General features: G+C 32.4%; 5 protein-coding genes across 5 annotated transcripts in view; 4 read left to right on the forward strand and 1 right to left on the reverse strand.

Moving 5' to 3' along the window:
- LOTGIDRAFT_51697 (hypothetical protein) overlaps positions 1–3,941 on the forward strand; it is a gene marked incomplete at both ends in the record, with an annotated part of 9,144 nt that extends 5,203 nt beyond the window's left edge. The window contains 7 exons of the mRNA XM_009069028.1: positions 455–688; positions 956–1,216; positions 1,521–1,578; positions 1,936–2,150; positions 2,563–2,689; positions 3,100–3,276; positions 3,724–3,941. Of these exons, the coding sequence (XP_009067276.1) occupies positions 455–688; positions 956–1,216; positions 1,521–1,578; positions 1,936–2,150; positions 2,563–2,689; positions 3,100–3,276; positions 3,724–3,941 (1,290 nt within the window). The remainder of the gene's footprint in view (positions 1–454; positions 689–955; positions 1,217–1,520; positions 1,579–1,935; positions 2,151–2,562; positions 2,690–3,099; positions 3,277–3,723) is intronic.
- Positions 3,942–8,867: 4,926 nt separating this feature from the next.
- Positions 8,868–36,711, forward strand: LOTGIDRAFT_135541 (hypothetical protein; the record flags this gene model as incomplete). Its single annotated transcript, XM_009069044.1, has 4 exons — positions 8,868–8,924; positions 9,009–9,069; positions 32,090–32,315; positions 36,462–36,711. 4 exons carry the CDS (start codon positions 8,868–8,870, stop codon positions 36,709–36,711), a joined length of 594 nt encoding a protein of 197 aa, XP_009067292.1.
- Positions 36,712–39,447: 2,736 nt separating this feature from the next.
- LOTGIDRAFT_170399 (hypothetical protein) lies at positions 39,448–45,012 on the forward strand (the record flags this gene model as incomplete). Its single annotated transcript, XM_009069045.1, has 2 exons — positions 39,448–42,079; positions 43,751–45,012. The coding sequence occupies 2 exons, from the start codon at positions 39,448–39,450 to the stop codon at positions 45,010–45,012; spliced, it is 3,894 nt and encodes a 1,297-aa protein (XP_009067293.1).
- A 5,765-nt stretch (positions 45,013–50,777) lies between these two features.
- On the reverse strand, positions 50,778–57,567 carry LOTGIDRAFT_237189 (hypothetical protein). The gene is made up of 6 exons (XM_009069046.1): positions 57,532–57,567; positions 56,734–56,784; positions 56,292–56,399; positions 54,950–55,244; positions 51,924–54,596; positions 50,778–51,364 (listed from the first exon to the last, which is right to left on the reverse strand). The coding sequence occupies exons 1-6, from the start codon at positions 57,547–57,549 to the stop codon at positions 51,255–51,257; spliced, it is 3,255 nt and encodes a 1,084-aa protein (XP_009067294.1). The 5' UTR covers positions 57,550–57,567; the 3' UTR covers positions 50,778–51,254.
- An 807-nt stretch (positions 57,568–58,374) lies between these two features.
- On the forward strand, positions 58,375–69,275 carry LOTGIDRAFT_170401 (hypothetical protein; the record flags this gene model as incomplete). The annotated part of the gene is made up of 14 exons (XM_009069047.1): positions 58,375–58,435; positions 58,704–58,789; positions 59,106–59,222; positions 59,887–60,030; positions 60,527–60,595; positions 60,869–60,961; positions 61,415–61,513; positions 61,768–61,935; positions 62,386–62,469; positions 64,495–64,602; positions 65,351–65,673; positions 66,939–67,053; positions 67,618–67,721; positions 69,098–69,275. The coding sequence occupies 14 exons, from the start codon at positions 58,375–58,377 to the stop codon at positions 69,273–69,275; spliced, it is 1,749 nt and encodes a 582-aa protein (XP_009067295.1).
- Positions 69,276–72,089: the final 2,814 nt, after the last annotated feature.

Below are 72,089 nucleotides of genomic sequence, written 5' to 3' on the forward strand. Positions count from 1 at the left end.
AATATCCATAGATTCAAATTCTTTGCAAATGCTACAACCAGTACTTCCAAAAGTCACCCAATGTGGAATTTCAACACCCATCACCTATCTATGATAGTTATTCTTGTACCAGTCTGATTTTTAACTTGCCTGTCTGTTTTCATTCATCTTCATCTATATTTACAGGAGAAAGAGAAAGAAAAACCCACCGATCCTGAAGTATTAGAAGCTTTAGCTAAGGAGGAAGCACAGAAAAAAGAGGTATTTGAATAACCTAACTTGTTCAACAACTAGCTGGTCATTGCGTAATAGGCTGACTGTTCACATAAGACCCTAAGACATTTGAAAATAAAAACACTCCTTCATTGTATGGCTTTGCCTATCTTTATTATCTCTATTTGTGAGACAAAATATGAAGTAAAAATTCAATTAATTAAAATTCCTTAAGCAAGTGTTAATTTTTGTGCTGGACTAGAAAACACATTTATTCTTTAAAAAATTTGAAATTTTACAGCAAGAAGAAGAACAGAAGAGAAAAGAAAAGAAAGATAAAGCGTTATTAGAAAAGAGATATGTTATGCCTGATGTACCATCAATATTGGTACACCCACATCCTACTGCTAAAGGTGGAAAGTTTGATTGCTGTGTCATGTCTTTAAGTGTACTCTTAGATTATAGGCCTGAAGATAACAAGGAACACTCATTTGAGGTATGGTTTGATTATATGTCTAATGATGAGATTTAGGAGTTTCACGAGTTTTCTACAAGGGGATATTTTGAACAAGATAGTATTTAAAGTTTCATGGAGTTTGCTTGCTGCAAATATATAAGAGGATATATTGTTGGTTTTACTATATTAAAGTACATTATTTCCAAATGCGTTCAGTTATTTTAGTTGTTTGTCAAAGGAGAGTTGGGTTATTGCCCTTGATGGAATTATGATAAAATAATTATAAAATATAATCATATTTTTCAGGTGTCTCTGTTTGCTGAAATGTTCAATGAAATGTTGATGAGAGATTTTGGATTCAACATTTATTTGAGTCTGTGTAAAACACCAGCTGCTAAGAAAGATGAAGATAAGAAAGAAGATAAGAAGGATAAGGAAGATAAGAAAGAAGATAAAGATAATGACAAAGATGATGAGAAAGAAAAAGAAAGACACAATTCTGAAAAGGTAATTATTTGTAGATTATTGGAGAATGATTTAAGAGCACCATTATTATTTGATAATGATGTAGGCTTATGTTTAATTACTATATTATAGGATTTATATGATGGTATGATCATTGTTAATATGATATAGAATAATGATAATGTATCTTTAGGTAATTATTATATTATAGGATAATGATAATGTATGTTAATGTAGTTATTATATTATAGGATAATGATAATGTATGTTAATGTAGTTATTATATTATAGGATAATGACAATGTATGTTTATGTAGTTATTATATTATAGGATAATGATAATGTATCTTTAGGTAGTTATTATATTATAGGATAATGATAATGTAGTTATTATATTATATTATAGGATAATGATAAACATGATGATAAAGAAGAAGACATGGAAGAAGATGATGATAAAAAAGGTAAAATAATTATTCTTTTATTACAAATACCATATTGTCTTATAATCCACTTTACCAGTTTAAAGCAGATGAATTTCATACACATTCAATAATTTAAGAATAAAAATCTGATATCTTGTGTTAATTGTGATCTCAATTTTCCAGAGTCCTATTGTCACCCTTCTCAGTATATATATTATCTTAAAGACTACCAATGGAATTAACCTAATGAAACCGTCTTTTCATAAGAAAGTGAACCTGACATTTGATATTCATTCTGTGTAAAAAGTGATATGGCTTTTTCTCTGGCTGTCTTTTAATGATTAGATGACTGATTTTTTTTTTTGCAAAAAAAACATTAGTACTACGGTTAAACAGTCCTTTTCAATGCATGTAAACATTTGCCATATAGCAATACAAGCACCTTTGTAATTGTAGATAAGAAAGAGAAGAAAGAAAAGAAGAAGATAACAGTTGATCCAGGATTATTATTATCCTATGTTTATTATGATCAGAATCATACTGGTTATATCTTAGATAAAGATATAGAAGATATACTTATGACAATAGGATTACAGTTATCTCGAGCTCAGGTGAGTGACCTGTCTTATTGAGGAGATGAGAATCGTGGGTTTTTTTACAAGTAAAGAAATAGCTTAAAGGGATTGTACAGAAGTTTAATTTCAAGAGCCACTTACATCTGAAAATCTGAAAGGTGCAAATTGATCAGTGTCCTCTATGTGATACACATAAAAAGTTTGGAAAAATTTCTATTCAACACCTTGATCAGAAGAATAGATAGAAAGTACTGCTGTACACGAACAAATAATTTAAAATCTTCTTCATTGCACACTGCATTGTCTCTCCTTATTAAGTAAGGTGTATAAGAGAAAAACATTGCAATGTTTTAATATTTATGATGGAATTTTTAACATTTTGTGAAATATCTTAGACACAATATTTGAATTCATATATGACATGATTAATATTTTTCTATTATTGCAGATAAAGAAAGTTGTACAGCGTGTTATCGTAAGAGATAGTTTTAATTATCGTAAAATAACAGATGCTGTAGAAGGAGAAAATATAGAATCAGTTTTAACACCCGTTGAAGAGTCCAAGTTATGCCAAGGTAGGCTGGAGATTTGTTGTTGGTTAAACTTGCAGATAACCTTTCTATAAATTACTAGAGATGCAGTTTAGGGGCCACAGAAATTTCAAGGAAGACATACAGACAAGTCTTTCTATATTGAAATATGACAGTGCGGGGGAGGGTGCACCGCATGTGTCCATCCTAAGGTAAAATTGAAATTTAATGCTCCTTTTCATTAAGAAAATATGTCTTTTCGTTTAAGTAGTCAGAGGATTGGACATGGAAAAATGTTCAGGCAGTTGGATGGGATAATTGAAGCCCCACAGCTTCCCTAGTATAATTTCCATCATTGCACACTGCATTGGATTGTACCACATGGGAATCTATTTCATTTCATATCTTTTCAGGCAATCATGAAATGTTGAAAGCCAGCCATTCAGTAAAAACAGATGAAGAGAAGACATCATCCACAACAGACAGTCAGTCCCCAGCAGACGTCACCTCCAATATTATCATTTATAAAGGCTCCATGATTAATATAGATAGCTTGTTAGAAAAATTAGAGAAAAGCGAAGAGAATAGAATGACTATGCAGAAAAAATTATCCACCTTAGAAACTGATATCAGTAAGTGAACAAACATCATGTTGCAATTTCATTTCTGTTTTTTACACTGGTCATTTTCAAGTGTTGTTTTCTTTTTTTGGGAAGGTTGTTACCTCTTTAACACTTAAAAACAATCAGTGAAATAAATATATTTTTCTATAAATTTATTAACTTCCAGGAATGATCAGTCCTTTTTTAGTAGTATATGAACTTATGGATTGGAAGCACTTTTCACCATTTCATTTCATTCCATGGGAAAAGTGCTTCCAATCCATAAGTTCCCAACTTTTCATTACTTTTTCCCATGGAATGGGGGGAAAGTGCGAACATATAGAAAGCTCATATATTACTTTTTTGTAACCTCTAATTTCTCCCAGTGACTGTGTTTACTGCCACATTTCGGAATTTCAGAGGTTTTGGGATTTTTTTGGACATTCTGTCTTTGATAGATAATTTCTTTGATTTTAGGCTACACTAAAGAGAAATTGAATGACGCAGAACACAACAAACAGAAAATATTCGAAGATCTTCAGAAAACAAGAGAAGACTTGTCAAGAGTCAAAACATCCCGAAATACAGCCGAAAATCAAAGTCGTAAATACCATAACACTTTACACGGTACCAAAGATGTCCTCACAAAAGCTATTGCCTCCATCACCAGTGTCCTTTTTCAAGAAGAACCAAAAGTCAAGCATGAGACTCCCAAAAATGAAGTAGAAGTGAAAAAAGATTCAGAAGCTTCTACGAGTGAACCAACTGAAACTGAAGCTCCTGTCCCAGAAGTGAAAAAAGATGAAGTGAAAGTTAAAAATGAAGTCATGTCCGAATAATGACAAATCCAGTTAGATAAATTGGAATATAACTTTAATCATTGTTTGATGCTTGGCGGCTTTTTTACTGCCAAATATTCAACTTTAAGAACTTTTAAGGTACAAAGGCAGCATTGATTTTGGCATGTAAGGTACCAATTTGTGTTTCATTAAAACATGTATTTGTTAATTTGCTCTATATAATGGTAATCAAAAAATGTTTTGGGGGAAAAATATCCCTTGAATATGAAAAGGATGATCATATGTATTGGTGGTTGTTATATCATTTATAATTAGTTTGTACACATTTTATGAAATTGGCATGAGATTGACTCAACCATGGGTGCTGCTCGATTGGTTAGTTCTGCACGAACAAGGCAGAACAGAGTTCAGAACGTGTTCACTGTGTGTTGAAAAAATAGGAGGTGCAGACAGATTTCAAAATGGCGGAGAAAGAAAACGATGAAAACCATTTGAATTATGACGATTCCGCTTTCATATTGTTCGATTGGAGCAGACGGAATCTGTTCAGAACTCTTCAATCGAGCACCACCCTGGAATCCTACTGGAATCAATTCCATACCATTATTATCCCCCTTTCATCAGATATCATTCTCTTATGAAAATATCATGGATGACATCATATATTGGATGATATCTCCTTGTTATAATGGCTTTGAAGCTTATTTTTATGTCACCTTCTTTTATGTTTCTATGAAATTGTGGATGAATGGTTTTCAAATTTCCATTCTGAAAAGTGACATGGATAGTGTGTTGAGAGTTAATTAGACAATTATGTTTGGGATTTATTACATTCAAATATGTCTCATAACATTGTTATTGACATTAACATCATTTCATATATACTTAAAATGCATATTTGAATCTTAATTAAGCATATATTTCATCCTATAATGGACAGAAAAGAAAATCTGTCAATTTCATTTCATTTCATTTTCAATATTAGGTGCAGAAAAGTAACTGTTAGCTCCATTTCATTTCATTTTATTTCTTGTTCATCTACAATCTTGATATTTTCCAAATGTTAACACCTTGCATTTGATTAGAAACTATCAGGTTTGTATTTTTTTATCATAGGTAAATCTCAGGCCTGAATGCTAAAGTGTACAAACAAGGTGTTCAGGTCTTGAGGCTGGGTATCGATTACCAAATAGTGATCGATTGTCAACAGCTATGGAACCATAATTGATTAATAATCGAAATATTTTAGTAGAGAAACAGTTTAAATACTTTAAGAAAAACATGCCATATTTCGATTTTCATGGGTTATTTTTGTGTCATACAAGTATATTCTTTCTTTGATCAGTTATTATAGTTTATTGTGGGTAAGTTTTCCACATATGTGGAAGATATTGCTACTTGTTAATAGGGTACAGATGTACAAATGTAACTCTGACATATAATCGATAATCAATAATCAAAATTATCAATTCTTATTGACGATAATCGATTATTTCAATTATTTTACCCAGCCTTACTTGATACTATGTATTGACAAATCCAGCATGCACATTAATCGAGCACTTGTTTAGAGATGTACTATACACTGATTTGATTGCCTTAAACAGTACAAACAATAATGAAATATAGCACTAGAATTTTTTTGTTGCCAAGATGTACTCGTAGTATGAAATTGTCAAATGTTTTTGGCGCCATTTGTATAAAGCTCTACAGATAATAAAATGAAGGTTTAACATCTATGTTGTGGTGTGAAATTGCATCTTTTTCAGAAAATTTATGCATTTTAAGGAACACTTATAAGTTGTGTACAAAACCTGTGGTCTATTACTATATTTTAAAGATGGGTTCCCTTATTTTTATTTATGAAATGAAAATGCTAAGACTTTTATGAATAGAAAGTAGAGGTGTTCTAATGACTTGTAAAAATACCAGTTTGTCTCGCATGTCTATAATTAATTTATTGTCAGCAAAACTAAAAGAGATTTACCAAGAAAGGTCAAAAAGTCTTTTTTGTTTATCCAGGCTGTACATACATGGACATTTATGATTGGTTCAAACTTAATTATATGCAATAAGAACATAATGATATGATTAAGAATACATGATAATTCATTAGAAACACCAATTAGTTTGCCTAATTTGATTCTAAATAATAAGGAAACCCAACTTTAAATGAATAGTGGATCACTGCCATTAAGTCAATGATAACTTCACAGGGAACAGTCCCAAATAAGTCTGATGTTGGAAATATTAAAATCAAGGTTTTAAATATTCTCTTAAATAACAAGAAATAATTCAGCATTAAAGTAATTACCATATAAGACAAAATATCTTAAAAATGCATATCCGGACTATCTCTTCACAACATATTCGGCAATCCTCGGCAATTTCCGTAAAGTTGAATAGATTTTAGTGTAACTTCCACGGTTAGCTGTTTGTTCACAATAATGCAAATATAGTCTTGGCTGTTGGGTCATTGGGCACTGGCCAAGCAAAATGGATTGTATTTTTAGGTGACGTTTTTCTCAACTTTTCCGTAAATGACGTTTTCTTCAACTTTTCCGCGATGAGAACTTAGTGAGGGCCTTATCACTTAAGGTGTGAATGACGCATTTTCCATCTGGAGAGGTCGTCATATTAAGTCAAGAGAAAGACCATAATCCGATAATATTTTTGGAAGGCGGCCTAATTAATTATAATTGATGTCATTGAAGTTTGTTACCTGTTCGGGCCAAAAAAACGTGCACGATAAGGACATGGCGGCATTTTTTCTTTAACTGGTCACGTTAGGATAGGTTTATGAAATATGATTACATCTATCAAATAATCCTCAAGGAAGTGTCAAGTAGAAAATTCCTAAACGAACCATTTAGGGCTGCATTTGGATCATCCTAAAATTATTTTGACAGATATAGTTTCATGATATTTTACCTCAAGTGGATACTGTATACGTTATAACAATTTATAACAATAGAAGAATCTGTTTGCGCTTTCGCTCTCCTCTCCGTTCCCCTCTCCGTTCCCCTCTCCGTTCCCCTCCCACCAGAAGAATGGTTTACACCTCCACTCGTTTCTAACAAATTTAAAAAAATGATGGTTTACACGTTTTGTGTCACTAAGTACCAAATCAATTCTATTTTTCACATATTTTCTTGGGGAGATAACTCTTTCAGACGTTCCATGATAAGAGACTTAAATTGTGTCCATATGCGCTGCAAAGAACTGCCGCATTTTGAATCTCAACCTGGACAGTTTTACACCTATTTTGAGCTTCGGGAGTCTCGCCCCGCAACTGAACTTAAACTGTATGAGCAATGTAGGCTATTTCCAATTTACGAATGAAAGCCAGCAATTACGGATGAAATAGAAATCATTGTAACAATTAGGCACTGAGTTGTTCCCCTTGTTTCCGAATATCAAAATTTCTAGAGCTGCCTTAGTTTTTCAGACAAGTAAAGGTAGTAACGAATTTGAGTCCTCAAACGATTTTTTTTTAAAATACTGGAATACCTATGACATCGTCACCTTGTGATGCTCCAATTCCTGGAGACCCTTTAAAGATCATTTCTGATATTGATAAAACGATTTCGATAATCTTATTTGTTGAGCCGATAAAGATCTCTCAGACTCAATAATTTGAACTCGTAGACTACTTTTCAAAAGACATTGCAAGATCATTTTAAGTTCACTTGTGATATAATTATAATCTCGGATGATTTTAAATATCTAAGCGATGGTGATCTGATATGCCTACTTTGCAGTTATAATGCATTAAAACTTTAGCCTACTTATATTTCCTTTTACTAAGCTCGCATGGGTCTGAAATATTAGCGTTTAATGTCTTTTTTATTACACGGACCACCAAAGAATCGTTATCTTTCAAGAAGACTCGTTCAGCCAGAAAAAGTTCATGCAGTGCTCAGAACTGTACCAGTTCAGGCGAAAACCCGCCATCCATAGTGTTTGGAGTTGGGAGAGCTTTAGATATGATATTCTCCGATGAGCTTCTAAACTTCTAAGCTTCTAAATGAAGTAGATAGACAGATATTTATTGTATTGTTCGCCCTTTTTGGGCAGCATACATCATTATACAAGATAATACACAATAATAAGTTATATGGTGTAAGACGGGGGTTTCAACCTTTTTCAATTTATTATCCCTAACAGGATCATTGATCGATTCCAATATTCCTTTCCGTCTATAAATAGTTACCATTTCGGGATTTTCTCGTGTTTGTTTTCCCTGAATTTTGTTTAAAGCCTGACAGAACAACTTAATTTATGATAGTCCGAAAAGCATCCCTCAAAGCCCCCACCCCTCCCTCCACCCGCTAAGAAAAAAAAGAAGAATTACCCCCAGGTTGAAAAGCCTGTGGTCGACGTCTACTAAGGTTGTAAAGTTTGTATATATTATTGTTTACACATAAACCAAGCATGGATTAAGACATCGTGCACGTGTATATCCAATAGGCATTGCAAAAAACATTTTTTGGTTGGATTACAAATGCACAGGCCATGTGTATTATTTCAATGGGTCGGGACTTGCATTTTATAAAGTAATACGGGTAAAATAAATTGTGTCAAATCAACTAGGTCACAATTATGGATATGGCTAATATAGCCATATCTCTCCAAAATGTATTAAAACGGCAGGTTATTTGAAACACAGGGTGAATTACTCCCACACAAGAAAGAAATCAAGCCCGAAACAAGATATTTAATCTACAGCTCTGTATTCTGGGTTCAACAGTCACACGCCGATATATTGACCAATCAAAAGTTTTCAATATTAGCAGACTACTAACTGAACATGGGACCAATATGGCCGATACGACTACGGTAGTGGAGGGAAAAGTGAAATATAGGGACGGTAGAAAGGTGAATTTTGTTCTAAATCAGTTTTTCCGTGTCCGGATATACCATTGGATTTATTAGTTAACTCGGTTTGTTTTTTTCTTTCAGTGGAAACCACGGTGGTGCGTTTTGAAAAAGCCCTCGCCAGTCGCTGGTAAGTTACTGTTATGTTACACAGTTATACAAAGTTTTTAAGTTTTTACAACAATGTTTCTATTTCAGCATTCTTAGTGAATGTTTAAACTATTTCACAGACTCTTAAAACATTTTATATACATTGTTTACATTTGTATCGCAACTTTTATTCATATTATACAAATTCTGTAATTATTTTGACAGTAGAGTTTTGTCGAATTAAGATTGACCCAAATTAAAAGATGGAGTGTAATACTGCTGAGAAAGTGTTGACATCCAACTATTAAACAAATATATTTTCTTTTATATGTCTATCTTTTAACTAGTCAAATAGTTTGACCTAGTAATGATTTTTAGCTTTCACAAAATACTGACAATATCTTGAAGTTTGTATAAAGTGGGTTTCTCATCAGTGTATGGTTTTAATACCTGAGTATTCTATTCTATTGATCTAAGATTTAGCTTATTATATGATTTATCATAGTCTTTTTAAGTTTAAATTGGAGTAAATCAGTAACTTTTATATCCAACAGTTTTGGGACTATACATTTGATTACACATAATAAGAGTCCCATTATGTACAATTGATTATTTATAATATTTTTTGATCAGGATAAAATGATAAAATAGGCCTATAGTTATTCCTAAGAAATGCAAGACTACTATCAATAACACTAACAGAAACTTGATCAGTAAACCAGATTCTTATTGCTTAATTAGAGGATAGGGGGACAGGATTGTCAAGAAATGTAAAATTCAGCACCTTCTTACTCTTGTGACCATTCCAGATGGAAACTGTACTAATTAATATAGTTTAGAGAAATTCTGTAAAGAAGATTATCTTTTGAGATAAGCTTTCATCCCTTAAAGAATGAAATAAGGAATTTTGTGACTATGTAATAAAAGTATTATATTGTAAATATGGGGAAAAAAAGATCCTTTTATGCAATAAATGTGTTTATTACTTAGATCTCAGATGACTATCACTTAAAGGGTTTGTAAAGAGGTTTTTCTAAAATTTGTATGTGTATCAGACACACAGGTAAACACGCACCATTCCAATTTTGAGTTAGACATGTGTGGTTCCTGCTATTCCACTGAAACTAAGTGTTTGATAATGGCACTAATCGGGAAGGGCCTTATGTGATAAAGCATATTTTGCAATAAGTGATGTGTAGGAAACACAGATGTCTGACTGAAAATTGTAATGGTGCAAATTGATGCTGCCAGGTTCCTGATACCCAAATTTAGAAAACCTTTTTACATTCCCTTTAATTCTCACTGTAAATTGTTGAGATGATAACAAAATATTTTTTTTATACTTTTAAACAGGTAGACACAAAGTACAAAAGTACAAATATGCAATATGATAATATGTACTAGGTTGAGACGTGCACTAAAGAAGCACAGAACTATATTAAAAATTTCCCTTTTGAAAGAAAGGTGGCATAATCAGGGCTCTTCTGGAATACATGATAGAACTCAGTGACATGGTTTCTCAATTCAGAGAGTCAACATAACATATATAATGTTCAAAGTATTTTCCTCTACATGAGAGATGCTGCAATAATTTGTTCAATTCAAAAAAACATTTTCTGTATGATTTTTTTTAATCCAAATAGGATTAATTGCTCAGATTAAGTCAAAAATTTTCAAATTTGGTTGATTTATGTTTAAGTCAGGTAATATATAATAGCAGTTTATATAGCCGAAACAAAATTGATGCTAGAAAGTAAACAAAATTGATGCTAGAAAGTCATTCTGTGATGACTTTTTGTCAGCAACAGTGTCTATCAGTGACATTGATGACATAAATTTGAGAGCTTCACATGTGAAAAAATCTTCAAATATGTGACAATGACTTGTAAATTTGTTGATTTTGTCATGTTTCGATTGCTGTTTGTTTGTTTACAATGTGTTTTAGACTAGTCCTAGGTTGATCTGTGAACATAATCTTTCTCATCGTTTGAAAAGTAAGGTCATAGCCTAGTCACTGCTTGTCATCGATGTTTGGTGACAATTTGGACACTAGGTTAGTGTTACACAGTCACTATAGCTTCATCCTAACCTAACCTTTTGAAGTTAACAAAATAAATGTTTATTGACCCACAATATGCACCAATGGCTTAAATGCACTGAGTGAAATGAAACTAATTTATGTCATTTTAATGCCAAAGAAAGAGCGAACTTGTCCTACCATAGTATTGGTGCATGGTGCCAAGTTTTATGGCTTATTCATGGGTGTAGATCAATGAGCTTGCTTCAGCTATTGATAGAAAGAAGGAAAAGAACCATTCATTCTTGACATGGTCTTTGCCGGGAAGTGTTTCCAATAGGTGTTATATAGGTTTTGATCACAGGATAGGTGATCTTGAATGTGCTTATTAAGGGGGAACAGAATCACCATCTGTATGATCAATCATACCTTAGTCTCGTAAACAGGGAATTTTTGCCAAGCTAATCAGTAAAAGTGTTCACAGTTCACTGTCCTTGGGACTGCCACATGTAGAAAAGACATATATAGAAATATAAAGTGAAACTCTTAGTTTGAAAAATCTTTAAAGTTAAGATACTGGTGGTAGTCATTCTTGTAAAATGTGATGTCTTTCTCCAGACTTTTAGCTAAGACATTTGGTTTTCTCTGATTTTGCTTTGTTCTTGATGTGAGTTGTTATGAAAGTTGAAACATGGATGTTTATCTCTCACATTTAAAGATGATAATGATATAAATCAAATGTCAGAAAAGCTGCAGGCAGACAATAGCTGAACTTTAATTATCATTAGTCTCATTATTTATATGACATTTGATTCTTCTCTTATAAATGATAAACAAATACTGTGACATTTCCTTCATTTATGTACACGTTATAGCCTGATTATGTTTAATATCTGAAAATGCTCTGGCCTATTGTAACAATTTTCTGCCCTTTTCTTTTTAAATAGTTGTTGTATGATTGAATGACTGTTCTGTTTTGAGGGAATTTTCTTGCTTCCTATTCCTTTTTAATTTGTGAAGTATGATTCTGTCTGATATCTATAGCAGAAGCCTAAGATTATTTATCAGGTTAGGTCAAAAGGTTGATTTGAAGAACATTCAAGAGGGCTGTCATTAGACCCTAACTGAAGTGGCTATATTAAAAATAAAAGCTAATAAAAAATGGAATGAAAGTTAGGTCTAATTTTGATTAGACTGCATTCAGATGTGTTCTGGAAGTAATTTTGTCTTGTAAGCTTTTAAGATGGGTTGTATACTGACTGAAGTTGGTGGCATCTAAGAGAGCATGATCAAAACCTGAACAGTTTCATGTTCTATTTTGTAGCAGAACTTGAATTTGGTTATCAAACTGAATGGTAAGAATCTGTAACTGTCTAGTTGATAAGAGTTGTTACAAGTCAGTTAATCTGACTACAGATCAAATGAGATACTATAAATCATCAACTAATTCCCTTAAAGAGATATGATATATAAGAAAACTAAATTTAGCAAATACCGTCATCAAACAGTGAACAAATTATAAAAAAACTTTTCTATCTAACTGTAGTCTGCTTTGTCATTTGAAATTGAAATTGTTGACCTATTTTGTGAGTAGTATGTTATCAATATATACAACTGCTGACTTGCATGTTATACATGTCAAATTAGGTTAACTTTATTTACAGTACTATTTTCAAACTGTGATAAGCTTGATGTGTGGGCTGAAAATGATTCTCTGTGAGTTAGGTCTAGTTTACCAGACAATGGCTATTATCAGACAGTTTAGTACAAATAAGTTGATTGAAGCTTCAGATCAATGCAAGTGCAATTTAAGTGTACTGTTCTACAATTTACAGTTAAGATACCCTCACACCATAGCAATTACCAGTCCATATGGTTTAGTGCTGGCCAATCGATGTATCGGAAGGTTGTATATTGATACTTGACGATACCTCTCATTACATAAAAAAAGTGGGGATTTTTTTTAGTAAGTAAATAGAATCACAAATTTTTCTTACGGACTCTTATCTTTGAAGATGAAGTGTTAAATTTTACCCCATAACTCTTGTATCGTCATAGGTATCATATTGTAACTCTTGTATCGTGATATGTATCGTATGATATCTCTTGTATCGTGATATGTATCGTAACTCTTGTATTGTGATACATATCGTATCATATCTCTTGTATCGTGATACATATCGTAACTCTTGTATCGTGATATGTATGGTAACCTTGTATTGTGATACATATTGTATCGTGACTTAATTGGCGATACCGGGACATCTTTTAGCATGATATATTGAATTTTGTGGCATTATGAAAGACAAAATGCTGCCTTCAGAGCATAGTTTGTTATGTATTTTACCTTGATTGTGGAATTTTTAAAATTCTTAAACAATTGTTAAATTATGTTTGTACCTCAAAATTCAAACTTCCAATTATTCTTATCATTGGAAAGTCAACTACAGTATCAATTCCAAACTAGTTGTCTTGATGAACATTTTATATCTACAACATGTTTTTGGCTGCAGAAGATGAGCTCTTGTTAATATAGACCAGAAATAATTACTTTTTAAAACTCTGGTAGATGAGTAGGAAATGTTAATTTATTTCTAACAAAGAAAGTGAAAAAAATGTAACCTGATCAGAGAGAGTTAATGATAAATCTGAAACCAGAAGGAAGTTGAAGTATTTTAATATCTTTCTACTACCAGATGGCAATGAAGTCCAGATGCCAATTAATGGTGGCCAGGTGGCTAGAATCATCCTCACTCTAGGGTTAAAGGAATGAAACCACAAGATTGTATAACTGTCATCATGGGGTGTTATATCATGGTTTAATTTAGATTGAAAAATTTGATAAGCAATTTATCAGACCAAATTTCAGTTTTGGCCAATCAAGTTATATTTTGATTCACATCTCACATTATGGTAGCAATTTAGAATGTTCCGGTAGTAAACCATCAAATATACAAGATCGTTGTGATAAATGTTTTTTTTTGCTAATGAAGTTTAATTTTTATTCACATCTCTTTAAGAAATATGGTAGCAATTAAGAATGTTCCAGTAATAAACCTTCAAAAATACAATTAGATTTGCTTTGAAGATCGTCATGATGAATTTTGATTTTGGCTAATCATAGGATCTAATGGATAGGGTCATTTTGAATCGCAAATTGCGATGTGAACATTGAACATTGTGCTATATTATTTTCTTGCAATCAACTATAGAGCAAACAAATGCATATGTGAAATTGCTCCTAAGCATTGTATAACAAGAAAATGATTGTGAAATTTTTTATTAGAATACATGTAAAAATAATCCCTTTAGTTCATAGGGAAGATGGGCATGTTTGTAACTTTTCATAAAGATTTCACAAGATTGTATATCTGTCAACATAGGATATTATATTATTTCATGCAATCAACAAGGTAGTAAACAAATGCATGTGAAACTCTTATTAAATTCATGATGAAACATGTAGCAAGATTTCTATTTTTTGAGCATGGTAAAAGTAAGAAACGTGTCAAAATTTTAAATCATTAAGTTCCATGGTCCAAGTGATAAACCATTATTATTATTATTACATTTTGTTCATAAGCATTTCATCAGTAGGAGAGATATGCTTGTGTGGAAATTTCATGAAATTCATAAGAATGCATGGGTAGGAAGCTGAAGACCTCTCAGGATGTGACAATGTAAGAGTTCTTCTCTCAAATAAATTTGAGATTCTCCAGATATCCCTTGATCAAGTCACAGAATTATGTGAGTTTATGAGATAATCTTGCTTTGATGGCCATCTGTTTAGATGGTGTCTTCTAGTTTAAACTTGTATTTTGAAATGAAAAGAAAAACCAGTATGGAATGTAGAGTTTATAATCTTTCCTGTATTTGATGTAAATTGAAGATTCTTTGATTTAATTAAGACCAGATTAATTGCCCCTGTCTGCTTCTTCAATTTAGAGGTAAAATAAGTCCATTTATCACTTCTGGCAATCTTCCTGCTATTCAAATCTTAAATTACACCTTTTAATAAGGAAGTTTAGAAAGGCTCACTATCAAATTGAATATATTTTCATAGTAAATTTAATTCTTTATTTCCTGGGGTGAGCCAGGAGTGACATTAAAAAAGGTATCTCTGAAATCATATAGGCCTATCATAAAGCCTATAATCCAAACCTTGAACCTTTTACCATAGGTCCAAGGCATCAAAGATTTACTAATTCAAGTGTTGTTTAGAGTGTTAGTTCTTTACATGACTTCTTTTGCATTTTATGAAAATCAAAATGCTAATACTTATATGAATAGAAAGTAGAGGTGTTTTAATGACTTGGAAAAATACCAGTTTATCCAGACTGTACATACATGGACGTTTATCATTAGTTAAAACTTAAATTTTATGCAATATAAGAAAGTAATGATATGATAAAGAATATATGCTAATTCATTAGAAACACCAATTTATCAAATAGTTTGCTTAATTTGACACTAAAAAAATAAGGAAACCCATCTTTAAGGCAATATAATTGAAATTACATAATAAAAAACCTTACATTCCATTGAGCACTAATGAATATTAAGTAGATTAATTGAATAATAAAGGTATTCTAGTATGTGATATTATTATTATTATCAGATGTTAGACCAGATTAATAAGAGCTTTTTAATTTACTTACATAAGTCTAATCAGTACAAACCTATTATAGAATACTTGAAGGTTTGTTTGAACTGCCTCACTCAACTACATTGAGGAGGTCCCTTAGATATGATAAGGGAAAAATTGAGTATGATCCTACAGATATTTTCATACAGGACATGGTCCCTCCTGTCCACTCACGTAGAAAGGCCACGGCAGAGAGCAACCACTTTCAAGATTACTGCTATCAAACCTAAAAGTTCTTTAAAAGTATGAAGGATCTTACAGCTTATTGTTCAGGCACCCAAGCTGTCTTGGTCAGAGATTTTTGTCACTGATTAGAGTCTTTAGTAAAATCTCGCGTGTGCCCGTGCTTCCACGACAAGATTATCACATTGCCAACAGGATTTTTCAATATCAAACAAGTTTGATAATTGTCTCTGATAGTTTTATCATCTGCAAGACAGACCGTCATCATCCAATCAGATTTATTTTCCCTTGTGTGCCTGTGCCTGAGCCAGTCTGAAACTCTTGACAAGACTCCAGTAGGTGACAAAAATCTCTGACAAAGATCATTCATGTGCCCACACCTTTATATTTGATTTGTCACTCATAAAAATCAACCTTTAGAATAGAAAAAATAGCTGACATGACCATGACCCAGTCTTTCTTAGATATTTCAATCAGTGCCTTTGAAATGGCAAAAAATCAATCAGTAAAATATGATTTGCTGACCAAAGTTATCAGACAGTAGTGATTGTTCTAGAAGTATCTTATTAATAGTTGAGTACATTAGAACTATGAGGCAATGACAGTGTTATTTCATACCTCCCCTGTTCAAACCTACTTATGTTTTTATCATTGTCTAATTGTTAAGATAGTTGAAATATTTCAAATACCAAGCTGGTCACTTGAATATCTATATAGTATATTTATACATGATAGTATGCCTTGACATATCTCTGTCCTTATATTGGTGGGTTACAGCACTTAATGACATCAGACTATTTACATAATTATAGTCAGGGCAAGGCTCTTGAGACGAAGAAAATGATGCCTTTCGTATTTCATGGATGTGATGAACTTTCTAGCATTAGTCTTTGTGGATTTCTTTGCATTGGTCTTTCCTGGCTTTTACAAGCAAAAAAAGAACTTTTTATACAAGTATGCTCTGATTCTAATATATTGAAAAAAGAATTTACATTAATGGGACAAATATTGATTGATTGAGGAAAGAGTTAATTTGATGAATGTTCAAGAGGGCTGTAGTTAGACTGATAAAAACTGATAAAAAATGAACAAAAGTATCAAAATGAAAGGAAATGTCTTAAAACAATGTTTCTGATATAGATTCACTTTTGCAACTCATTTGATATATTCATCTTACTGCAATAAAAATTGCATCTCTAAACACAATTATCTAAAATCAACATTATTGTGCATGTCAGAAAGATAATTTTATTTGCACGAATTTGAAATTACAAATTCTGTGGACACCCAAAACATACCTACATACTTCTGAATTTAAACTATTTTAAGACATTAAGTACAAATGATAATGTTTCAAGTCTATCTATTTAAGTTGTGAAAACTTGTATTTGTTGAACCCTGTCAGTTATGCAGTTTATATTTTTTCTAGAGAAAACAACTGAAAACTCAAGTTTACCCACATTGGTTCAATCAAAGGAAAATATCTTGTGATCTTGAAAAATTTCAAAGGTGAACTGGATGTTTGCCTGACTAGAATTCAAATAGAGTTGAAATTGTATCTTTAGTCGTACCACCGAACCTTGTTTTTTCTTCTTTCAAAGCTTTTCAAATTTTATGTTTTCATTTTCAAATCTGTTTATTTTGACAGAAATCTTGAAACTTGGTAAAAAAAACTAGGCAAGCAGGAATTAAAGAAAGATATCTTGTTAATTTTTTTTTTTCATTTAAATGATTTCAGGAATTTTAGTTAATGTCTTTAAAACCAGTTAAGCTGCTATGAAAGGTGTGCCATGCTGGGTATGCTTGCTGTCATTGCCTCATAGTTCTAATGTACTCAACTATTAATAAGATACTTCTAGAACAATCACTACTGTCTGATACCACTTTTCACATTTATGAGTGCTACACTTCCTCATGTGAAATGTTCATTAGCTTCTACCAATGTAGATTGCAAATATGTTGTTTGGATTTAGAGTTTCGCTTTGCTGTTCGGATCGTTAGTATTTGGTTTACTTATTTTGGAACTTATACGTTAGATGAAGTTAGACAAACTAAGAAGGTTGATGACTGTGTCACTTTGAAATAAGACAATCTATCTTAAAGAAAAGAATATAAAGAATTTAAACTATATTATGTATTTAGCTATAACTCACTAGTAAAAAGTAGTTGTTATTAAGTTGTTATTGTTTATTAACAGAGTTAATAGATATAAACATGTTTATTAGAGAAATGATAAAATCAAGATGTTATAACACACTCTGATTAGATTAAAATAGATTTTTATCAAAACTTGTTATTTTAGGTTATTTCGTGCAATCTGGTTTCACTTTCTTCATCTCAACACCAAGAATGTCAAGTCTTTAGCCTTTGATCTTTAAAGGTGCTCTACCATCTAATTGCATGCAAATTTAAATGAATATTCAAAGGCAGTAGAATATATAAATGGGAGAGAACCTTCTTCTTATTTTTGAAAGGATAACAACTTAGGTTCTTTATACCTGCCGCTCCTTGGCCACACCTCTTGGCATTGATATTTCCTGAATTATACTTACCCATTTACACACCGACCAAGATTAGAACCCAAAATCACCATTTGTTCAACGTAACAAAGCAATGTACTAAACCAACGCTCTAACAGGCTGCTATAAAACCCATTAAGAAACCACCTTAAGCTGCCAATTTTAAGCATTCCCTTTATCCAATTGAGATGAAATTAAACTTGCCTAAGCTATTACAGCTTTATATGTTAGGGAATAGTGTCATATTTGGCTAAATCAAGGAGAATCCCGTCTACATAATATAGCATCTTCACAATGTCAAGCTATTATGAATTTTGTACCTATACCTTTACTGCTATAGCCACCTTTCTTGTTTCATGAAAGAAGTCTCGACAGAAAGTTTATGTACACAAAGCCATAATGTTTACAGTCTTTCTGTTGAGGGATCTGATTGGCTGTGTTCGCTGGCGTACAGTCCAATCAAATCATAGTATTCCTTGATACAGTATGAAGTTTTTAATAGCTTGACATTGTGAAGATGATCATGTAGTGGCGTTCCTACCATATTTCTGTAATTATCAGTAGAACTCTCTTGACACTAACAGGAATGGCCTAGAAGATGTTCATAATTTGATTGTATATTCCCAATAGATACAATCAGGTTGTAGAGAAAGGTTAAATACCAACTCTATTATTATGATGTGTCTGATAACCTCACCAATCTCTACATATGTTCTATATTACTAGTGTTTATTATCAGCAGTTAGAATATGTTTGTTATGATCAGTGTCATAGTAGTGATGTCAAAATTCATATTTACAGGAATACGGCTATCAATTCCAACTTGCTAGAAGATCGGTCTTGATACAGATTTCTGATTGCAGATTTCTGTAGTTAGAATGATTTACAGGAAGTCCATGAATGAGGGATGTTGAGTTGGTTTTCTTGCTCCAGTCATGTTGGACTAGCACTTAAAAATGTCAAGTTATTAGTTAGAAATGTTAGACCTGTACAACCTTCTTTACGTGTAAAAGGGATAGGTTTGCCATCTTCAGGTGTTGATTTGGGTGTTGAATATATGTAAATAGCCTTCATAAGTACGAAATTCCTTAAAAAATAGCTCAAACAAGGAATTCATGCACTTTCTTTTGTATGTATGGCATCGGTTTTTTATCTATCAAAGGCGGATAATTCTGGACACATAGGGAATTGAAGACTCAAATTTCGACGGTGAGCTCTGAACACTATTAATACCTGTTCCTTTATATCATTCACAACTCTGTGAAGAGTACCAAATTGGTGCGTAGATAATAGCCACAGACTAGTAATTATCTGCTGGGCATAAATGCTTTAAGTTTGAAATCCCTTCAAGATATCCACGGATTCAGCTTAGAGCAAGCTACTTTTACTTGCCTTTATACTAGACCATTTTCTGGTTGTGCAAACTTAGAATATTTCCTACAAACATCCACAATCTTTAATATTTATTCATAATTCATAATACATGACATATCATGAATATTGGGTGGTCTTCTTTAAAAATAAAATAGAATGAAAATAAAACATTTCAAAACATTAGATATTATGAATAAATACTGGGTATTTTTTCAACTACATTTGAGACTCTATTTCAGGTACATCAAAGACTAGTCAGAGTTATTATAATATAACCTTGCATTCAATAGAGATCAACTCAAACAAAAAAAGTGCATAGAAAAGGTTAAAGTACATTGTCAGAGTTCAGGCTTTGATGTTCTGCTGTTTTATTGAGTTTCACAATAATGAGACAGACAGGAAATATGAGACTTGTTTTTTAAACTTTTAAAATATTCAAGGTTTGAAATAGAGTTACTGTAGTAACATAGAAGAGGGAAGAATTTGCCTTCAAAAAATGAAATAATATATTATGATAGTTTAGTTAAAGTGATACTATGTCTTAGAATGAATATAAAATTTAAGTTCTTGAAAAGGTCAATATTAGTCTATATTCATTAGTTAAATTAACTGGTGTCATAAAGTTACAATAGAATCCCTGTAAAATCTGGAAAATTGTAAAATTCATAAAACTAAGTAATTATTGAAAAACTCTTAATCTTGATATTAATCGTTTTTCAATAGTTAATTGCATTTTTATGGATAATTATTAAGATTTTTGGATTTATCAGATTATATAAGGATACTGTTATGTTATTTATAACACCAGATATATCTACTGGCTCTTATTCACCAAGTTCTTAAATTTCATGTTAATTCTAAGATGTATCACTTTGAAAGGGGTTGTGATGAGGTTTTCTAAAAAAAATGATATGTATTGCAGACAAATAAAATCAATTTGCACCATTCCAATTTTAAACCTGATGTCTGTGGTTCCTGCAATTCCACTAAAACAAAGTGTTTGATGAAGTCACGAATCGCCAAATATACTTTATCACATTAGATCATAAAAACTTAGTTTTAGTCAAATTGCAGGAAATTCAGATGGAATGGTGCAAATTGATTTTATCAGTGTCCCCAATACACAAAATATAGAAAACCTCTTTACAATCCCTTTAATAACATAGTAATAATTACTATAAATATATTATGTTTGATACCTTATAGCATTTATATTTATTACATATGTTATATATGATATAATATATCTAATTTGTTACTCAAAAACTTCCTGACTGTCACTGTTGACTTTTTTTTTCCAAATTGAAAATGAACTGATAATGCGCACAATGTCCAAGGCTACTATTTGAAATTGTTTTGAAATTACAACTTTTGCTTGAAATTCTTTGGCAGAATTTGCTTAGTAATTGAGTTAATGATGTACAAAGTTCAAGTCAATCATAAAACTGGGAAATGTAGAATGTGAGAAAATGTGAAAATAGGGATTGCCTTGCTAGTCACACTAGGAATGGTTTAACAGTGATCACTATATTAGTATATAATTACAAGATTTATATATATATATAGTAAGGTAGAAACGGCTGACTGCCTTCTCTCTCTACTGTATATCAAATAAAGTTAGCAGTGAAAAGAAAATGTTTCACTCTATTTAGATTAACTATGTATTAGTCATAACATAGTAATAGTAGGCTAAAGAGATCAGTTCAAAAAATGTTACAGGTTTATTAGTAAAACAGGTTCCTTAGATATATCTTGTACAACACTTGTTGGTGATACATGGTCTTTGATAGTGTACATTTACATGCTTTTGATTTAGACATCAAACATAGGACTGCTATGATCTTGTCTTTGGTCGGCTTCAGGAAGTATTAGCCCAAGATATACATGTACTTGTTTTGAGGTGTACAAGTATAAAAGAACATGTTTAGTATTATATGTACAGTTGTACATGTGCAGTACAAGAGTTACACTTGAGTAATATATGTACAGTTGTACATGTGCATGTACAAGAGGTACACTTGAGATTTTTATGCACAGTTGAACACCTGCAACACTGTACTTTTTTGGGGGGGTTGCCTGAGTAAAAAATAACACCTTGAGTAAGGCATGTGTATGTACAAAAGTTTCACATGAGAAGTACATGTACCCAAATGCACATATACTATGAACATTTTTGGTGTCCGATTATAAAAAGAACACCTTGAGTAAAGCATGCGCTTGTAAAATAGTGACACACATGTACATATGCAATTACTGTAGTTACACATGAAATATAGATGCATAAAAGTAACACATGGTATATACATATTGTTAAATTTACACATTAGTATGTATATAGTATACACATGAATAAAGCATACAATTTCAAGAAGTGAAGAATAAGCTTTAAGATATAAAATGCTTCACATGCATTCTACTTCCTTTTTTTTCAATTTTAAGAGGAATTTTCTTATGTATAATTATGATGAGTGTATATTGGTAAAGATAATATATGTTTGAAGGTAGAGGTATTATCTTGTTAAAATGGCTTGAAGTGTTGATTAGTAATTCAATGAATGTGTGAAATTTGAATGACGTCAAGTATCTGACCTACATGTGATTTATCTTATACCATTGTTGATATTCACCAACAATTTAAGCTATTTATACTATTTGAATATGCATATCCATGTGCCAATAACATCACATGGTGAATTAGATGGTATCAAATTTCTCATACTATGTTTGCCACTGTGTTTTACGTGGTATATCTACTATAACTACTGTATTTCTAATGTGGTGGCAGGCATACCCCTAACCTTACAGTGATTGTGCATATTCAAGATCTCTACCAAGGCTTAAAATGCATCAGAAGAAGAACAGAAAGTCAATGCTGTCATCTCCTGTTTTTTTTGCACAAAATTCATGTAACTTGATCAATTCATGAAGTTACTTGATTAAATCTATCAAAAAATTGATCAAATCGGTTAGTTGCTTGATCAAATCAGTTAGTTGCTTGATCAAATCAGTTAGTTGCTTGATCAAATCAGTTATTTGCTTGATCAAATCATTTATTTGCTTGATCAAATCATTTATTTTCTTGATCCAATCAGTTAGTTGCTTGATTAAATCAGTTATTTGCTTGATCAAATCAGTTAGTTGCTTGATCAAATCAGTTAGTTGCTTGATCAAATCATGATGGTATTTAATCAAATCAATCAGTTATTAAATCATTTAATAAATTTTAAAATCAGTGAAATTCTGGATATCAATTTTTAGAACAAATCAGTTTGATGCTTGATCAAACCAGATGTGTTCTTAATCAATCAGTTATTTGATTATATCAATATGATGACTGATCAAATCACATCCATCAAATTCTTGATGAAGTTGTGCAATCAAATCATTTGATGTGTATCAAATCAAAATGTTGATTGAACAAGTAGGGATCTCTTCTGAATAAGGTTGAAATGACATATAATTTAAGAATGTAAGAAACTATTCAAGTTATTTGTCCCATAAGATGATTACTCTGATAAAAATGTTAAGTCTAAACATGTAAAAATATTATTTATTTGTTTTATCAAGGTCTAGTAATGGCTGTCTTTTATTTACCCAATGTCTACTGTCATATGTCACGCTTTATCAATCATGACGTCATATCTATTGTGAAAAGAGTCTTATCAGGCTTTTAAAACGTAAATATACTGTATATACATTATGATATTGTAGGCTTAAACCTTGATATTACTTGACTTGATAAATATTGGCCCTTTCTGGGTGGTAAAGTTGTTGAATATTATAGCACCGATATCCTTTGTAGTTGAGAGATATAGCACATACAGTTCATCAAAATAACAGACTTTCCTTGTAATAGTTTCAATGTAATCATGTGTTGAATTTTCATGAAAAATAACTAATGTAGTTTTTGGAAATAAACACATTTAAGAAATATTGATCCAATCTTCCTCAGAAAATTCAAGCAACATACACTAAAATAGTTGCAATATATTATTGAAATGAACCGTAAATGAGAGCTACACACTTTTTGTGCCATTTTAAGTGAAAGAAATTTCAGCAGGACAGTAACATTATAGTAAACTTGCTTTTGGTTTTTAACTGTCAAAGTATCTTCAACGTGCAGACCTTGCCCTATCTGAATCTCTAATATCACTCTATTGCAAATAATATATAGAAACCAATTATAATCTATGTATGTGGACACTCTGAAACTGAAGCTCAGACCACAAACACGGATCAGATTTGGTATTTCTGGAAAGTTAAGTTCCCACTCTAATTACGTTGTATTGTAGTCTCTTACTATGAGTGATCAAGACTAAGTGATTGAGACTATAATCTATCTATTATATATTATAAGAACATGATAAAGATTAGGTGTTGTATTATAAGTGTAATATAGTAATATGAAAGTTGATATAAGTCTTTATAGGTTAAACTAATAAATACCTATCTAATATTGATATTCAAATCATTGTATTTAACAATCATATAAATATTATATCAACATTCAACTCATGGGGGCAAAGATATGCCTCATATCCACCTTCATCCATTTATTCATTTATTCTTAGATTCTTACTATTAGATGGTCTTAGGCCAATCCTTTTGGTATATATCTTCTAAAAAGAGTTTGCCCAACTTAATAACAGAGTTATTTGGGTGATCCAAAGGATGTGACATCACAAGACGCTTAGTTTTAGTGGAATGAAAAAAATCATGGGAATCTAGCTTAAAATTGGAATGGTCGTTCGGAGGGGACAACAAACTGAAGCCCTGTGTACCACAGGCTGTTAAAGACTTCTCAACAGTTGGCAATCAAAAAATTGCTGTCCTGGCAATATTTCCCTTGCACACTGCAAGGTGTTGCCCGTCTTCACTAACCCTTTCATGTGCAGAAAAGTAGAACATAAAACTCTATTTCATTTTCATTTCTTTATATCCTTTTAACAATTGAAATACTAGAGATTGAATTATGAGATTTGATATCAATATTTTGTACCTATAAACTATATCACCATTCTAAGACTCATTAATACCTTTTGTGATAGGTACATTAAACTTACCTTATCTAAGTAGGTGGTCTTCACTATGGTAAGAATGTTATGATATTATTGAAGTATATATCAGTAATGTTTTAACAGTAAACTTATCGGTAATAATAAATACTAATACTTATAAAGTTATTGAAAGATGTGAATAGGTTGATCATGCCAGTTGGCAGGTTTGGTGATAGTGGGCAGGTTTGATGCCAGTGGGCAGGTTTGGTGAGTGGGCAGGTTTGGTGATAGTGGGCTGGGTTGGTGCCATTGGGCTTTAGTGAGAAGGGTTAGTGGTAGTGGACTGTTTTGATGCCAGTGTGCTTTGATGATTGTGGGCTGGTTTGGTTATAATGAGCAGGTTGTTTGATAGTGGGCAGTTTATTGATAATAAGCAGTTTTGGTTTAGTGGGCAGGGTTGGTGCCGTGGGCTTTAGTGGGCAAGTTTGGTGATAATGAGTAGGTTTGGTGACAGTGGACTGCAGGTTTGATGCCAGTGGGCTTTGATGATAGTGGGCTTTGATGATAGTGGAAAGGTTTAGTGATAATGAGCAGGTTTGGTTTTGTGGACAGGTTTGGTGCCAGTGGGCTTTTATGATAGTGGGCTTTGGTGACTTCTAAAATATATGTAGTTCTGTACTCTGGTATTTTTCAAGAAAACAGGAATGATTCACATAGATCTGAAAGAGAAGAAAAAATTCTGCACTTTGATAGTAATAGGCGTAAATGACCTCTATGAACTGTTAATTTAGACAACGGTTTCCATTTAAAAGCCACCCCTACTGTGAATATAATAGAAAATATTTATACCATGTGTAATTAATAATGAGTTAATTATGAACTTCGTTAGATGATAACCACACTTGTCTCAAGAATCATAACTATCAAATGATTAAAAAATGGAATGCAGTAAAGGTTAATGTCCTAGCCACATTTCTGCTTGTGGCTTTTGAAGATTGTGCAATGGGGGAAATTTTGTACTAAAAAGTTAACTGTTTGTCCCATTTTGAAAGACTAGACTCCTTTCCATGACGGAATGGAAAAATCTTTAAATGATATGAAATAATTTGAGTTTTACGTCCTACTTTTCTGCACCTAATTGGGTTAATGAAGACAGGCAATACTGTTCGGTGTGCATTGAGGAAAATCATGCCAGGACAGCGACATTAGCCTACTCTTTTCAACTTGAGAAGATAAGTTTGCAACTTCACTTAAAATGAATATACAAATTATTATTCCTGAAAGTTGGGCGGTGTCTATAAACTACTCTAGGTCAATTTTCACTGCTGTGAAACAAAATAGTGGAACCATGATAAAGTAAAAGAAGATATTTGAGAATTCCTGCTGTTTTTATGCATTAGTAGTTGACTTTGTTTGAAGATTGGTAGTATGAATTTCAAGTTGATCATACCAAATGAGCATAACAAATTCATTCTTAAAATGCAATTTAAAGTGGCAGTCTGATTTTTAAAAAATTAGCTTTCGAATGTTAGGGGTTGGTGAAAACAATATACTAAAACTAACTCTATCAACTCCACCCTAGAAGATCTCTTTATCTCTCACCTTGGCCAGTGCTTTACATTGGAGTTTTTAGAAACTGGGTAAAATGATCGTAATAATCGATTATCGTTTTTAGGAATTTATAATTTTGATTATCGATTATATGTTATATTTTGTCCACTCTATCTGTTAACAAGTAGTAATCTCTTCCACATAGGTTCCCTTCAGCACATAACATACTCACAATAAGCTATAATAACTGATCAAAGCAAGAATATACTTGTATGACGTGAAAATAACCTATGAAATTAAGAATTATGGCATGTTTTTAATTTAGTATATTATACATGGTTTCTCAAATGAATTATTTCGATTATTAATTGATTATTGATCGGTCGTCTGCCATCAATTTACTAATTGCTACCCAGCCTTACTTTTAATAATAAAACCTAGAGAATTTGTTTCTTACATTATCTGCAAGCTTAAATTAAAAGTATTTTTCAATTAATTATTAGAACACCAAAACTACTTAAAATCACACACAATGAGAAAAATTTTGCATCTTAAATATTCTTGGAAATTTTTCTTGGATAAATTTTAGGCTGTGGTTTAAGTACAGATAGGTGACTATATTTCTAAAATAGTTAAAGATCCTATTTCTGTAAATTGTCTAAACTGCCTCTCATTAAAGATTGTGTTTCATGGGTGTAGGTAATATATCAGAATTTATTTATTTATATCAAGTGATAGTTATGTCCTCTAAATCCTCGTTTATAACTTATTTTTCTACAATTATCTTAAAGGGACTAGTGCACCATTCTTTTTGACCAATCATACTTTAGTCTAAGAAATGGGAATTTAAAATGTGATATAAAGAAAAGACATATATAAAAATAGTCAGTAAAATTTCTAGTTTGAAGTATTTTTAAAGGAATTGTGCGTTTTTCGTACATTTCTAGTATTTCTTAAGACTATTTACATATATTCAAGACTCAAATCAATGCCCCAAAATGGCGCATCTGTTCCTTTAATCATTTATAATCTGCGAATATTTCGTAGTAAAGTGTTCTTGTTAATTTTGTTTGTAAGACAGAATTTACCAATTATTTCATTTTCAAAATAATATTGAAGTGGGTTTCATTAAAACTTTTGATTTGAGTTTTTCAACTCTGAAATTATTTTTTTTAAGTTAGCTTTAATCTGAATGCTTTATTTCTATATTTCTTGATTTAATATCAGTAATAATTTCATAAAACAGTTTCCTACTATTCTGAATTGACTGATTACATGATGAAAGAAGACAGAGAAGATTCTATGTAGTTTGGTGCATCTAAACCATCAAATTGCAATGCAAATTGTCTGTAATCTGTCGTTCTTTGCCAGAACATCATAAGATTATCATTTCATCCAAATATTACAACCATTACAATGTATAATCTATAAATGATGTTTAGAAGTAGATGGAACATTAAATAAATAAGAACACGACTCCTTCCTTTAATTTTAGCAACTTTCAATTCACATACAGGAATCTTTAACAAGCGCAAAATGTAATGAAATTACAATGTAGATGACAATGATCAAGTGTAGGATCTCTTCTCTATAGATATTGATCTACAGGTACTGTATGGTGGTAGCTATTTGCAATGTCAAATAAGCACATTTTTGTGCAAAATGATATATAATATTTATACCTTGATAGTGAAATAATTTTGATATTTATACATAACTGATGCCAGCTCAGGATCAGTTAATTATTTTGCAGAGTTTTATGAACACCTGTATTTGTCCAATCTTATATAATATATATCAATGTATACATCTGTTATAACCTTGATACAGTATATATAATAAGTATATGATAAATAGCAATTTTTTTATTATTTGATATAATTTGATTTTAGAATAAAAACATCCACAGGTGTTCTCTCTTAATTAACATGACTATTTGAAGAAAAGAATTAATTAGCAGGAGCCATATTTAACAATTTTGAAGGTGAAACCGGTATGAAATTGAACCCGCTTAAATATTTCACACTTTTTGAGTATTTAAAAAATTTCACTAGTCAATTGTATGGAGATGAAAAGTTTCACCAAGTGTAAGTAAGATTCATCAGTTATGAGGTGATTATAAAAGTTTAGCCATGCATAGCCTATTATCACTTTCCTCTGCTACCTTAAAGGGACAGGTGCCCCAATTTGAGGGGTTGATTTGAATGTTGAATATATGTAAATAGTCTTCAGTAGTACTAGAAATGTTTGAAAATTGCATTCAAATATATCTGTGACTAAGAATTTCTTTTCCTATTTCTATAGATGTCTTTTCTAAATATGGCAGAGTCTCAAGAAAAGACGGTGCACCATTTTAACTTTTAAACAGGGTTAATTCTGGACACACATGGATTCAAAGGCTCAAATCTTGAGCTGTGAACATTATTACTGATTAGCTTAGTTTAGCTAAAAAGATTCCTGTTTTTGAGACTAAGGTACGATTGGTCATAAAAATTCTGCATTTGTCCCTTTAAAGCCACCTTGATCTAATTTAGATTACATGTATTTATTTATAGTATGTATAAGTTACAATAGGAGATTTGTTACCATCTTGTATATCAGTTGATTAAGCTGCCATTGACTGTTACAAATACCAACACAACTGACAGTCTGTTGATCTGTAACTATTAGCTCTCACTCATGATGCAGGCTACAATTTTGACAGAATTTTTAGTGTAGGTGTGTGTAAAGGAGACACTGTCATACTATCACAAGTCCTGGCACAGGCATCAAATCCTTTTTACCTTGAGGAGGATTCGAATCCATGGCACCTAATCGCCTAATAGATGAGAATTCAGCTTGCTACAGACAAAAGTATGGTGCAGAAAAGTCCATTCATACATTCATTACAGGGTGATATCTATGAACTTTGGTTGAACATTGAAATATATAGTTATTAGAAAGTAAAACAATCCAAATGACATATTTTCCTTTTATCAGAAAAAATGTATTTTACCAGAAAAAAACCTGATTCAGGCCACAATTTTCATGTAATTTTTAGTGTGTAGTTTTGTGCCAAGGTTAAGGTGAACCAATATGAAGGTTGAATATTGATATGAGCAAATAAATTCAAATGACAGCCATTGCCTTTACCTTTTTTTGCAAAAGGCTGTGTTCCATAATAACAGACAATATTAGGTATTTGATTACCAGTATGTTCTGAATTGCCTCTGATGGCTTTTAGCTTTATGATTTGAATAAATTTAAACATTGATATTATTCAGTACATAAAGGTCATCATGTTTATTTGCAAGATATAGTTATAGATAAAACTACTGTATATCTTGTTAAAGATGGGTTTCCTTGCTTTTAGTGTCAAATTAAGCAAACTATTTGATTAATTGGTGTTTCTAATGAATTATCATGTATTCTTAATCATATCGTTATGTTCTTATTGCATATAATTAAGAGTTTTAACCAATGATAGATGTGCATGTATGTACAGTCTGGATAAACAAAAAAATACTTTTTGACCTTTCGTCACTCATTGGAATTCTGCTGGTATTTCTCTTCTAATTTAGCTAATTATGAAATATTTGAGACAAACTGGTATTTTTCCATGTCATTAGAACACATCTACTTTCTATTCATATAAGTATTAGCATTTTCATTTTAATAAATGGAAATAAGGGAACCCATTTTTAAGTAACCCATTGAAATGTGTCTTTTGCCTATGTATTGAATATTATCATGTACACTGCAAAATATATCAATATCTCAAACAAGTAATTACACGACCAATATTTTCATTCAATGTTGTTTTTTTTACTCAGTGTACATGTATTTTGTGTCAAGTAGCTAGTCAAATGTGACAAAGCTGTGTTAAAGAGGTCCTCTATCACAGTGTTAAACTATCTATTATAAACTTCACAGCAAGTCTCTATTTCCTCCCCGAACCTTGTACGACTATACCTGGGTTATATCTTGTCGGGGCCTGTCGAACTGACTAATTGGCCAGGATATTGAATAAGAGTCTAGGTAAGAAGAAGTGTAATAGGTATGCCCCTGTAGACAATAGACAGTGTTTGTATGGAGTGACAATGTAAGGACTATCTTGTTTCAGGTGGAATGTTATCAGTTTATTGAGGATAATGATAGACCTGTATGAAGTTTGTCTTTATTGCTGCTGGCTTCAGTTTTTTTGTAGCTAAATAAAGGGCCACTACTGCTGCACATGCATTGAAATTTAAACTTGCTTAGGGTAACAATAAAGACTTTGTGTGGTAGAAAATTTGTATAGCTTATAAATAGGGATATAGGGATTTTTGGAAATTTAAAAAAAAATCAGCCATTACTTACAAGGATAACAACTAATGTTAAAGAGACACATGTACCATTTTGGGGGGTTGATTTGAGTCTCAAATAATATGTAAATAGTCTTCAGAAGTTCAAGAAATCGCAATTCCTTCAAAAATATCTCAAACTAGGAATACCTTTTCCTATTTCTATAGATGTCTTTTCAGTATATGGCAGTGTCTCAAAAAAACAACTCGTCTTTTTAACTTTCAAACATGGAAAATTCTGGACACACTTGGATTTGAAGGCTCAAATTTTGGCAGTGAACTGTGAACACAATAACTGATTGGCTAAGCCAAAAATTGCTGTTTCTGAGACTGAGGTACGATTGTTAAAAAAATGGCACATCTGTCCCTTTAAGGAGGATCCTTCCTTCCAGCTGGTCCCTTGGCCAAACTTTTAGAAATTCATCTTTCCTGTATTATCTGTACCCAGCTGGATCAACTGGAATAATTAGGAAAGATGAAGTTACATGACTTCACACACTGACTGAGATTAGAACCCAAGACAACCGTTTGCTTGATGTAACTAAACATCTTACTGACGCTCTTACCTAATATGCCATAGACCATCCACACAAAACTTATCAAGACTATTTCTTCATGTTTTTGTTGACTGTTTTCCAAATTTTTGTTCAGTTTAGAAAAGAGTGTCAAATTATTGGTTGTGTACAATAAAAGCAGTCGAAACTTCAAAGCCTGAGGCATGATTGGTTGAAAATTGACAAAAACTACTAATTTTCAACTCTACGTCTTTCTAACTTGATATTTGGTACGAATCATTCTCAAGTATTTTCATTATTATTTTTCGTCAATTTGATCTTTTAAAAAAGTAGAAATACATTGTGAGGATTTTGTTATTTTAACAAACATAACTTTACAATTTCGTCACAGCTCTCTAGATTTATAAGAAGAAAATTTCCCCGGGCATTATAAGAGAGGAAGAATGGCTAATAGTTGACATTTTCAAATTTGTTCATTTCAAAAGATAAATACAAGAGGAGGGCTTGTCTTTGAATTTTGACATAGAAGAATTTAATTATTTTTACCTTAAAGGGACAGGTTCGCCATCAGTTTCTCAGAAACTAGAATTTTTAGCTAAGCCAATCAGTAATATTGTTTACAGCTCACTGTTGAAATTTGAGCCTTCAAATCCATGTGTACCCAGAATTATCCACGTTTGAAAGTCAAAAAGACGAGTCATCTTTTCTTGCCATATATAGAAAAGATGTGTATAGAAATAGAAAAAAAATTACTAGTTTGAGGTATTTTTGAAGGAATTATGTGATTTTCATACATTTCTAGTACTTCTGAAGACTATTTACATATATTCAAGACTCAAATCAACCCCAGAAAATGGCAAACCATGGCCTTTTAATCAAGAATGATATCATAGAATTGAATTATGAAATCTAATTAATTAAATTTTGTTTATATTTTCAGATCGGTTACAAGTATTATTATATAAAGATGTCAAAGAAGCCATTAAAGATGGTTGTAAACCAAAATCCTGTTTTCCTATTGAACATTTCTATGGTCTCCAGTCTGGCTTCACCTACGAGAAAGAAAACAACATCATGGCTATCATCTGTCAAAAACAAATTACATTATTCTCTTTTGAAAACCGGGAAGACTTGATCCAGTTTGAAATCAAGATCAGAAGAAGTTTAGGAGAAGGTAAGTTTATTTGATGAGGCTGTAGATAAGTTGGTTTACTGATAATCAAGACTTGCAAAAAATCCAGTCCAATGTCAGTCAAAATTCAAGTAACAAAGCAGTTTATGCAACGTTTCTTTTGAAAAGTGTCCATCATGTGTTGCTGTTTGGATTTGAACAGACAGAAATCTGCCATTAATGCCTGGCCATATTTATCAGCCGATATTGTCTGGTGATCATGACCAAATCATCTTCCATCTTTAGTTGCTCCAGCTGTATGGGTACATATCTCATCGCTTTGTTGTTTTCAGATGTTTCTTTTCAAATTTTGTTATGTAATTTGTGATATTTTTTTCAAAAACTGGTTTTGCTCCTACATAACCTTAAGTGATTTGACAATTTGGAACTGTCGAAAAATATGCATTGTGCAATTTTAATCCACAATGAATGAGTGATCAAAACGAAAAAATCTATTGATACAATCTATAGGTCACTCAACAGATTGAAATTGAAAATGTGTAGGCCAAATTTCCCTCATTGCACATTGTATGGCATTGGCCTTCCTCATTAGGCCAAACAGGTGTAAAAAAGATGGATGTATTTTATTTCATTTGATGTTAATACATGAGTTCTTCAAGATCAAACTGTACCAAAAAATTGATACCATAGATTCCTGTATTTGTGGTAAAATGAATATGTTTTATCAAAAAATTGATACCATAGATTCCTGTATTTGTGGTAAAATGAATATGTTTTATCAAAAAATTGATACCATAGATTCCTGTAGTTGTGGTAAAATGAATATGTTTTATCAAAAAATTGGTCATGTAAGGTTTCTTTTATCATATAAAAAGCATTTTATAAGTTTTTAAAAGAGGAAGTTTTTTATCAACATGAGTATCATTGTAGAAGATCTTAATTTAAACCATACTTATAACACTTCAACCAATTCTACTTCAATTTTATTACCAAGAGAGCTACCTTTATTTCATTAGTCCATAAAAAAAACTGTGTAATTGATAAACACAAGCTAAAAATAACTCTTTCTTTGTTTATATCTCGGTCTAAAATTAACCATATCTCTTCCATGATTTTTAATAGAAATATATTAACAAATTTGAGAACTAACTGTTTTTGAAGCGACAGGATTTGATTGTAAAATGTGTCTAGATGAAATTGTGAAATATTATGAAGATTTTACTATTAGATGCATTGCCTTTTCCATTTTCAATGTACTCTTAAAGGGATTGTAAGGAGGTTTTTCTAAATTTTTTATGTGCAATAGGGACACTGATTATATAAATATGCACTATTCCAATTTTAAATCAGACGTCTATGGTTCCTGCAATTCTGCTAAAACTAATCGTTTGATGACGTCACTAATAGTGAAGGGCCTTATGTGGTACAAGCATAATTAACAACAAAATTTAATTAAAATTTAAATAAAAAATTTTTTTTGGCAAGATATGGCACGGTTATTTCCAACAAATGATTTACCACAAAATTATGTCCATACAAATTATGTTCACATCCATAATGTGACGACTGCCACAAGTTATTATGGTCGCTCACGTTTTAATGTTGGCTTATGTTTGGCTCATTAAATTATTATGGTATTACAAATTGAACAGGTGGATATTTTGTTTTAATGAGGTCTTAACCATTAAATATGGAATTTTTATGAGTCAATTATGACTAGATCAAAACCTGTTTTACCCTAAAAATTTATAAGACAAATATTATAAAAATTGGATTGTAAATTCTTTTTACAAGAAACACCTGTCTCAAGTTTGATTTCACTGCTGTAGTATAAATAACATTTATTTTGCCTTAAACCATAGTTGTGTTTTGATACTTTTGATGACAAGTAGGCCATTTTATTGACCAATCATATTTTAGTCTCAGAAACTGGAATTTTTTAGTAGAACTAATTAGTAATAGTGTTCACAGCTCACTGTTGAAATTAGAGCCTTCAATCCATCTGTGTCCAGAATTATTCGTGTTTTAATGTCAATCAATGTAAGATACTCAGTCATATATAGAAAAGACATATATAGAAATACTGAGTAAAATTCCTAGATTGAAGTAGGGAATCAACCATACTTGAAAATGTAAACTAGAATTTTACCTAAAAATATTGAGATGCTCCTTTAAAAATATATAATTAAGCTATGGCCTTCATAAAAAACATATTTGAACAAATTTCGATCCAACATTATCAATTATTAGTGAACTCTTCAAAAAGGGATACTATTTGGGCAGACCTATGGGTTGATAAAAAAGCGATCCACCAAGGAATGATCATTACAGACTAAAAAGATCATTAACAGAGTAATTTCCCTTGATTATGAAATATATCATCAAATATTGATAAGAAATAAAGAGAGTATAGGCTATGTTGAAATATTAAGTTTAAAATACATAAAATAAGGTACTCTATTGGAAATTTCCTATGACCATCTGTTCAGTAATAAGATCTGAAAGGATTTGCAATTTGCACATCACAAGACATTACCATGTGCCTTACTTCAGATGTAGATCAGAGATGTAGATATAGACATTTGGTACCTGACTTGCAGCATTTCATCTTATATTGCACCTGCTATCTTCAGATTCCATTATGATAATTAGACATTGAGCCATTTATAAGAAGTGGTGTAATTCATGCACATCAATCAATAACAAGCAAAAAAATTACATTCAACACCTTCAGAATTAATTGGACAAATTACAACTTTCTACCAGCAGGTCCTCAACCAAACATTGTGGCATTGATCTTTCCTGGATGACCCATACTCATTCATATGTATCCGTTTCAAATCACAGCTGGGTTGTAACCAGGAAAGACCTTAACCTTCTGACCAAGATTAGAACCCATGACTACCTGATGTTATGTAAATAATCCAATGCTCTAACCAATTGTGCTACAGAAACTCTCTATTTGATAAAATTGATAAGTTTTCATATCATAAGACAAAAATGTAGTGCTACCCTTTTCCAATTGGTATGATAAAACCAGGTGTGTGCATGAAGTGTAATCAAGTCTAATGCATCAACCATGCTAGCACTTGATAATATTGGTCAAATATTCCTCTAGGTATATTGTGATTAACATCTGAAAGATTTATCATGACTTATCAGTCTGTAATTTGCTATTGGACTGATAAGTTCATCTAGATTCCATCATACTAGTCATGTTCAATTTGCCACTAGAGATGTTTTTATACCAGCTGTTCTTGTCATTTAGTCTTAATCAGATATAAAACTGTTGAATCATTTCATTAAGTATCTATAAGGCACTGCTTTGTGATGGGTTACTAAATTTGGTTTGGCCAAATGCTGATATGAAATATGGTGCTGCTGATAGAACTTGTATTGATATAGAATATTTCAGAAATATCAAATGAACTAATCACATTTTATAAACAATCAAAAACACTTTTGGAATTTTATAATTATACACTGTACTTAAATGTATTAAATGATTTCACATTCAACATGGAATATATTAGAAAAAGTCTCAATATTTATATTATTTAGTTCAACTTACGTAAGCTGTAAAAATTTTCAGAATATTATGTCCAATTCTCCTGCTATTAAACTGAAATTGAAGTTAAGATTGTTAGCACTTCAACGGTGTTATTAATATTTTTGGTGCAGATATCACTGATCTCATGACTAACCTATATTGGCATAAATTGCTAATGAAACTTCCTGAAGTTATTACAGCATAAACTTATCAGATGATAATGCACATTTTTAGAGGACTTCAAGGTTTTTTTTATGTTTATCAGGGACACTGATAGCATCAATTTACACCATCAATTTGCACCATCAGATGTCTGTGGTACTTGCAATTCCACTAAAACTAAGTGTATGATAATGTCACTAATTGTAAAGTATGCTATATCACAGAAGTTTAAAGACCTTTTGCAATTAGTGACGTCATCACACACTGATTTATAGTAGAAGTACAGGAACTACAGATATCTGATTGCAAATTGATGCTCTCAGTATCCCTAATACACATAGATTTTTTAGAAAACCTCTTTACAATACCTTTAATTAGTTTCAGTCATAGAACAAAGGTGAAGAGCCCTTTGGCATGAATGTGACTCTAAATGAAAAGAGTTCATCTTATGCTCTTTACAGCTAGTTGGTCTTTAAAAAGTTTCCATATATTTTCAGAACATCAGTTTCCAGTTAGAGTTCACAAAATGCCATCAAATAGTAAATTACCACAAGACCTCATCAGAATGCATATACAGGGCCAGAAATTCTGTCTAACTTCCAATGTACCTCCAAAGATATTACAATGTTGGCAGATCTCAGATCTGAGAAGATTTGGTACTGTAGAGGGTAAATTTCTATTTGAAGGTGGATCTCGTTGTAACAAAGGTAAGTACAGTGGTGCCCTGTAAAACTTCATGTCGACAATCTGAAATCCCTGATATTAGCACGATTTTTACTTGGACACTGAATACTTCTTATATAAAATTACTTATTAATCTAGGATAATATCGTTATGTTTAGACAAGGTTTGCAACTTGGATGAGCAATGGCCATTTCTTCTAAAGCCCCGGTCCCACATGCCTTTACTTCAGCCTGGAGTAACCCTGGACAAAATACCCCAGTATATCCCGGACCACCCCCCGGATTTTGAATCTTGGATGAAGATAAAATTCAGATTTTAAGAAATACAGTAATCTGATTGGTTAATTAATTTAAATAATATTTTAATTAATTACTAGTCAGGTGACTTCTACAAGATTGAGATGAGTCAAGCAAAATATTCGGTCAAATTATGCAGGGAGAAAAAAGGCTGAGACTGAAATTGGGAAACACCTCTGGTAAAACAGCATGGTGTTACCAGTCTATGTATCAGAAGTATAATAAGATACTGAGAAATATAAAAAGTTTACAGCATGCATTATGTTATATTGTTATATTTGTTAGGAGCTGGTCTCCATGCTTTGATATCAGAACAAATAGAGGATATTGGTGAAATTATTAGATTAGCTGCCATGGGAAGAACCAGCAGTTGTCAACGCATGGCTGATAAAAGAGGTAAGTAGAAACAGTACAGTTTGTTCAAGTTGACATTGACAGCAACTCCCCCCACCCCCTCAAAAAATTTCTTTTGGCGTTGTTAAAGGATTCCTGACACATTTATCTGTAACATAAAATTTGAATTTTGGAAGAGGTTAATCAAATATGAGATCCCTTTGGCAACATGCTTGTCATGCTTTTGCTTGTGGGACTTTGAAAAGTGCATTTACATGTATTTCATATTTAAATTGATATTACAAATAAATGAAATACTTTCATATTTAAATACATATTCAATGTCAACTTGATTAGATTTTTATGGCAACAAAACTTTTAGCTTACAATTTCATGGATTCAAAAAGATTTTTCGTACCACATGTGGTGACAATTTCTTGACGAGTTCTGTTTGTCAACAGATGATTCACAAAATGAGACAAAATTTTGTTGCCCATAGATACCATGTTATTCTGTGCATTTCAATTGAATTTAGATTGCTTGAAATGAAATGATAGATTTTCTGTTGTATTTTCTCTGTATATTGAAAGATATTATTGTATCTGTATATAAAGACAACTCAGATTCAAAAAATGGATTAAATCTTTGAAATTCAAATAGTAATGCCATCAATAACTTGCTGACCCTGGTCTCTGATAGATATATTGAATTTATCTGATAAGGATCTGCAAGATTTGACCTCTTTCTGGTCTTCAATCAGATCAGCATATCATTCACAGAACATCTTTCATTTCTGAGCAAAAGTTGGAGGAGCTTCATTATTAGTCCAATATCTGTTTTATGAAATAATGTTACATGCAGTCCATGCATTGAACACCAATTGCAAATTTTTGATCAGTCCATTTAATGCAGCTCCAATTGCTCTGTGTATTTTGAATGATTGTTAATTCTAGTATGATCTGTATTTTGCATTTTCTGCATTGTTTATTGAATAGTTTTAATTCATGAATAATTATAATCATATATCATGATCATCATCCTAAACATTTTTCCTAATCATGCATGATCCATAACTCATACTCATAAGCTTTGAAGATGCTTTTTCTTGAAATACCACAAAGATGTGTTTTATTGGGCATTATTTGGCTCATTACACACCACACACAAATTTTGAACCTTTGATATAAATAAAAAAATCTGTTAATAAAAACCTCGTCCAAAGTATGACAAAATGAAGAGTAGAAATTGTCTAGGAGTGGACTCCCCCCAAGAGTAGTACGATCGGGTGTTTCGAAAAGAGTAAACATGCTTCTCGTGCCACTACTATATAGTTCAACATCACGAGATACAATCAGATCATTTTCTAAAATTAATTCGAAATTTTCCTATTCCAAAAGACAGCATCTCCAAAATGTCTCATTCATCTGTTTCTCCTCCTTCCAAACTGATGTGAAAGATTGCCTTCACTTTTAAGTCTTTTGCTCTATAAAGGCTGAAAAAGTTTGGTCTTCAGATAGCAATTGTCCATTATGTAGGTAATAATTCTAATATTAATGTGTATCATGTTTCTCTCAGTAGAAGTAGTGTTTTGTTTGTCTTTTATCCTATTGTTGTAATGAATATGATTCATTTGAATTGTCTAAAACAATTATAGCTGCTTTCCATGTCCGTGTAGTTTAGATAACTTTGTATATTAATACTGCAAGAGAAAAACGTTTTGTAAGTTTTGTAATGGTACATGTGATTTTTCCCATGTACAGACCCATTAGAAAATTTTGTTCCTGCTAGTTTAGAGAGAATGTTCATGTTTTGGAATGATATGGAAGAGATTCTTCTTCATTTAGTATCTAACACTAGTAGAACCAATGTGGAATGTTCCAGACCAACCTGCATGCATTATATATACGTAGACCAGACTTGAAGATTGTGGCATGATGTAACAGCAAGTCCTAATTTTGGAATTTGTTTTCTTTGATGCAGGATCCAAGTTCAGTGATGCCTTTGACTCCTTCCATACCTTCAGCAACATCTACAATAACAACCCATTAAGGCCGGAAGACCGTCCTAGTCCTAGTGGTAATGATAACCTCAACGAGACAGATGAGATGGGATTCCATAAACGTCACTCCATTAGCGTGATGGATTACAGAAGGATGGCAAGTCTGTCTGAGAAGTTCAAACAAATGGGAATGGAAAATCTTGAAAGACAGAGGATGATGGCAGCTTATGATATTCCTCCTAAACTCATCCGGGAAGTTTTTAGACAGAACTCTGCCCCAAACAACAATACCAGGAAACCAAACACCAATCGTTACTCTGTCTCTTGCTCTGAGTTAAAATCTGGCAACAGTGATCTGTCTCGCTTGTTATCTGATAATCTGTCTCAATCATTTAATAATCATATTTATACCAATACACCATCATCACCAAACAGAAATTTCTCCTCAGATGCTAGTCCAGGCAATTTCAACCATAATTATCAGAAAAATAAACCTTTGACCATCAATCCATTATGCATTATTGAAGATGAAGCAAGGACTGCTTTTGATCGATCCAAAAGGATGGAAGCAATGCAAAAACTCCAGAAGCAAGAAAATGACCTCCATAAAGAAATTTCACTTTTGGATGAGATTCTTTTAGTCTGTAAGAAAGATGATCCTGCTGCTCAGATGGCTCGAGAAAAATTCAGTTTCTCTGAAAAAGCTTCTAGTCTCCCCAACAAATCCAAAAAAGAAACTGATACTTCATCAAAATCTGTTCACTCTTCCACTGAAAGTTCTCATAAAGCGTCCTCAAGTCATACAGACTTAACCAAGGTGAAGAAGAGAACTAAAATTTCTGCTCCTTTACCCTATGTTAATCTGTCAGAGTTTGATGTTGGTGAAGATAATGGACATGTTCATCTTAGTAAAGAAGGTTTAGTTACCGGAGCTAGTACCAGAAGTCTTAACAAATCTCCAGTACCCAGTACAGGAAGTCCAGCAAAAAGATCCAATGAGTCCTTAAATTCATCTCGGTCTTCTGATTACCACAATCAACTTACTCCAGCATGGATCAGGGAACCAATTTATGCTAATGAACCTCCTCCAAGACCAGAAACACCCCCGCCAGAACTTCCACCCAAAGGACCAGCGTTGTTGCGGAAAAATAGACTTAGTCGAAACTCAACATCATTTTCAGCAAGTACACCACCACCTATACCGCCCAGTAGAAATCGCAGCAGATCTCTAGGATCACAAGGCAAAAATGGTATCAACAGTACTAAGAATCAGTCATATGACCAAGTTGTACCCGTGCCTGTACCAGTACCATCCAAACCAGTAGTGGAAGATACTTATTTAATGATGGGAGATTTCCCTTGTGAACCAAGAGAAAGAAAGAAGTCAATAACATACAATGATTCCCAGGATCAGCGCAGATTGTCTAAAGGCAATGCAGATGTAATGAGCTGCTACATGGATATGGCAGCTATGTTCCAAAAAGAATCATCATCATATGTAAATAAGGAAATTAGGAACAGAAGTCCCATCTATGATACAATTGATTGCCCCACAGAACAAGCTCCAGCACCGCCCATTAGAGAAAGCAATTATATGGTTATGGAGGCCAAAAACATTCGTAAGAGATCAGTTTCAGAAGAAAAACCAGTCAATACTCCATCAGCGTCAGTGGAAACTGGAAGTCCAATAATCACAAAAAGGAACTCAGTCATACAGAAATTGCAAACTCTACAGACTTATGTGAGTACTACAAAGGCTGGAGAAGCTAAAGGCTCCCAAGTTACTCCAAAACCAGTTATGCCTTTTCAGAATCTTATAGACTTCCAGCCACAATACAAGAAACCTGCTGGAGTTTATGTTAGCCATATTTCAAATCAACCCACAGCTCAAGATGAAGCTACTGCATCTCCAGAACCAACTACTAAGGAAGGTTTTTTAGCACGTTTTAAGAGAAGAAACTCCAAAGATCAGAAGGCAACTCAAAGTACTGAAAATTTGATGTTTAATATCAAAACATCTAGATCTAATATCTTAGAGAAAAGTCATTCTGAAGATTGTGAATCCATCAAATCATCAACTTCAAGCAGTCCAGTGAAGATCATTCGGCAGAGATCATCTAGTTTTCCAAACAGAAGAAGTTTCCAAGAGGAGGAGATAGAAACCGACAAGTTGGTCAATGAATCCTTAAGAGCAGATTCTTTAAATGATGAGGTCTTTACTCAATCAGAGAAATCTAAGGAACCTTTAGAAACATTTCAAAGCAAATCTTCTATTAAGCTGAACAGTTCCAATAAAACAGAAATCCAAGAAGATGTTAACAAAGAGATGAGAGTGTTAACAGTTCTCCATGTGCAGCAAGATCCTCCAACCAAGAACCTTTACTCCCATTTTGATTCTTCCCAAACAGATGATGAAAAAATGATAGCTTTGTTGGATGACACAAGTCTAAAGAAACCAACCTACACTTTTATGTCAGAATTAAAATCCAAGCTCACGTTGTCTTTGTCCAAAATTGGGTATGAAGGTGTATATCCCGAAGAGGTTGCTCCACCCTTACCACCTTTTCTACCTCCCAAAAATTATAAACTGTACCCCACTTTGTCACCAGTGGTAGAAACAACACCTTCTTCAACACCACATTCAAATGAACAGGAATCCATTTATGTAATGATGAAAGAGCCTAAGAACAAGCGGACATCCACAGCACCACCTCAACAAGGGACCAAAGCAGTTGATGTGGACTCTGATAGTGATCCCAGTGATATTTCTAGAGATAGTCTCACAGGTATGTCTGGTGCTTCATCTTCTTTAGAATCAGATCAAAATATGGTTGTTGAAGGTCATAACTTAAGCACTTTAAAATGGTTTTCATATCGTTTCATAAGGATGTTTTTTTTTAAATTATTTTTGGCTTCATCATCAAAAATGGTGTGTAATCATTAGTGTTGCAATCTGACTGAATAAACATTTTCAAAAGCTTTTAATTATCTGAGACAGATGAGGAGATTATTGTAGAGGTCTCTTTACATCATTTGTGGTATGGGAGGGGGGGAAAGCAATTAAGAAATGGTTGGTCTTTTAGCTTGGGTAATTGTTTCCTTTTAATCTGTGATTTCAGAAAATTGATGTGACAATTCTGAAGTAAAGGTATTGAGCTGTCTTTCTTGATTGCCCTTTTGTTAAGACTAATTATTTTTCAACCCTTTTGTTAAGACTAATTATTTTTCAACCCTTTTGTTAAGACTAATTAATTGTTAGCATGTCTTTAAACTGTTAAACATGATGCACATTAATAATAGAAATTATTTTATTGATGTCATCTCAAATTGTGTAGAACTGTAGAATAGATATAGTGGAAGCTGTATAGTGAGTGATATGTATTAAAGGGATTGTAAAGAGGTCTTGCAAATTTTTTTTCTGTGTGTCAGGGGCACTGACAACATCAATTTGCCCCATTTCAAATCAGAGGTCTGTCGTTCCTGCAATTCCACTAAAACTAAGTGTTTGATGACGTCACTGATGCAAAGGACCTTCCTTGCGTGATAAAGCATGTTTTGAGATAACCCCTTTACAATCCTTTAAAAAATGTTTATGAACAACAAATTAAAAGAAATGAAGAAAATATTTTTCTGTCAGTATATTGAAATGCCATGATGTTTAAAACATGAAAAATTTTCTTGGACTGCATCAACTTGTTCCTTATTTCAACCAGCCTATAAAGGCTCTGATATATTTGTTAAGAATTTGAATTATTTCACACTTATGATAAACAAACTATTCCTGCCTTGTATGTAGAACATATCTATAATATAATTCTTCAGTTATATTGATACCTTACTAATCATTTAAAACAATATTAATTCTCTCTATTATCTACACTTACTTATCATTTGTCCCTCTGAACCCAATCTATGGCCTACCATTATAAAGCATGTTTCCTCTCCACAAATATTCTCTTTGCATGTTTTGACAATATCTTTCTAAACTGTAGCTATCACATTTCATAGATGTTCATTATTCAAGTTTCATTTTGCGATTGTAACATTCAGAACCCTAGATTTTTCTTATTCTGTCATTGTAACATTCATTACCCTAGATTTTCATTTTGCCATTGTTACATTCATTACCGTAGATTTTCATTTGCTGTTGTAACATTCATTACCCTAGATTTTCATTTTGCTGTTGTAACATTCATTACCCTAGATTTTTATTTTTTCCATTATAACATTCATTACCCTAGATTTTCATTTGCTGTTGTAACATTCATTACCCTAGATTTTCATTTTTCCATTGTAACATTCATTACCCTAGATTTTCATTTTGCCGTTGTAACATTCATAACCTCAAAAGATGCTGATGTATTTTTTTTCAACATTTTTTTTCATCACTAGATTTTCCGTGATATTGACCCATATAGTTCATGTTTTCTTACCAAAACTTTTATTTTGTATTTTAGATGATATCAGTTTAACAGTTTATCAAAGAGCTCTTCTTCAATGTAATCATTTGTTAGTGTCCGTGGAAGACATTAGATCACGCTTAGAACAAGATGATGATATAGTGTCGTTATCATCTAATGAATATCTAGATACAAACAATTATTCTGACTCTATGATAGAGAGTAGCCCTGCAAAAACTGTCTTACGGCCACGTTTTGGATATGAATATGCTATTATTGAAAGGCGTACTGCATCAAGTGAATCTTCAAACTCACCTACTAGTCCCTCTACCAATTCCGTGTTTACTTTTGATATCCATGAACCTGGTGCTTCCAATGTGGAAGGAACTGGTACTATACGTTCCCCGATCACTAATAAATCCAAAAGCAGTAAAAGTGATGATTCAGTCCCCACATCTCCGTGGATTCCCTTACCAAATAAGTGCCTTAAGAAACAACTCAGCACTGCCAGACTTCGTGATAGGACTAGAAATGATAGCGTATCTAATAGTGATAGTGCCCCTGCCAAAGAGCGTCACAGTAGTGTATCCTCAACACAACGTAGTGATAGCATATCGCGGAGAAGTAGTGTTTCTCGGAGACGTTCAGAAAGTTCATCTAGAACTAGCAGACGTCGAACTAGTAGTGTACGATCAAAATACGGTACTGATACTTCTAAACCTTTATTAAAACGATCAGAAAGTTATCATCAAGAAAGTGATAGTGATTCTGAAAGTGTCAATATTTCCCTCCATGGTATCTCTGAAAGTGTCTCGTATCGTAAAGACATCACATCCAGTTCTGCCTTGCGTTTGATGGAAGGAACGGGGAAAAAAAGTGATGTATACTTGCATTTATGGGATACGAAAGCTGGAAAGTCAACATCGCCTAAAGCCTCGGTTAGTTCTGAATCACCTCCTATTTCTCCTAAACACGCCTTTTTACAACCTTTGACCCCTATCAGTGATGATCAGGAGGAATTGAACTATCTGGTGATGGATCTAGGTCCTCCTTCAAATTCTCTGACTAAACCAAAGAAATCAGTGCCAAAATCATCTGAAGATACTATAGAATATTCAAGTATAGACATGGTGGCCACTGTTGCCTTAAAGGAAGCGGGTAAGGAACATGCTCAAGATCGATGTGACAGTTTACGGAGGACTAGAAGTGTACTTTACAAAACACCGTTATCTCATCATACCAGTTTGAAAGAGCGGAAAGGATCTTTTACTTTTGGTAGAGACAGAAAACACAGTGCAAGTAGTGCTGTGGAATCATAGCAGTGTCTCATATTTATTAATCATTTTTATATGTATGTTCATTGAAACAATCGGTCACACATCTTCCAGTACAGTCCAATCCTACAGCTTTCAAATATTCGTATTCTCGAAACGATCTTAGCACTCGCTAGGATATCCTACAAAAAGTGGTAGTAAGAATTTAAGACCCTAGGACATCCTAGCGATATGTATTGAGAATACTCAACCAGAATTACAAATGGAACCTTCTAAATTCTTAACAATGTGAGCGCTTACAATATTGCTTGAATTTTTTTAGAAATATATGGTCACCTTAATTGTCTGATCAGGTAATTTCAGCTACTGTATCACTTTTCAATGTTGAAATCTGTTGTTTGGTTCCTCTGTAATTGAAAAAATAAATAGCATAGTAGTATTGAGGCAGTTATTACCTATATGGGCGATCATTGATGATATCCTGAAAACTATTGTCGTGTTTACTGTCACATTTTCTTTGATTACAAACTACATGTCAGATTTTCTTTCTGAAAAATGATACAGTTAGCCCCATTCCTCCAAAATTAGCTGAGAAAGCATTATACAGGTTAAATATTTATAATGATGAATCTGTTTTTTCATTATTCATTTTCATCTTTTTTTCAATCAAAGCAAAAGGACTGAATATGTTGTATTTGTGAATCAAATTGGCTTTACATTATAATACTCTTAATCAGATTTGTAACAAAAACCCACCTTGGTTATCTTGAGCCAGAAACATCATAACTGAACATTCACCTAACACTGTAAGTTGGCAATAACCACAATAACTTGTAGACGAAAAAAACTATTCTTTTATCAATACAGTATATTATGTAATCAAAACTACTTAAGGATTCAAAAGAGGTTTTCTTTTGTTCATTTGTGTATCAAAGGTATTTGTTACAATGAAAATATAATTCCATCATCAATTTTTCTGCAATGACATGATTACAAATGGAGTATTGTAATGGTGCTAATAGAACACTCAATTTTTCTTACACACTTGCAAAAATTAGAAATCTTTCTAAAATCTTAAAGTTAGGCGAATTTAATGATGTTTCTAGCACTACTAGAAGGCTGATCTCTACTTACAGTATATACAAATAGATTGAAATAAACAGTGAGCTGCAGAATTGAACAGAATAATAACAAGTTATATTTTATACTACTTATATACAAAAATAACAGGAATTGTTTTTTTACAACTTAACTTACAAAACATATCTAGATACAATGTCTTCTGCTAATTCTTTTTATTTGTATTCTTACCCTAAATTACTTAAATTATATGAAATATGGATGGGTCTTTGTTTTTGTACTACTTATCACAGAGTCAAAACCTTACAATTAATTCCACGATCTGACCAAAATGGTTGTTTAATTCCGCTAAGAAAATGGCATCAGTAGAACAAAAAAGTCCAACAGAAAATTTTAAATATATAAAAGAAAATCTATACAAAATTTCAAAGTCTCTTGTATTATAAGATCTATGATCAATTGATGTTATTAAAGGGACAGGTAGGCCATTTTTTTTTACCAATCATACTTTAGTCTCAGAAACTGGAATTTTTTAACCAAGCTAATCAGTAATAGTATTCACTGCTCACCTGCGAAATTTGAGCCTTCAAATCCATGTATCAAGAATTATCTGTGTTTGAATTTTAAAATGACAACTCTTCAATTTAAGATACTCTGTTAAAAAATTCCTAGTTGGAAGTATTTTTAAAGGATTTCTAGTACTTCTGAAGACTATTTACATCTAAGACTGAAATCAACCCCCCAAAAATGGCACACCTCCCCCCTTTAAAGACAGGTTTCAGTTTGGCCAGCAATTTTCTCTAGATCTTTTAGTTCTTACAACTTGAATCCTTTTAGTCTTATGTACATCCTACACTACCAAAACGGATCAAATGAAATTCCATCTGTAAATCCAGTTTTAATTTCTCTTACTTATTTTTTACCCAGTGTGAGGGCTTTATATATGTATTTTAATTGTATTGTTATAGTTGTTTATTATAGAAAGTTTTTTTTAACTTTTTTCAAAGGTTCAATAAAGGAAATGACATGTCTTTTTCATGAATTTGGTCACAAGATGTGTTTTTTTTTTCGATAGCAAAACAAAAGTAAAATTGGCATCACTATCATGGAATACTTTTAGTTTCATGAAAAAGGACACGTTCTGAAATTTCAAACTTTGTGCCTCTATGAAAATGATAAATTTAGGTAAATAAATGATTTTCCTTAAAGATTATTGTCTGAGCAAAGTAAAAAGTCTTTTGAATTTTTTCTATCATGTTTATGAGAATTGGAATATCAGCTTCAAACTAGTATTTAGAATGTCTTTGCATTATGTCTTCAAAATTTGTTTTTACAGAGGACAATTTTCAGCCAAATTTTGTGACTTTTTTGGGTTGAAATTTCTAGGAGAGTGTTTCTTTTCAATGTAAACTTACAAAAGATTATATATTTATCAAGGCAAAGACATTCTAAGACTACCAGTACTGTTATGAGGCTGGTATTCTAATTCCAAAAACTTGTTGATTTGCTCAGACAATAAGAATTAAACGTGACATTTCCTTTAAAAACTCTAGTATTTAAAGACTGTAACCTTCAAGGTTGTGTTGTTGAAGTCCCCTTCTTAAAAGACCTCACAACAATACTAAGTGGACTAAGTTCCACTTCAACTAACAGCTAGCTACTGACTGAAAATTGCAATTTCAGCTAGCTGCTTCTGTTCGATTTTCTTCTAAAAATTGGATCTAGTTTTTGATCTTCGTAACTTGTGACTATCCAGTGTCAACAATTTGATCCAGTAAAACAGTGTGTGAATCACTACTCCATGAGCTCCTCGTACATTTAGTTTCAATAAGTAATTTTAATATTTGATAAACATCAGCCCTTTAACTCCCTAATTTTCGTTGGTAATTATTACCATGTTTGTTTTGTTTTTGTGAACCTTTCTAGGGATAAGGGAAGTATGTTTATACATGGAATACAGCCTATAATTGGATTAAAGGGATTGTAAAGAGGTTTTCTAAAATATTTTTTATGTTTATCGCGGACACTGATAGTATCAATTAGCACCATTCTAATTTTCAATCAGACGTCTGTGTTATCTCCAATTCCACTAAAACTAAGTGTTTGATAACCTCACTAATCGCGAAGGCCTTATGTGATACAAGCATATTTCTCAATTAGAGATCTGATTGAAAAAAAGAATGGTACAAATTGATAAAAAATTTAGAAAACCTCTTTACAATCCCTTTAAGTAGCTGACTAGGCAATGTTTGCTTATAATCAAATGTCGTGACATGTTTCAATTTATATATCCAAACTGTTCTTTCCCATTTCATGCAGTATTGTTTTTAATTTGAAATCCTCTCAACCATTTGAGACTAATGAATTGGCCTATTATACCTACAGGGATACAAATACAATCCATATTTTTTACTATCATTTCTCATTATTTATTTTGTATCATCTCAGCTGACATCAAATATCATTTTGTGTCTTGAATTAATGCTTTGTAAGTTAAGTGCATAATAAAAATGTTTTCAAAAGTGATATATTTCTGAGTTTTTGTGTTTTTAAGGCATTTAGGCTCTCTGGCAATAAACACATACTGTGGCAAGGCCTATTAAACAGCCTTGTGGAAGCTCAAAATAAAGCTTAACCTTTTAGCATCTGTAACAATTTGTTATATACTTGATACTTCACATTTTGTTAATGATTCTGTTTACCTAAAATTTTACTATTTAAGTTTGTAATAAGTGTTGAATTTGACAAACACATATGACATAAGTTTATCAAAAAATTGTCTCAGACACCCCGACTACATCTTTTGTTGCAGCTATGCATAGATAAAGGCAGACTAAATGCAGCCCCATCGTTAAGGTGGGGGCTGGGCCCCAGCATGTGAGAATTAAACCCTAACAAAACCCTCTGTTCAGATGAGATTAATTCATTTCATTTATACAAAATCAAAAAGATATAGATTTTGTTACATTTTTGGCACCTCAAAATTGTCAGAAATGACATTCAGGCATTATCTAAGGGAGATAATCATATCTAGATCAGATTGAACAGCAGACATGGGTAGGAAAAAAAAGAATGACAAATTTATTGCAACTATTTTTTTTTTATTTTCTTCTTTTTTATCGTCATTCTTAGAATATTTCTGAAAAAGTAATAGGTAAAGTAAAATCATTTCATTACACACAAATTTCACCACACACACCATCCATGGTATTAAAATCACACTTTTCATTCACACTTCAGACACAGTTTTTACCACATTCATTTCACACACAGTTAAAATCACACTAAAGAACAATTGACACCCTTAAAGCAGATGACAGCACTGACCAAAGCAAACCTAGATTTCAACTCTCCTCATCAACCACATTTCTAGCACTAGACATCTAAAGCATACTCTAGCACCTTTTCAATAATTTCTAATTTAAAGCTTTGAAAAAACTCATCAAATCTCGCACACTTCTATCAATCTACCTCAATTTATTTAAGGTCACATGGACCATATGAACCATAATACATCAAGCAAATATTCTGACTAATGACATATAGACAATCTATGTTTAAATTTTCTTTTGTCAATATAACCTCTTATGCTATCATTCATACATACAATATCATGCAAAAAATATAACAAATAAATATATACCGGTATCAAAAATATATCAACAATATCACAGTATATGGCAGGAATAACAAATATATATTTCAAATTGGAAGGATCATTGGATAACTTAAAGGAGTTGTAAAGAGGTTTTCTAAATTTTTTATGTGTAACGGGGACACTGAAAGCATTAATTTTGCACCATTTCATTTTCAATCAGACGACTGTGGTTCCTGCAATTACACTAAAACTAAGTGATTGATGACATCACTACTTGCAAAATATGCTATTTCACATCAAACAAACACATCACATTAGTTTTAGTGGAATGGCAGGAACAACAGACATCTGATTGAAGATTGGAATAGTGCAAATTGATGCCTTCGCAATACACATAAAAAATTTAGAAAACCTCTTTACAACTCCTTTAATTAACTTTAAAACAACAAATAATTAGATTAGGATCATTAATATCTTTGGTAAACAAGCACAAAATAAAAACAACACCTTACCTGGAAGACGATCTGGAAGAAATGGAAATCCAATATTGCACAAAAGTAAACAATCATTAATATGGATATATAATGGCAAAACAATAAATACACCATTTTTCCCATCAATGTGAAAGCTTAACGATTAATATTTCCATTATCATTTGGTTATCACATTAGTGGTTGAAATTTTCTTCACTTAGCAGAAACAATCAGTGAAAAGAAAGCAAGTTAATTTGATTCATATTTCCACCCTGCGTTAAGTGAAACTTAGTGTTGTTTACAACTGAATCAATAGGCAAGTTAAGGCCATAAAAAAACACTAAGCTTTCATCTGAATGCAGAGTAGATCTAGATCTGAAATGCAAGGAAACTAATGCAGAACTACTCTTAACACCAGAGAAATGAATCTAATAGGCAAAACAAAATTAATACATTTTATCTTCACCTATTAAATTCAATTTCTCTGGGCTTTAAAAGATAGTTGCCTTATTATTTTGCTTGAACAGTTGACAGAACTTGATCACTTGGTGGAAATTAAGTGTCAGCTATAAAAGCAAATAATAAAGTCCTTGCAAAAATGTCTTCATAATTCGGCATAAAATGACAATTATTATTGCACTTATTTGAGAATTATTACATTAATAGCTTCACTATTTTATTACATATAGAGCATCTTATTACAATAATATTTACATCAAATGAATATTGTGAAAATTATTTACATATGACACATTTTATTTACAAAATAAGTTTAAATTGAGTACCTTTACTCAAAATTTGTAGGTCACGTATTTTTGCAAAAATTTTACGTAAAAAATTCTCAATTTGATCCCTGATTTGATATCATTGGAATAAAAATTCTAATTTATTAAAAACTTCAAAAGATCAGTCATTTCTTAAGTCAAGTTCCTCCAGTAAATATTCTTAACTGGCAAAATGATGACCAAAAAGTCTAAATCATTTTCAAATCACCATGTCACACTTAACCAATTTTCAAATTAATTTGCAAAAGAAATTTGATATTAAAGTCACTAAAAAAGCATTAAGCACTTCTTGATCTTCTCAAACATTAACCATAAACAGAACCTGAAATAAAATAAAAGGCAAACATCCATTCAACCAAATATTTCCTTATCTTTCTGAATCTCAGCTTGTCTTTTTAATATAGCAGCATTCTTCTCTTTAATAATCTGGATACGTTTCTCTAAGTTATCATCATTTCCATCTGAAATGACAAAAGCGTGACTTTGATTTCAAAAATTAAATTTCATGACCAACTTTCCTGCACCATTTCTTGGCTAATGAAGATGGACAACACCATGCAATGTGCAATACAGGAAATTTAGTCAACTCTTTTTGATTTCCAACTGTCAAGGGATCTTTAATGTGCACAGCCTGTAGCAAACGAGACCTCTGTTTATTGTCCCATCTTTCCATATCAGCCCCTCAGACCTGCATCACTCACGGTGGAAATCGGTAAGAAAAATTAGAAGGTATTATCTTGACCTATGCAGGGATTGAACACTTGACCTTCGGGTTAGTGAGCAAACATTTAACTCACTGAGCCACCAATATCGAAATGAAGATATTAGCCATCTGCTGAAAACATCTAGTCTGTCATCTCCATCAGCTAATCTATTTATCAGAGAAGGGCCCTGCTCAAAAATCCTTTAAGTCTAGGAGGTCAAAATGTTCTTATAACTTGATATTACATTAGAAGATCCAAAATAGCAAGCAATGTTGATCATGTAAATGTAAAAGAACAAACAAGAAATCATCCCTACCTTCCTCTGGAGAATCATAATGAATTATGGACCTTTTCTTCTTTGACTTCTTCTCAAAACTATCTCGTCTTTCCAATTTACGGGAAGACTTGTCTTTAGATCTTTTGGATTCTTTTGTAGTCAGATTCAAAACTTTAGGTTCTGGTTCAGGTGATCTACCTCGTCTCAAATCTTCAGTTTTGATGGACATTAGACTAGGAACTTTTCTTCCCAGACGTTCATGAACAGATGGTTTCCTGGGTGAATCCGGTTCCTGATCTTCAAGAGTGACACTAATACCATCATTACGAATCACAGCTCTTCTGGAATTATCGTTTTGACCTTTGATGGCTTCAAGTAGGTCCCTTGCATCTCCCAAGCGTTCAGTTTTCAATTTCTTTTTTCTTGGCATCTCATCCATGTCGGTGATAACAACTCGCTTACTTTTGTGTCGTTCCGAACGATGTTTGTGATGTTTTCGATGTGATTTTTCTGGTACTGTTTCAGAGCATTCTACTTTTCTGATTGGACTAGTAATAATTGGTGCAGGACTATTCTGCTTAGAATCTGATGACAACACAACACTGATCAGTTTCTTGTCTTTAGCATCACCTTCTGAGTCTGACCCTCCAGACGCCACACCAGAATCTATTTTAGTCTTTCGATAATTGGAAGCATCAAATCCTCTATCAACATTGTCTGAAAACACATGAGAATCAGTTCTATAAATTTTCTTTGGTAACACTTTTGATTCCATGTCATTTGCCACAGATTTTGTTTCATTTCCAGGATCATCTTTAATAGCTTCCTTGTCCTTTCGAGATCTTGAAGGGGGTGATCCAGGCCTATCTCTTGTTCTAGGTCTGTCCAATCCACCTCTTGATCTGTCAAATCCTTGTTGATCTTTCTTTGATCTGTCAAATCCTTGTTGATCTTTCTTTGATCTGTCAAATCCTTGTTGATCTCTTTTTGATCTGTCAAATCCTTGTTGATCTCTTTTTGATCTGTCAAATCCTTGTTGATCTCTCTGAGATCTCTCGAATCCTTGACGATCTCCTTCTGATCTCACAAATCTTGGTCTTTCATGCTTATGTCGGTCAAAACCTGGTCTGTCAAGACGATCTCTCACATCAGTTTGCTTCCTTTTGTTAAGATGTTTAGTGTTGTTTTGTTCCTTACGCCATGATCTAGACTCTTCCTTGTCACTATCGCTGTCACTTAGTGATGATACTGACCCTTTTGAAGCATCACTATCTTCATTGTCATTATTTTCTTTTAATTCTTTTGATTTACGTCTGGATTCAGAATTGGACACCTTATTCTCTACCTCAGTCAAACGCTTTTTTGAGGAAGATTCTTCAGTTGGATCAGGTAATTTTTTGGCTCTATCCTTTGGACTTTTGGGAGAAGGTGACCGTTCTCTTGAGTTAGATTTTCGAACAATGTTTTTTAACGATATTGTCTTTTTCACTTCAATAGCACTACTTTCAAACTTTCTACGTCTTGCTTCAATTTTTCTCCTTTCTTCACTAGAAAGGACACGCTTTTCTTTACGAGGATCCAGTGAAGAATTACCAGACAAATTGTTCTTAGGAGATCTTTTGGACTGAGGTGATCTACGATGATATGCTCCTTTAAAGCCTAATGGTGACCTTTTTCTTCTTCTTGGATCAGGTGATCTTCTAGACCCTGGAGACCTCCTTTTCTTTAAACCTGGAGAAGGACTTCTTTTTTTACCAGATGGTGATCTACTGAAGCTTCTAGATCTTGTTCGCCTTGGACTGAATGATCTTCTTCTTCTTGGTGAACGACTAGATGATCTTCTACGCTCAAATGGACTTCTTCTTCTTGGACTGATTGACCTTCTTCTTGGAGATATTGAACTTGAGCGTTTTCTGTGTTTAGAGTCAGGAGACTTGGTATCTTTTGAACCTTTTTGGGAAGCTTCTTGTTTCCTTCTTTTTTCTTTGATTGACTGCAGATCTTTCAAAGTTTTTTGGAGATCATTTTCAATCATACGTCTACGGTCTTCCTTTTCTTTCTGTATTTCAGCTTTACTTTTTTGAGGCATCGGTTCAACAACAGGAGGCACCTGACTTTTGGCATTATTGGCATTTTTGACTGGCTTGTTCTCCTCATCACTACTTCCCTGATCAGACCATGACTTGTTCTTTTTTAATTTCTGCCTCTCCTTCCCAGACCGTATTCCTGAATCACTTTCACTATCTGACCAGGCATTGCTGACCTTTTTCCTCACACCACTTTTTGAACCTCCTATCAAGGTAGGAATAGATTTGGCCTCAGTCTTGGGAATTTCTGTTTTTGAAAGAGTTGAGGTGGACTTGTCGATGATTTTGGTCACAGATTTTTCTAGAGTTTTTGTTTTTAGCACTTTTTCATGAGTATTATCACTAATATCTGTCTTTTTGTCTTTAATTTCAGGACTATTTAAAATATTGTCAATTTGTTTTTCAATGTCATCACTATCTGAATCAGAACTTATGTCTGATGATGATCCCTTTTTCTCTGATTTTGCGTTACTTTTTGACTTGGGTGACACAGGTTTTTCATCTTCTGAGTCACTATTTTGTTTTGGCGATGGCAATGGCTTCTCTTCTTCAGACTCACTGTCACTACTAGAGGCGTCACTACTTTCACTATCACTGGAGTCATACCGGGAAAACTTACTTGGAACTAAAAAATAACATTTAAAAAATGAACTTTAGGCATTGCCAGTCTCACAAGCTTATACAAAATTTTAGATAACCATATTACTATTGAAATGGTTCTCCAGCAAGTATATTACTAGAAAATGCCACAAATAATATGGATACAAATTATTATTATGATTTGGATGTGATGTAAGTCAAGGGAATTATCAAACCAACTCAATATCATATACATAAACAGTCATATGCCTGAAAAGTATCAGTCCAACAAACATTTTGAGGTTGAAGCTATATGTAGAGAAATGTCTCCTGTGTACAAACAGTGCAGACTAATACATCTCATCCATCCATTTACCACAATGTTTGAATGAAAATTACCTTTAGGCTTGGATTCTTCAACAACTTGAGAGACAGATGTCCCAGTAGTTGGTGAGCACCATTTATCCTGAGGACGTAATAATACTGGTTTATCAACAGACTTCTTCTCACTAATAACAGGTTTCTGTGGTACATCTTGAGGTTCAGGATTGATAACTATCAGATTACTGGCTCTAGGCCTACTTCTTGGTTGACCCGATGCAACATTTTTAAAGTTGTTATGTACCACTTTAGGGAAGGATTGACTTTTATAAAGAGGTGAGTTGGAAGTGGGAATTGGTTGTGGAACAATTGGCTGAAAAATATTAATAGAATGCCATTGTAGAGAAATATGTCTCTTTCGAATTCAGTCTTTGTGAGGCCCAACACCAAAACTAGTTTAAGCTGCTTAATTAACAATTAACTCTGCTCCTTTCATTTATAATTTAACCATATTTCCTTTTGGACATTATTATCTTTATATCACAAAAGAAACTGTCTTTCCTAAATTGGGCCATATATAGGATTTTAGGAAATGAATGCATAATAAATGCTTTTTAAAAACTGAAATAACATGCAAGAAATATTTTTTTTATTAAGACTTGTGTTGTGGTTTAATTTCGTATAAAGAAATCTTAAATTGTACCATTGTTAAGGCTTACTTTTATTTTAACAATGAGGCATTGATAATATATTTTAAAACTTATATTATTTGATATTTTGTCTATTATCTGCCTGCCTTTGTCTTTTTTGCATATTTTGTGCATAAATACAACAAAAGTAACATATCCACAAAGATAAACTTTTTGTTCTCATTTAAAATTAATTTCTGAAAGACATTGTTGACCTTTGACCTTTGATATTTCAGAGAACTATTCAGAGATGTGCATAACATTTTGTTGCCTTGAAAATCTATGGCAAAAAAGAGTCAAATTCTAAATTGTGTGGCTAAAGTACTGGAAAATGAATATCAAGACTGATGTTAATTGTTTAAAGTGATTGTAAAGAGGATTTCTGAATTTTTTATGTGTATCGGGGACACTTACATCATCAATTTGCACCATTACAATTTTCAATCAGACGTTTGTGGTTCCTGCAATTCATTACTAAACTAAATATCACTTATAGCGAAGGGCCTAATGTGATAAGTATATTTCGCAATTAGTGATGTCTGATTAAAAATTTGAATGGTGCAAATTGATTCTATCAGTATCCCTGACACACATACAAAATTTAGAAAACCACTTTACAATCACTTTAATAACCTAAACAGGATCATGGCTTATGTCTAAATTTGTTAACAGTTTATTGGAAGTAAGAGACTGGAACTTGTTTAATAGGGAAAAAAATACAGGTAATTTACCTTTACTCCAGCACTTTCAATATTGGCAAGTGCAGCATGTCTTAATGCTTCCAAATCTGAAGAATTGTTCTTCTTGGGTTTAGGTGGAGATAGTTCTTTATCAACTTTCTGAAAGAAATTAAGCGTTTTGTTTAGAAATCATAAAATATATATACATGCTTAACTATGTTTCTGATGTATGCTAGATTCATTGGATTAAAAAGGAATTCTGTTTTATTTTTTTAATTATGACACCAGGTAAGTCCACTAATGAATATTAACCAAGTTTGTCTATTTGACTTTCATCTTCTTTTTCAGAGGTAAATACCTTGGAAGCTTTTCTAATGATTCAAAATTACCAATTCCAGGTTTATTGGAATAGTCATGTCTGAAATTCTACAATGTTCTCCGAAAGCCTGAAAAAGGAAAAATTGATAAGATTCCATCTCTCTAACAGACTCACCTTTTTCATAGACAATAAAACAGCTAATCTTAAAGCCTTTAATTCTTCATCCTGAAAAATATACATTCAATACAGTATAGTTAAGTTAATTTCGAATATCTAAAAATCAATGTTTTACTACTATTAAGGTAGTATTCCGTTCTGTAGGTTGATGACCTCGATCATCAATTCAGGAAAATGGTGCAGACTCTTCATCTATCGGTTTAAAGTTTGCAATTAATAAACCTACTGGGTGTTGACATTGATAGACTTGTGTTGATATATGTTTTGTGCGTAAAGTGTAAATTTGGTCAATTTCATTGCACTGTAATTTTTATGATAAATCTTGTCTGCACAGTGTAAACAAGAAACCAATAAACAAGTCGTAACATCCCGAGTAGACGTAGAGTCCATTACACTTACAGTCTATGAGTAGAGTCCATTACACTTACAGTCTATGATTTTGACGAAGCAAATACATGATTATGAATGATGACAAGGTCTTCATTAACATTTAATGTGTAGAAAAAATTAGGTCAAACATAATTAAACCCACTAATCCAAATTTCAGAAGACTTACTTAGCTAATAAAAGCTTGTCAAAGGGAAAACAGTCTGGATAAGGAAAGAGTCAGCGTAAGACTCTACCTGTTTCATAATTTTTTCAAACAAATTGAAACAAAAAGTGGCAATTTGAACTCTCAACATACAAAATAAATTAAATTTTTAGAGAAAACTAGTCTCTACTTTACGTTTTATCACAGATTTAGAGTTTATCACGGATAAATTAAGACACGAAAAAAAGAAAATAATTTTATACCTCGTCGTCGGAAGCCATTTTTCTTTTTTGTCTTGTTTATCCAGTCATTCTGTTGAAAAAGAAGGGTCTCGCACAAAATTATTCACTGTTCTTAAATACTGTATTAAAAAGTAATGCTGTAAATATGCTTTCATATACGTAAATGCATCAAACTTACTTACTCATAGATAAATTATATTTATTAGAGCGGTCAAATCAAAGAAAATTAAAAAAACAAAAATACCGGAAGTCAGCAATATTCCGCGCTGATTGGTCATGTACGAATTCGAGCCAATTTCAAAACTTCAGCATAATAAATTTATGTCAACAAAAACAATTCTTTGTACTGATTTCAATTGAAACTGTCACTGTGAATTTAATGTTGATGTAAAAGCGGTGGACATTGGTGAAATAGTTTGCACATGTAAGTATATTTGTTGGTTTGATCTTCTTACTTAGGATCACTGAATTTGAGCAAAGGAAATAACCGGAGCAGAAATTAGATATAGAGTTTTACGTCTTAGTCTTATTTTTCTGCACTTGATTTGGCTTTTGAAGACTGACAATAGTGACATCGACTTTGATTTAAAAACACATCACAGTCTAGCAGCAGTTTTATTGGCACTGTCAGTGCTAACATTGTGAATTAATGACAGTGTAACGGAAATTTGGACAACTCGGACCAAAGGCAAAACACACTCTTACCAAAGCATTCTCGGCATATCACGATTCTGACTAGGCTATTGTGAATGTAGTAAACCTTTTGCATGCAATTTATGTTGTTTATCCTAAGGCAGGAGTAGGGAATTAGTGTGTTCATTTTAGCTGTATTTTTACAGAGTTTCATGATTTGTATCCATCAAAATGAGTTCCCAGTATCCAGAATTGAAGGGTTTTTACCATTTAAGAGAAACGATTGGTTCAGGTAAGCTTATAGATTCTATGTTTCCATTTAACTACTTATATGCTTGGCGCTGACAACAGGGTTTTGTCAAGAATAGATTGTTTTGAATTAAAATTTTTGTTTGCAAAAAAAAAATGCTGCTTTTTGTTTCATGAAAACTGTTTCTGTTTCATTAAACAAGTTATAGGCTACTTAGCACCTAAGTCAAAATGGCTGATTAAATTCCAAATGGAAAAACCATAATCGATGTGACTCTCCAATAAAGTTTTTTTTTCTGAAAAATTTTCAGGTGGTTTTGCTAAGGTCAAATTGGCTTACCATGCCCTGACTGGTGAGAAGGTTGCTATAAAGATAATGGACAAAAGAGCTTTAGGGGTGAGTTGTCAGAAATCATAGATTATGTATTTTTACTTATGACTTATGAAATCATTAATAAATATGTAATGTTCATAGAACTCTAGACTGTTGTCACTGTTATGGTATTTTGGAATCAACAACATGTCTACCATAATTTAACATCACAGTATATCATAAACACCAGTGTTTTTCTCAGATATTAAACTTGGGCTTAGTTATGTTTATGCTTGCATTAGTACCAGGGTTATCTAAAAGTTCCAAAAGGGTAGTTGTGTTTAGAATCCTGAGTGTATACCCTTCCATGATAAACTGATTGGAATGATGTTATTTTTAGGATGATTTACCCAGAGTTAAAACTGAAATAGCAGCCATGAAAGAACTGTGTCAACAACACATCTGTAAATTGTTTCAAGTTTTAGAAACAGAAACAAGATTTTATATGGTTTTAGAGGTAATTTTCTTGTTTTTGTGTTTTTTTTTTCTAATTTGATAAAGTTAAAGGGACAGAATGATGCGCCATTCTCTTTGACCAATCATACTTTAGTCTCAGAAACATGATTGTTTTTTAGCTTAACCAATCAGTAATGGTGTTTACAGCTCACCGTCGAAATTTGAGCCTTCAAATCCATATGTGTCAAGAATTATCCGTGTTTGAATGTTTAAATGATGACTCGTCGATTTAAAATACTCTGTGATATATAGAAAAAACATATATAGAAATAATGAGTAAAATTCCTAGTTTAAGATATTTTTGAAGGAATTATGATTTTCATTCATTTCTAGTACTTCTGAAGTCTATTTACATATTTTCAAGACTCAAATCAACCCCCCCAAAATAGCGCATGTGTTCCTATAAGGAAGAAATTTGTAATGTCAAATAGTTGATAACTAGTATATTGAAATATTTTTTAATGCTGTGTAGTGCTTTGCAAAATTGTGAAGTTATGACTGAGTGTTGTGTGAAAACAAGTGCGAATGAATTACAAGCAGTTTTTTCAGGGTGCAAATTTGTGCTAATGTCCTTAAAACATTGATCTTGTTTTTATACTATTTGAAAATCACATGCCAGTCGTATAGGAATGGTGTTGATGATATTAACACACTCTGTATTTCAGTATTGTCCTGAAGGTGAACTGTTTGATTATATTGTGTCTAAAGATAGATTAGATGAAGCAGAGGCCAGAATATTTTTCAGACAAATTGTGTCTGCTGTAGCTTTTATACATTATAAAGGATATGCTCATAGAGACTTGAAACCTGTAAGTATTTAGTCTCTGATAGAAATACTTGGACATCAGGGTTGTTGATTCAGTTGTATTTTCTAAACATGACTGGCAAACATGCGTAAAAGTTGCTTTAATTGATTTTGAAATTGGTTGAAAGACATTACATAAGAATAGGTACATTATACAAATATAAATCTGAACTAGTTGTATCATTTTTAAAGGGACACTACCCAGACTCTTTTTTTCTCAAACTGAACGGATTCATGGCTTGCTCACTTTTTATTAAAATTATGATTATAGTTTTATTGTCGATTTTTGATAAAGTGTGGGATGCATACTTATTTAACCAATGGTCACTATTAAACACACATATTAGCCACAGGACGAGTGTATTCTAAGACGTAGTATCACTTTAAAAGCCTAAGACAGTTCTCCCTTGCAGATATTTCCAATATATTTCCTTGAAACATAAAATTTAGCTAGACTCTTGGAATCATGAGTCAATTTACATTGAATATATTTATTTCAGGAAAATTTACTATTAGATGAAGAACAGAATTTAAAGTTAATAGATTTTGGTTTATGTGCTAAACCTAAGGTTAGATTTCACTTTTTACATTGACAAATCAGCCAAACTAATGGTTCACATAGTGTTAGATGACCATTCTGAGAGTATTTTTCTCTAGAGCTCCCTCAGCACACTTTATTTGCAATTTGGTTGAAATATAACTCTTGTCACTGTGCTTATTAAGAATGAGGGGGTAATAGTGCATGATCTCATCTGAAGTCGCTTACAACTTTGTTAAAAACAGTCTGGTATATCCAAATAAGTTTGAATTCTTGCGATAACAAAGTTCTTGTTGTATTCTAGGGTGGTATGGAGAATCATTTATTTACTTGTTGTGGTAGTCCAGCCTACGCAGCACCAGAATTAATCTCAGGAAAACAATATCTAGGTGCAGAGGTAAGTCAATAATTAACCTTTTATAAAATTATCTCTTAAAGAAATAGTCTTATAACTAATAGTTGTACCATTTTCAACTGTACCACTTTTTATGGCTTGTTGTATGGCTTATTTAAAATTACAGAAATACAATATAAATATTAAGTTAAAGCACACGTCTTTACAAATTTTCCAAACTCGTCTCGAAATGTACTTCAGTAGCAACACAGGCTGAAATAGGTCAGTTGTTTGAAGATCACATAGCATGAAACTCTGAGTAACAACATGTTTTTTTAGGTTTTGTTTTAATAGTTCTAAATTTGAAGTTTATGTATACAGACAGTTACTAGAATTCTTCTTGCAGACTAAAGTCCATAATTGACTGTCCATTTAAATATATTTTTCAATATAGCTCATCAATGGAATGTTATGTTTGAGATATTGTATTTATTATATCTAATGTTATATATCTAGGCTGATCTATGGAGTATGGGTGTACTGTTATATGCTTTACTATGTGGTTATTTACCTTTTGATGATGAGAAAATACCATCATTATACAGAAAAATACAGGTAATCTCCAATCTTCATCTAGCCCCACAAGTAGATAAAGATTTCCACAATCTTGGAAAAGACTGGAATAAGAATAAGGGACAATCAAAGAATTGGCAAAACCATGTGAACAAAAATCGGAATTAAACAGGAATTTTGTTGGAAGGGTGACTCCTGTGAAGGGCAAAAAAAGGTAAAATTTGGGAAGTTTTGAAACGGAAGAATTAAAATAAGGGAACCCATCTTTAAATATGGTGAAATGGGTTATTTTTCAGAGTGGTAAATACGATGTACCAGATTGGCTCTCTCCAGAAAGTTCTATATTAATAGCTCAGATGTTACAAGTAGATCCTAAACGTAGAATCTCTATACAACAACTTATAAATCATCCTTGGTTGAGGAAAGGCTTTAATATACCTTGTGAATTTGAGAGCAAATATAAGGTAGGCCGTTATATATTTTTTCTGTGGTTTGCTTAAATGAGAAAATATAATAGTTTATATCTATATCTTCTATCTTAATGTACTTTGCCCAAGAAGACATACAAAAAACAACAAATTTGGCTACATCTATACCCTGGTATGTCCTTCTCATTTTTATAAATTCAAATAGATTTAAGTTGAAATTGGTTTTTTATACATTTAATCCTGTATGAAATTGGCATTAAATTGAAAATCTAGATGTATTTGAGTTGTAATGCCATAGAACACAACCGAAAGAAAATTTTTGTCAGATCATGGATGGTAGGTCGAATAACCTGCAGAAAAAAAAAACTTCACAAATTTGAATTTATCTTATAGGAAACAGAGTTTGTGTTCTTTTCTTTTTCCCAAGTAATGAAAATTTGCTATCACTAAGAATTAATCTTATTTTAACTTTTTGATTCCTGATAGTCTACATTAGATGAAGATTGTATAACAGAATTAGCAGTACATTATGGTAAAACTAGAACAGAAATGGAAGAGGATGTTTCTAAGGTAAGACATTATTGGCATTTTTGGTCTTGAAGATATGTAAATAGTTTTCAGAAGTACTGTAAATGTATGAAAATTGCATAATTCCTTCAAAAATATCTCAAACTAGGAATTTTACTCATTATTTCTATATATGTCTTTCCTACATGTCACAGAGTATCTTAAATTGACAAGTCGTCATTTTAACATTCAAACATGGATAATTCTTGACACACATGGATTTGAAGCCACAAAATCCAGACAGTGAGCTGTGATCACTATAACTGATTGGTAAAAAAATAGCTCATCTGTCCCTTTGAGGATAGGCTACCTCATAAATTGAACATAAAATTTGAACTCTCAAACTTGGCCAATAAGACCATATATGTATTCATCAATGGACTTACCTGATATCATAACTAAGGTTATACACCACAATCCCTCTATAAGCCAAAACACCAGAGGGATAGTGCTGTATAGTTTAATCCTCTCTACTCTTATTGACCAAGTTTGAGAATTTAAATTGTATGTCCATTCTAAGAGGTAGTACCCCTTTAAAGTTCTTGCTGTGCTAGACTGTTATGTCAAAATTTAAAAAAAAATGACTTTTTAGCCAGTTCAAAATCACAGTGTGGCTGCTCATTTATGAGTATATAATATATACTTTATGACACCAGGTAAGTTCTAACTTAAGAATCCCTGTAAAATCTAGAAAATTAGAAAATTCATAAAATTAAGTAATTATTGAAAAACTCTTAATCTTGATATTAAGCGTTTTTCAATAGTTAATTGCATATTTATGGATAATTACTAAGTTTTTTGGATTTATCGGATTATATAAGGATCTTGTTATGTTATTTATGACACCAGGTATATTTACTGATGAATACATGCTCTTATTGACCAAGTTTAAAATTTGTAAATTTCATGTTTATTCTAAGACTTAGTATCCCTTTAAGAAAATTTCTGTGCATTCTGTTCATTTCATTTCATTTTTAAAAAATTTCCATAAATACATAACAATATTAGCAACTAAATTGAAATTGAGTGTTAATATATGATTTGATGTGAATGAACTATGAATTATATTAATACAGTTATTACCACAATTCTTAATATTGTGCTTTGAAAAAGGCATTTTCAGGTTATGATTGAGATAATGAAGACAGTGCGCAATGATCAAGAAATTCTGCAAAGACATCAGCATTCACCTACTCTTTTTGAATTTCCACAACCCAAAGAACATAGAGCCTTAAACATTGTCTAATTTAATCAATGATTTTCTATCTCCATATTGACCATTCTTATTCTTGAGAATTAGATGTTCATTCTAAGATGTAGTATCACTTTAAAGGGGCAGTTTACAAAAATTTCATTATCAACAATGTAAAAATATTTCTGAAATATGCTATATACATCTATGTATTATTTTAAAAGGATTTATTAAAAATGGCGAGCACTAATTGTTAATTAAGCAGTTTGATCTAGTTTTGGTGTTTAGAATACAGGAGACATATTTCTCTATAATTAGGCGTTCATTTGCTCAAATCTGTACAGTAGTTTTCTTACACCTACCAAAAAGCATAACAAAATGAAAAAGCGTTTCTCTAGATTTTTGTGTATAAGCTTAGTTATAGATTTTAGGAAAAAAATTCAAAAATAATTTTGGACCTACAAAAAAAAAATGGAATGCCCTTTAAGATATTTTGGATTTGAAAATATCACATGTAATATTTTTAGCACAGCTTTCTTCAGTTTTAAAGTGGTTCATGTACATGCTAATTTTATTTTCCGTTTCTTATTTTTTTACGTTGTTTATACAATGAAAATAGATCATAATTTTGTTTTCTTTATAGGAATAGACAGTGAAATGTCTAGTTTGAGGTATATTTGAAGGGATTACGCAATTTTCGTAGGCACAATTAAAGACCCAAATCAATCCCCGAAAATGTCGACTCTTCCCCTTTAATGCTTAATATGGTGATATCAACTTGAACATTATTTTTTACCACCTATAGTGTTAATGATGTTGAAAATATTCTATTTCAGTGGACTTACGATTATTTAACGGCTTCTTATTTCTTGTTATTGGAGAAAAAAATGAAAGGACGTCCTGTAAGGTTATTACAGAGACCAACAGCAACAGATAAAACTAAGGTAATCATATAGTCATGAAGGGGACTATAAACTAAGACTACAAGCTTTGTTTGTTACACATTCCTTAAAGGTTGGAGATCTCATAACCTACTTTCCTATCTGAAGAAAACTAGGTCTATTTCCCTGTCAATCAACATAACCTGTCAATACATTAAAAGATTCAGTTTCTGTCCGATTTGGATGTGTTATGACATGCAGGCAGACTTCTTGTTGCAGTTTTGAGGGTTTAGGGTTGGTAGCTTGCATGCTAACGTGGCCTCTTATCCTCAGAAGGATCTTAGTGCTAGGATGTCCTAGGGTCTTAACTTCTAACACTGTTTCTAGAATATCCTAGTGCTAAGTTCATTTCAAGAATACGGGGACTGGAGGTCCTTAGTTGAATCCTACCATAGATTGAGATGATACTTTCAGATTCTTCTACCCAGTTTCCCTTTAAAACAAGTTACCCAAGATACTTTGACAGTTGTAAACCAAAAAACTAGAGCATGCTTATATTGTGTGGATGTCCTGGCAAATTTTTTAATTGCACATTGTAAGGTGTTGACCATCTTTGCTAACCCAAACTCAGTAGCGAGTTGGATTGTTGTCTGCTAGTTGCCATAGGTTTGAATCCACGTTAAGGTAAGAAAAATTTTGATGCCTGTGCCAGTGCTTCCGAGAGTGGGCCCCATGTCAGCTTTCAGCCCCTTAGACAAAACTGGAGCAGGAAATAAGGATTTACAATTTAATCACTATTTATTGTCTTTAGGTTCGACCACTCAGTATAGATGAAGACAATGAATCACCATACATTCTAACACCAAATAATAAAAACAACAGAATACTCAATGGTTATAGTGATCAAAAACAACGACCAGCCAAAGAAGAAAGAGTCAAAGGTCGTGCTAGAGAGAGACTTGAATTTAGTGAAAATAATAAAGAGAATTCTGAAAATTTTGTAGTTCCCTTCACACCGAAAGCAACCTCTCATCATCGGAACCCTAAAACACCATCTTTAATAGAACCCCCAGCCAAACCTCTTTCTCCATTGATGTCTAAACAGCTACAAGTGGCTTTAGACGATACTTGTAAGTATAGGGGGCGCTTGATTGGTGTGTTCTCTAGGTTCTAATTTCATGGAATCAATCAATAAAACAAGTTGGAACAGAGTTAAGAATGCGTTCCACATATGCCGAAAAAAAAGTAGATGTGGACAGAATGGCGGAGAAAGGAAAAAGAAGGGAAAATTAGAATGTTACATAATCTGGTTTTGTACTGTTTCATTGAGGTTAGAATTGGAACGAACAGAACCTGTTCAGAGCTCACCAATCAAGCACCACCCAGAACTTGTTCATAGGGTTCCTAAAAACAAGCATTATCTATCAAAATTGACTTCACCAACTAACAGAAAATGTCAAAAAAGCCACTGCCATACAAAAGACATCTATAGAATTAGGAAAAGAGGTATTTTTGAAGGAATTATGCAATTTTCGTACATTTCTAGTTCTGAAGACTATTTACTATATTCAAGGCACACATCAACGCCCCAAAATGGTGGCCCTATCCCTTTAACATATCTTCCAAGGCAACTTTAAAATTATTTCATTTCAGTATGTACGCCTATTAAAAATGGTGAGAAATCGTTTATGAATACCACATTATCACCTTCACGATCTTACGATTCACAAATTAACAACTTACCACCTGAGAATAATATTAGCTCACATAAAAAGTAAGTTCATCCAGAATTCTGAAAATTCCATAGCATTTCTTAGTATTAAGTTACTTGGCTTACCTTGCTCAAAGCCTTCAGTCTAAATACTATGAAGTAGACTCTCATTTCTAAACCAGTTCTGCCCATAAGAGAATCTTCAGTTGCTACAATTCCACTAAGACTAAGTGTTTGATGAAGTCACTTATCGCAAAATATCACATAAGTCCCTTCGGATTACTTACATAATCAAACACAGTTTTAGTGGAATTGTGAAAGAATCACAAACATCTGATTGAAAAATTGGAATGGTGCAAATTGATGCTATCAGTGTCCCCAATACATGTAGAAAATTTTAAAAAAACCTCTTTACAATCCCTAATTCTCCAAAACTTAACTCAGATAAAATCCACATTTTAGGAAATACAGTAATCTGATTGGATAACAAATTGAATTTAAAGCAATTTTAGTGATTGACCAATCAGGTGACTGGAACACTAAAATCATCTAAGTTCAGTTTTCAAGAATAATACCCTAGGAATGTCATTGAATCATTCAAGTTGAACATTTTTGCAACTCTTGGTTGATGTTTCAGGACAGTGTCTGTTGATGATGAGTTATATAAAATCCATATGACCCCTACCAGCGCTCAGAAAGCAACTCGTAAAGCCTCAGTCTTCGGTAGTTTAGAAAAAGTCTTTAATATGTTGACACCAAAGAAGAATAGAGGGTCAACTTCAGAAGGGCCTAGAAAAGTTAAGGTAGGTTAGATTTAAGATTCTCGTGGGGAAGCACTTGTTATAAATAGTATGTAATATCACAAGTTCCTTAAAGGGTGGCACTCGATTGGCGTCTTCTGAACAGGTTCTGTCTGTTCCAGTTCTCAGAAACAGTCAAATGGTACTAATCTGGATATGTCACATTCAAAATGTCTTTCTCTGCCATTTTGAATTCTGTCTACTTCTACTTCTTTTTGGCAAACATGGAATGTATTCTGAACCCTGTTTCAACTTGTATTGAAGAACTTCTGGTAAAATCCAAGAAGAAAAAGCAAATACTATTCATGTCTTCTGGAAGTGTTTTCATATCTTAAACATTTGTTTCTATTATCTGCTTATCTGAAATCCTACACCATACACTACATCAAACTTTTTAAATTGTCTATTCTTGCACTTCTAGATCTTTTCTGTCATTTATTGTGCATAAATTTCTGACAATATTTTTGAAACATTTTCCTGTATAGAATGTTGAAAAAACACTCTTCCGAATTTGGAGATGAAGGAATAAAATGGTTGATTTATTAATAGCACATGATTTAATTGTAGGCTCTGCATAATGTATACAGAACTAATGAGTTTAATCCAGATTATGTTTTAAATAAGTTAAAGTCTACAGTTGAACAAAAATGTATACCATTTAAACACAGCGAGTAAGTACTGCTTTTTTCTCTGAATGTATTTTTCTCTGAATGTATTTTTCATGAGATGGATGGAACTCTGGTTCGTAACATGAAAGTCTTTTGTACTGTAGAATATTCTGACACTACAGTTCTGTGACTGCTACAGATTCTGTGACTCAGTTTTCTGACTGATACAGATTCTGTGACTCAGTTTTCTGACTGCTACAGATTCTGTGACTGCTACAGATTCTGTGACTGCTACAGTTCTGTGACTACAACAGTTCAGTGACTGCTACAGTTCTGTGTGACTGCTACAGTTCTGTGTGACTGCTACAGGACTCTGTGACTGCTACAGATTCTGTGACTGCTACAGTTCTGTGACTACAACAGTTCTGTGACTGCTACAGTTCTGTGTGACTGCTACAGGACTCTGTGACTGCTACAGATTCTGTGACTGCTACAGTTCTGTGACTACAACAGTTCTGTGACTGCTACAGTTCTGTGACTGCTACAGTTCTGTGACTGCTACAGATTCTGTGACTGCTACAGTTCTGTGACTGCTACAGATTCTGTGACTGCTACAGTTCTAAGACTGCTACAGTTCTGTGACTGCTACAGTTCTGTGACTACAACAGTTCTGTGACTGCTTCAGATTCTGTGACTGCTACAGTTCTAAGACTGCTTCAGTTCTGTGACAGCTACAGTTCCGTTAGTTTGCTGCCCAAATGTTAAAAATGTCGCCCGTATTTCCATTTAATTTAATTGAGTTGAACTCATGGTGCCAATGGAGTGATTTTGTTAAATGAAAACTGAAATACTGATGAAAGTAACCACTCTTGCTAACTTAGAGGCATGTGGGTTAATCCTAGGATAGGTCGAGATGATATCTCCAGATTTTTCAACTTGTTTTCCCTGTTAGTTATACTCGTCCAAGGGGTAGCAAGAAAAAGTGGATTGTCGCTCAGATGGGACCCTACACCAACCCTTGGGTGCTACAGGTTTGTTTTGTAATGTAGAAAGGGAGCCGCGGTTGCTTAATGAGTTATACACTTGCTCGCTAACCTGAAGGTCCAGGGTTCAATCGCAGCATACATTGAGATTTTTCAACCTGGTTTCCCCCTGTCAGTGATGCAGGTAAGTGTGGATGACATGGAAAAAGCGTCTAATCGTTCGGTTGGAATAATAAACCAAGGTCCTGTGTGCTACAGACTGTGCATGTTAAAGATCCCTCAACAGTTTGAAATCGTAAAAGAGCAAGCTAATGCTGCTGTCCTGGCAAAATTTCCCTCATTGCACTCTGCATGGCGTTGACGTCTTCATTAGCCCACATGGTGCAGAAAAGTAGGACATAAAACTCTATTGACACAGTAGCCTAACTTTATTTAATTGGTGACTGTTTGTTTCAGTTATATGTTAAGATGTACTGTAGCAGATGATTGGGGTAGAGTCAAACTAGCTTTTGACATGGAGGTCTGTTTGTTGCCTAAAAATTCCTATATTGGTGTTTATCGTAAAAGGGTAAAAGGTGATACGTGGCATTATAAGAAATTGTTTGAAGATATACTGCAGTCAGCCAACCTTTAAACCTAAAATTGTGGTAAGTTTTTGTTATTATTAATTGTTTTTACTCATATTAAAATTTTTAGATAGAAAAACCAGTAAAAACCATGCTTTAGAAATATCACAATATAGACCCATATTGTGATATATTAAAGGGATTATAAAGAGGTTTTCTAAATTCTGTATGTATATCGGGGACACTGATAGCATCAATTTGTGCCATTCCACTTTTCAATAAGACTTAATACAAGCAAATTTTGCGGGGTGATGTCATAAAACACTTAGTTTTAGTGGAATTTCAGGAACCACAGATGTCTGATTGAAAATTGGAATGGTGCAAATTGATGCTTTCAGTGTCCCTGATAAAAATTTAGAAATCCTCTATACAATTCCTTTAATGCTTAATATCTTGATATCCACTTGAACCAATTTCCCAGCCCTACCTCTTTACAATCCCTTTAAATATAAGTAAGTTGACAATTGATTGACCAACTGTATTGACTTTTTTGTACAATGGATAGAAAGCAGGTATCTTATTACTATAGCTACTATAATTGTAATTTTCAAATAATTTCAGATAAAAAATAGAAGAGGGAAGTTGCTTTGTATTAGTGCTTTAACTTGGCAACAAATATGGTTATGTTGTTTGTCAGCAGTGGTTTTTGTTTTTTTATAACCCTTAGAACTCTGATATTTACTCTTAAAATTCTACTGATCTTATATAACTCTACTGATCTTAATTCTTAAAACTCTACTGATCTTAATTCTTAAAACTCTACTGATATTAACCTTAAAACTCTACTGATCTTAATCATTAAAATTATACTGATCTTAATTCTTAAAACTCTACTGATCTTAACCTTAAAACTTTACTGATCTTAATCATTAAAATTATACTGATCTTAATTCTTAAAACTCTACTGATCTTAACCTTAAAACTCTACTGATCTTAATCATTAAAATTATACTGATCTTAATTCTTAAAACTCTACTGATCTTAACCTTAAAACTTTACTGATCTTAATCATTAAAATTATACTGATCTTAATTCTTAAAACTCTACTGATCTTAACCTTAAATCTCTACTGATCTTAATTCTTAAAACTCTACTGATCTTAATCATTAACATTCTAATGATCTTAATCCTTAAAACTCTACTGATCTTAATCATTAAAATTATACTGATCTTAATTCTTAAAACTCTACTGATCTTAATTCTTAAAACTCTACTGATCTTAACCTTAAATCTCTACAGATCTTAACCTAAAAACTCTACTGATCTTAATCATTAAAATTATACTGATCTTAATTCTTAAAACTCGACTGATCTTAATTCTTAAAATTCTACTGATCTTAATCATTAAAATTATACTGATCTTAACCTTAAAACTCTACTGATCTTAATTCTTAAAACTCTACTGATCTTAATTCTTAAAACTCTACTGATCTTAATTCTTAAAACTCTACAGATCTTAACCTAAAAACTCTACTGATCTTAATCATTAAAATTATACTGATCTTAATTCTTAAAACTCTACTGATCTTAATTCTTAAAATTATACTGATCTTAACCTTAAATCTCTAATGATCTTAATTCTTAAAACTCTACTGATCTTAATTCTTAAAATTCTACTGATCTTAATCATTAAAATTATACTGATCTTAACCTTAAAACTCTACTGATCTTAATTCTTAAAACTCTACTGATCTTAACCTTAAATCTTTAATGATCTTAATTCTTAAAACTCTACAGATCTTAACCTTAAAACTCAACTTATCTTAACCTGAAAATGAGAAATGCATACTATTGTCCTGTTTCTTATCGTTTCGGCTAATTGCCTTCTTCAAAGACACTTTAGTAGCTTATGATCAGATTTTGTCTGTTTTTCCTTTACTTATATTAAGTTTATAATAATATGTTATCAAAGAGTTATAATAAGAGCAAAAACTTTAAAAAGCTGCAAATAGAAATTTAAAAAAAAAACATGTTTATTTTCATACTTATGTGTAAGACTAGTATATTATCACTTTTGGGTGCAATTTTTTGATTTGATGTAGAGGGATGTTTATAACACAGATACATGATTAAGACAATTGTGCACATCCTCAAACTAATTCGAAACATTAATAAGACCAATCATTTTGTTTATGATTGAGAATGAGTAAAAAATATGTTTGTGAGGCTAGTTATGTATATATTATAAAATAGTGCCATTTTATACTGATTTTAATGTACTATATAGAAACAGTCTTGTACTTGTACATATTATATTCAAGTTTATTTTTAGTACTCACTTAAATGTAATTTTCTATCACAGAAGCCATTTTGGGTCAATCACTTAGATTCATTTGAATTGACTGTTCAAGCTTGTTCTACTTCAACACCATCATTTGGTCTCCTCTTAATGAAATCACAGTTCTAAGGCAGGGCTTACAGTAGTGCTGGAAATTGACATTGTTTCCTGACAGTGGAGTATTTAGGGAATGGGCCATTATACCATACCCCTCCTTTCGCAGGCCTGTGAAAAGTCATATTTTGAAGTGAAAATGTAAAATTCATCTCAGACTAACTGAGTCAGCAATATGTGGTCTCAAGTGGCTTTGGATGGGACAATAAACTGAGGCCCTGTGTACTACAAGCTGTACACGTTAAAAATCCCTCGACAGTTGGAAATCGAAAAAGAGCAGGCTAATGCTGCTGTCCTGGCAAAATTTACCTCATTTCACCCTGCATGGCGTTGCCCGTCTTCATTAGCCCACATGGTACAGAAAAGTAGGACGTAAAACTCAATTTTATTTTTGGTCCTTAGAGCCTCGCCTCAAAGAGACTTTTCATTT

This window comes from Lottia gigantea (assembly GCF_000327385.1).
Source record: "Lottia gigantea unplaced genomic scaffold LOTGIsca_98, whole genome shotgun sequence".
Lineage (NCBI taxonomy): Eukaryota > Metazoa > Mollusca > Gastropoda > Lottiidae > Lottia > Lottia gigantea.

What these genes read in the sequence shown, in the direction of transcription:
- LOTGIDRAFT_237189 (XM_009069046.1), bottom strand. An exon ending in TTGAAAGTGCTGGAGTAAAG is followed by an intron (nt 55,245 to 56,291) that starts GTAAATTACCTG and finishes AATATTTTTCAG; the next exon opens with CCAATTGTTCCACAACCAAT. An exon ending in TTATGATTCTCCAGAGGAAG is followed by an intron (nt 51,365 to 51,923) that starts GTAGGGATGATT and finishes TTGTCATTTCAG; the next exon opens with ATGGAAATGATGATAACTTA.